At 48.5% G+C, this 72,089-nt stretch overlaps 2 protein-coding genes across 2 annotated transcripts in view; both read right to left on the bottom strand.

The window, feature by feature from the left end:
• LOC142574908 ((3R)-3-hydroxyacyl-CoA dehydrogenase-like) overlaps positions 1-2,632 on the bottom strand; it is a 13,618-nt gene extending 10,986 nt beyond the window's left edge. Inside the window, exon 1 of the mRNA XM_075683902.1 lies at positions 2,416-2,632. Coding sequence (XP_075540017.1) covers positions 2,416-2,632 — 217 coding nt within the window. The remainder of the gene's footprint in view (positions 1-2,415) is intronic.
• Positions 2,633-46,791: 44,159 nt separating this feature from the next.
• On the bottom strand, positions 46,792-62,804 carry LOC142574907 ((3R)-3-hydroxyacyl-CoA dehydrogenase-like). The gene is made up of 4 exons (XM_075683901.1): positions 62,639-62,804; positions 53,591-53,772; positions 48,647-48,662; positions 46,792-47,141 (listed from the first exon to the last, which is right to left on the bottom strand). The coding sequence occupies exons 1-4, from the start codon at positions 62,802-62,804 to the stop codon at positions 46,792-46,794; spliced, it is 714 nt and encodes a 237-aa protein (XP_075540016.1).
• Positions 62,805-72,089: the final 9,285 nt, after the last annotated feature.

Here is a 72,089-nt window from a genome sequence, read left to right as displayed (position 1 = left end):
CCTTCGTGCATAGCGTTCACCACCAGCGTTTCCCGGTAAACATTACGGTTACATATGCTGCAGTTGCCGGGAAGCATGAGAAGCAGTCAGGTATCTTTGAATGCTATGGCGTTCCACTCTTAGAGGCGAAGCCTAAGCGCACTGTAGATTTTTGTTACCACACTTTCCCCTTGCAGTTTTGTCGTGAACTCGGCGTTTATTGTCTGAATGGCCTATTGTGCAGCAACCTAAGCTTTCTTAGGCGTACCACAGGTGCGAGAACCGTTTCTTTTTCTGCAGAAAGAAGGACCGCCTAAATACGTTGAAGCAGGCGGTCAGAAAGCTGTAGCGTCTTGATCTAAAGCAGAAATCATACCAGTGATATTCACGCCGACTGCAGAAAGCAAGTGCTAGCTCGATTATCTGCGCGAGCAGGTCTTATATGTTAAACACCGCTTGCGGATTCGTTATTAGAGCGCGCTCGCACCGCTACTAAATATGTAGCGCGGTCATCACATGGTTCGTTTAGGCCCTAGTTGACGGTTTTCCTCTTTTGTTTATTTTTTCTTGTTTACGAAAAGCAAGTGGCGAAGAATATGATAGAATGATCCGCTAGCGCACAGACTTGTAGCCTATTTGTATTTCGTCATTCGCTTCTTGTTTGTCACTTGACACAATGTGCAAGGTATATGTAAACTGGTAGCGAAGCTTTCATAGAAGCCCATATGTAAAAAAATGGCAGCTGGTTACAACCGTCGCCTGTACGTGTCGTAGGGACAACGAACAACAAGCAAAACATAAATATAAAGACGTGACGTGACAACCGGAAATGGCAGTGACCTGACGATCTTATGCTGCTTTGCGCGAATGTTTGAATTTCTTTAGCGTCTGGCATTTGAACCGCTACGCTAGAAGTTATATTTCTTTTGAGGCTGAGGAGAGCTTGCGACTCGCCTCAGCTGAAACGTCAGCGTGTTCTTTAGGTATGGGAGTGGCGAATGTTTTAATGTGAATATAATTAGGCTGTTATTGACGGCAATTGCTCCAGTAGCTTCCTTACGAAAGTGAGCGAATAAAATGGAAAGAAAAATGACACTGCCACAGAGGTTTCAAAAGCGACTTCACTTATATTCGTCTAGAATAATGGAACCATATAATTGACCAACAAAACATGTTTGAATGCATGAAAAGTACTAGGCCAGCAGACAGTCGTATAGTACGGCAACATGTGCGGATCCTTTTCACAGAATCATTCCTAATTCCTTGGGGCACCATCTATTCATATGCACCAGTTATCAGGCCAGACAACATTGCCAAACATTATCATTCAGGAAACATTCGACTTACTCATTCTGCTGGCCGTGGGACAATCAGAGCCTGTGTTACGGAGAGTAAACGAACATAGCGCGACGTTTCTTCGCGGAGCGTTCCGCATTTATCGTTACGACAAGACAAGCGCGTAGGATACCGCACTGTGAATTTGCACGATAACAAAAAACCTGCACTCACACGTTTCGCCAATGAATGCCGTGCCCTAGGTCACGCAAAATTTGAAGAGGAACGCACGCCACACTTTGAACAAACACGCAAGAAAATAAAAAAACTTGGATGAAACCGCCGCTTTCAAGTGAACGAAGCCATTACGCACGAGGTAGTAGTTGGTTTGCACAGCTTTGCCAAGTCTTGCGCCAGAGTCAGTGGTTGGTAGAGGTCACCAAGAACGAACTAATCAATTGAGAAATAGAAAACAATCAGCATTTGTTCTCTTAGCACAGCAAAAATAATTGAAACGGAATATTTACTCGTATGACAGTATTCTGATTAAAAATTTTCAAACGCTTTTTTTCGCATAGATTTTCTAGTTTGAGTGTTTGTTTGAGTGTGTTTGTTGTGTTTGAGTGTGTGTGTTGAGTGAGTGAGTGTTTGAGTGTGTTTGTTAATCTTATTGCAACGCCCCCCTTACCCAATGCCTCATACGAGGCCTGTAAGGACATTGTCAAATAAAATAACAAAATAAAAACAGAAAGGTCAGACTCATCCGCAATGCGACAAACACGGCGTTCGTTAGTCTTTCTAGCCTTAATCTGACAATTGTCCCTCCACAAGTGCTTCCAGTTGTTGGCTTTTTTTTAGCCCCAGTGCTTTGGAAAAAAAGCGCCTTATTTTGTGGTGTCAAGTGGTCATCGACAAATATGGGAAGCTGGTTGTCATATTTTCCGACGTCATTCAGGCAGAGCCTTACCTTTCGTGCCTTGCTGATAAAATCGTTCTTTTTCGTTCGAGAACAGAACATAGCAATTAAATTTTTCCTACCCTTATCTTTAGTAGAGACTCGATGAACAACATCGACATCAGAGGAAGTCATGGGGCATCCAATTTTCCAGCCCACTATCCCCAAAACAGCAACACAGTCCTCGCCCTGAGTACAGGACATACCCCTGATTTCTATATTGTTCATGCGAGAGTGCTGCTCGAGCTCGGAGACCCTTCGGGAAAGTGAACAGTTTTCCGTTTTCAGGGCTTTGTTTACTGCCACTAGTGAGGCCTTTTCACTGTGCAGCTTATCGACCAGATCATTCAGAAAATTTAGACTGGATTCAAGGCTCTCCACGTGCTTCTTGATGTCCAGCACGTCAACCCCAGATGTCTTCATGTTAACGATAATTTTGTCAACAATGCGATCAGTCAATCGATCCGATTCATTAGCAAGTCTTGACTCCAGTTCATCCGCCGGTTCCGACACCCGCTGCGCCCCACTTCGACGACCTACATCACTCTCCCCGCTCCTCGTGATCCTGGCGCATTCTGGGGCAAAGATGGGGAAAACGTCGAGGACTGGATCAGCCTGTACGAACACGTTAGCCGCAATAACCGGGGGGACCCTACTATCATGCTCGCCAACGTAGTCGTTCACCTCGGCGGTACACCTAGAGTTTGGTTTCGGACGCACGAAGATGAGCTCACCAGTTGGGATTCGCTTAAGCAAAAGCTCCGAGTCTCGTTCGGCAACCCCTACGGTCACCAACTTGCCGCGCAGAAGGCGCTTTCCGGCCGTGTGCAGACGTCAACAGAGCCTTACGTCACGTACATTCAGGACGTCTTGGCTCTGTACCGCGAACTTGAATGAATGAATGTGTAGTTTTTATTGGCGCAAGGGCCAGGTATGGCCAAAGAGCGCCATGCAAGTGTTAGTGATTTCGCAGTGGAGTTATGAATTCTGTGAAGTTAGTCAGTCAGTCAGTGTTTTATTTTCACCAAACAAAACATTTGTGAAAAAGGGGAAGACGGCGAAAAAGCTGCGGATACTGCAGCTTGACTAAGCACCGTCCACCCTGTGACGTGATGTGACGTGGCTGTAAAGGGGCCTAAAATATAGTCACTGTAAAGTGCGTAAAATGTACGTGTAATAAAATTATGGCGATGACTTATGAAGTGTACTATGAACAATAAGACGCATTTAAAAAGAATGATATGATGTCTAAAAAATATATGAGCTTATATAAGATATCCTAGAGCACTACTGCCTCCTAAGAGCCCTTGAAACACAAGGGCCTGGAGGCATGTGCCATTCAAAACAATTATCGCAGCGGCATCCTCTGGAGCGAGGATGCTCTACGAATTTAATGGGCTTATAACGCGTAGAACTACATCCTTTAAGAAGTCGAGAACTGCCTTGGTGTTAAAAAGCGGTTCCTTACCGAGAAACATAGCCGGGTGTAGAGGGATGTTATAACGGTATGCAAGTGGAAAATACTTCTTTCTTTCTGGTTCGGCTTTCCGACACTCCAAGAGGACATGGAGGACGGTCAGCCTCTCACCGCATCTACCACAGGTTGGAGGTTCACTTCCAGTAAGTAGAAAATTAGGGGTACCAAATGTGTGTCCTATTCTTAGACGACAGAATAGGACATCTGTTCGGCGTGATTTTGTTGCAGAAGGCCAGAACCCTAATTGTGGCTTTATTACGTGCAGCCTATTATTTGTTTCCATGTCCCACGAGCGTTGCCAGTAGTTTCGCAGTTTCCTGCGCAAGAAGGGCCTCAGATCTGTGACAGGGACTGCAGCGGTAGGATTAACAGAATACGATGCAATTGATGTGGCGATCTGGTCCGCCAGAACGTTACCTTCGATGCCCCTATGACCCGGCACCCAGCATATGATGGCATGCCGGTTACATATACACGCTTTACATAGGACGGAATATAGTTCATTGATTACTGGATTTTTGTGCTTAGAAAATGATATTAAGGCCTTCACAGCACTTAGGGAGTCCGTATATATAACTGATTTCTGGAGTTTTGATTTCTCTATATGCTTTACAGTCGACAACAGTGCGTAGGCCTCAGCCGTAAAGATACTAGTTTCCGGATGCAGTACATCGGATTCCGAGAAGGATGGACCGACAGATGCATAGGACACCCCGTCGCGTGATTTCGATGCGTCTGTGTAGAACTCCGTGCAGGAGTACTTGTACTGGAGTTCCAGGAAATGCATTCGGATTTCGATATCTGGGGCTTCCTTTGTAAATTGTAGGAAAGATATATCGCATTGTATCACTTGCCACTCCCAAGGAGGTAGCAGCTTAGCTGAAGGCATTAGGCGAAGTTTGAGGATTGGGACATCCATTTCAACACTAAGCTCCCTCACACGAAGTGAAAAGGGCTGTCTTACAGAGGAACGATTACGAAAGAGTGTATCATATGTCATATCATTAACGGTATTGAAACATGGATGTTGAGGATTGGAGTGGATTTTCAGGAAATATGTTTGGCTGATGTATGTTCTTTGAAGATGGAGTGACCACTCATTTGATTCTACATACAAACTTTCAATGGGACTTGTTGTGAAAGCGCCAGTGGCCAAGCGAATTTCTAAATGGTGAACCGGATCTAGCATCTTTAGCGCGCTCGGGGCTGCGGAATGATAAATCACGGCACCATAGTCCAATCGTGATCGAATGAGGCTTTTGTGAAGATTCATCAAACATTTTCTGTCGCTGCCCCATGTTCTATGGGATAAAATTTTCAGTAAGTTCATTGTTTTTAAGCATTTCACCTTGAGATACTTTATGTGTGGAATAAATCTTAGTTTAGAGTCAAGTATGATACCTAAGAACTTGTGCTCTTTGTTCACAGGGATTTGCTGGCCATATATTTCCATATGGGGATCTGCAACGAGCTCCTCTTTCTTGTGAAAAGCACACAAGAACTTTTGTTCGGATTCACTTTAAACCCGTTTTCGTCTGCCCACTTAGATATCTTGTTCAATCCCTGCTGTATTTGTCTTTCGCACACTGCAAGGTTACAGGATTTAAAACCTATTTGTATGTCATCTACGTAAACAGAATAGAAAATGGCTGGCGGTAATGCAGCGCAGGCGTGTTCATCTTAATGACAAAGAGAGTGCAACTGAGTACGCCTCCCTGGGGTACACCAGTTTCCTGTGTGAATGTACGCGACAGTGCATTACCTATTTTCACCCGAAATGTACGGTTTTGTAGGTAGCTTTCGATAATGTTTAACATATTGCCGCGGATGCCCAGCGCCGACAGTTCGCGCAATATTCCGTACCGCCAAGTTCTATCGTACGCCTTTTCCATGTCAAGAAATACGGATAGGAAGGATTGTTTATGTACGAAAGCATCGCGAATGTTTGATTCAATGCGCATGAGATGGTCGGTTGTAGATCGCCCTTCCCTGAAGCCACATTGAAGTGGGTCAAGCATATTGGTAGACTCTAGAAAATGTACGAGGCGGCGATTGATCATTTTTTCAAAAAGCTTGCAAGGACAGCTCGTAAGCGCTATAGGACGGTAGCTGGTCAGCAGTGATGTATCTTTACCGTGCTTCAAAACAGGGATAACAATAGCTTCTTTCCATTTAGATGGGAGGCACCCGGAAGCCCGTATAGCATTGAAAAGTGCGAGTAGCGTTATTTGAGTATCATTGTGGAGATGTTTAAGCATATCGTACATGATCCTGTCAGGGCCAGGTGCGGAGCTCTGACATGCAGTCAAAGCAGCTGTCAATTCGGCAATGTTAAAAGGCTGGTTATATAATTCGTTCTGTCTGCATTTGCGGTTGATGGCCTCACGTTCTGCTATTTGTTTGTGCTTTAAGAATGCCTTGGAATAATTATTTGAGCTGGAAATCCGCTCAAAATGCTCCCCGAGTGCGTCAGCTTGATCTTCTAAGCTATTGCCTTCATCGTTTACTAGGGGCAACGGATGAATTTCTTCTCCCTTTAGCCTTTTAAGCCCGTCCCACACTTTAGCCTCTTGAGTGTATGAATTTATATCTGAAAGGAACCTCTGCCAGCTTGCCCTCTTTGCCTGTCTTCGCGTTCGTCTTCCCTGGGATTTAATCTGTTTAAATTCTACTAAATTTTCGGCGGTAGGGCATTCGCGTAGTTTGCCCCAGGCTTTATTCTGTCTCCTCCGTGCCTTTCTGCTATCGTTATTCCACCAGGGGACCCGTCTTTTCAAAGAAGTGCCGTTTGTCTGAGGGATGAATTTCTCTGCTGCATCAATGATAAAAGCGGTAAAATATGATACGGCATGATCTATGCTAAAATCACTTATAAAATCTGGTAATATGTAGGTGGATTCCTTAAAGCATTCCCAATTAGCCTCGGCTCGTTTCCACTGAGGAACAGGAAGAGGGGAGTCATGTTGTGTTACTAGGCTTAGAGTTAATGGGAAGTGATCACTTCCAAATGGATTTTTAATTACAGACCACTCTAAATCAGGGAAGATAGAACCAGAACCAATAGACAGGTCTATTGAGGAGTATGAATTATGCTGTGGATTGTAGTAGGTCGGTTCTTTCTTATTAAAGAGGCACGCACTGGAGTTTAAAAGGAAATTTTCAATGAGTCGACCTCTCGCGTCGCATCGTGAGTCTCCCCACATCGGGTTATGGGCGTTAAAATCTCCCACGACTATGTAAGGCTCGGGGAGCAATGAGGTTATAAAAGTCTGTTTTTTCGAGACGTTGGTTTGGCGGTATATAAATGGAACACACGGTTGTTAATTTGTGAAAAAGAATGGCCCGAACTGACACTGCCTCGAGGGGCGTGTTAAGGGCGACGGGTCGGCAAGCGACAGATCTGTGGGCTAATATTGCTACACCGCCAGAGGCGGTAGCCTCGTCGCGGTCATTCCGAAAGATAGAGTAATTACGAAGCAAATTAGTGTTTGTAGGTTTCAGATGTGTCTCTTGAACACACAGGAACCTTGGATTATGTTTGTGTAACAGTTCGTTGATGTCGTCGAGGTTACGTAAAAGTCCTCGTACATTCCGCTGCAGTATTTGTGTTTCCATTATGATAAGTGTGTTGGGTGCTGTGTGTTTAAGAGAGAAGGATTAGCTCACGGGCCTTTTTCAGGCGCCGTGACGGGAGTTTTGTGTCTTTTGGAGCGGTCGAGAGTGCCTCGCCGCTCCTTAGGCGCTGGCGGCGCCGTCTTGCTGGTTGTTGTGTCCATCGCCTCTTGCGAGGCGCTGGACATGCGCTCTTCCGAGCGCTTTGTTTGACGTGAAGGCCTCGGCACGTTGGACGAGGCCTTTGAGGTCACCTGCTCGGAGGTAGATGGCCCCTTCTCCTGGGTTGGCGTAGCAGCGTTAGCTGCAGCCGCCGAGGGGGCGGATGGCGTCACTGCCGCCTCACTGGGTGTGGGTCGGACAGCCGCCGGAGACCGTTGTGGCGCTTCGCCCTGACGCGCCACATCGGCAAAGGTGTGCTTTGGCAGGAAGGATACCCGCCTGCGTGCCTCTTTGAAACTTATGTTTTCTTTTACTGTCATTGTAACTATTTCCTTTTCTTCCTTCCACGATGGGCACGACCGCGAGTATGCAGCGTGCTCCCCTTCACAGTTTATACAATGGAGAGAGTTTTCACAAGTTTCAGAGGTGTGCTCATGAGCACTGCATTTCGCGCAGGTTTGGCGGCCTCGACAGCTCTGTGAACTGTGACCCAAACGCTGGCATTTGAAGCAACGCAGGGGATTTGGAACATATGGGCGAACACGGAGCTTGATACAGCCGGCCTCGATGTACTCGGGCAGAACACTTGTGCCAAAAGTAAGTATCAGATGTTTGGTCTGAATTTCCTTATTATCACGCCTCATCTTAATTCGCTTAACATGGATGACGTTCTGCTCGCTGAAGCCCTCCAAGAGCTCAGCCTCAGTCAGCTCCAAGAGATCATCATCGGAGACTACGCCACGGCTGGTATTCATAGTACGATGCGGTGTTACTGTTACTTTGGCGTCGCCAAATGATACTAGATTGGGTAGCTTTTCATATTGCTTCAGGTTGCGGAGCTCCAAGAGGAGATCACCGCTTGCCATTCTGGATGCTTTGTAACCGGTACCAAAAACTTGGGTCAGAGACTTGGACACGAGGAATGGTGAGATTGTTCGAACGGGTTTGTTTGGTGTTTCAGAGTGGACTACATGGAATCGAGGAAAAATTTCTTTTTGACGGGCAAAAAATTCTAAGACATCATCGGTGCGCCCCCTCTTCAGGGAGCGATCAGGTAGCGGGGGGAAAGAAGAAGCCATAAGAGATTTTAATTTCGGCAGTAACGCCAGCCACCCACCGTGGAGTCCTACAAGGGGACGCTGCAGGGCCTGTGAAACACGGCCTGCAAACGCCAACTGTACATTACCACTATAACCAAATATGAAATAACCTAGGTTGGCTATTCACACAAGGTTAACCCTTGCCGCCGTGGAGACAGGAAGTAACTGGAAGAGAGAAGAAGACAGGAAAGATCAAAAAGTGAGAGATAAAGACGAAGGTTTGAGGAGAGAGAGAGACAGGAAGAGGCGACTGCCGATTTCCCCCGGGTGGGTCAGTCCGGGGGTGCCGTCTACGTGAAGCAGAGGCCAAAGAGGTGTGTTGCCTCCGCCGGGGGGCCTTAAAGGTCCAAACATCCGGCATCGCCTCAACCCCCAGGATTCCCCTTTCCCCGGACACGGCAAAGCCACGCACGGCTACACGCAGGAGGGTCCAACCCTCATGTGCTCGGGTACGTGGTGTCGCCACACACCAAACGCCTGCTGACGCAGACGCCCCTGCGGGCGTACCGCAAACTTGCCGCACACATGACTGAGTCCGACGAGGTCTCCCACATCCTGAAAGGCATTGCCGATGACGCCTTCAACTTGCTCGTTTTTAACAACGTGGCGATGGTGGATGCAATTATAGAAGACTGCCGTCGCCTGGAACTCGCTAAACGTCGACGTATCGACAGCAGTTTGCCCGTCTGCCCAACATTCCAGCGACATCTTCCTGTGCCGCCGCTCCTCGTCCCAACAACACTGGCCATGTTACCAGAATCGCCCGGCGTGAGATCGACGCCGCCTATCCGGCTGCCTTCGACTCCACCCCCTCCAATGCCCCTGCAGTCACGGTTTCCCTGATCCAGACAGTTGTCCGCCAGGAGTTCGCAAACATGGGTCTTCACACCATCTGCTCGGCCCATCACCCTGATACCCACCCGGCTTCTTCGGTTCCGCCCCGTCCCGCATCTTCTTACCCTCCACGTTTCCACACCCGTCTGAACGGCGCACTGCAGACGACAACCCCATTTGTTTTCATTGCCATCGAATCGGGCAAATTTCTCGGCACTGTCGCAGTGGCTGGAGTTCCCCGAAGCGGTCTACTTATACTGCCTATCCTTGCCCCCCAGGTGGCCCTTCTCATCCCTATGCTGCCCGCTCCGATAATGCCGCCACAGATTCTCCTGCGCCGAACCGCCCCTATTCTCGTTTGCCTTCGCCCCAACGACGACAATCTCGCTCCCCCCAGCCCCGTCGATCCTCTTCGCCGACTCCCTTCGGACGCCGCTCCCAGCCGGAAAACTATACGCTGCAGCGCCTCGAGGTGACGCTTTTTGCTCCCTACGCCGCCAAATCATCTACTGACGTTGCCCACTCATCTGAACCTTCTTGACGTGCAAGTCGACGGTGTTTCTGTATCTGCTCTCATAGACACTGGGGCGCATTTGTCTGTAATGAGCACTGACCTTCGTAACCCGCCGAGGAAAATAATCGCGCCCGCAACAAGGCCTCTCGTCCGTGTCGCCGATGACGGAACAGCCGCTGTAATTGGTATGTGTGCCGCCCGCGTCTCCTTCGGCCATCGCTCCACTATCGTTCTATTCACAGTGATCGCCCACTGTCCCCACGACATCATCCTCGGCTTAGACTTCCTCTCCGCACATTCTGCTCTCATCGGTTGTTCCGCCAGTACTCTCCGCCTTGACCTGCCTGTTCTGGATCCCGCTGAACCAGACCCCAGTCGCCTCAGTTCCGTCGACTTCGTTCGCTTGGCCCCTTAGGCACTGACTTACGTTGACTTCGTGTCATCCCCACCAGTCCCCCACGGTCACTATTATCGCGGCTCCTATGCAAGACGTCCTCCTTACACATGGGATCACAGTACCTCATACAGTTTTATCTATTACGGTGAATTGCGTCTGCCTGCCAGTGGTCAATTTTGGCTTGACGACACAAGTGCTGCCACGCGGGATGTCTCTGGCCCAGCTTTGCTCATTCGAGGATCACTCAGTAGCTTCTATTGCAGTAGACGACAATTCAGCCGATCCTCGTCTACCATCGCAGTCGACAACTTGTACCATCGCCGACTTACAGAAAACGATTGCGCCCGACATGACTTCCGAGCACGCTCGTGAGCTCTATCGCGTTCTATTTTCCTGCCACAATATTATTTACTCTAACGATCGTCCTTTGGCCCAAACTACAGCTGTTAGACACCGCATTAATATCGGCGATGCCCCTCCTATTCATCGCCGCCAGTATCGAGTGTCACCGGCTCAGCGCTAAGTTATTCACGCAGAAGTTCGCAACATGTTCGCCAAGAGCATTATTGAACCGCCATGTAGTGCATGGGAGTCACCTGTTGTACTGGTAAAAAATAAGGATGACTCATGGCGATTTTCCGTATTATCGACACCTTAACAGGTTTACCTAAAAGGACGTGTATCCCCTACCTCGAATTGATGACGCCCTTGACTGCCTCCACGGTGCTCGCTATTTCTCCTCTTTTGACCTTCGCTCCGGCTACTGGCAGATTGCCGTGGACGATCTCGACCGCGATAAGACTGCCTTTGTAACACCCGACAGTCTTTATCAATTCACAGTGATGCCGTTCGCTCTATGTAACGCTCCTGCCACTTTTGAACGCATGATGGACTCCCTTCTTCACGGTTACAAATGGTCCACGTGCCTGTGCTACTTGGACGACGTTATAGTATTCTCCCCAACGTTCGGTACGCAGCTCGATCGCCTCTCAGCAGTCCTGGACGTTTTTCGGCGAGTCGGTCTGCAACTCAACGCATCGAAGTGCCAATTCGGCCGTCGCCAGATTACCGTCCGTGGACATCTCATTGACGCGAACGGAGTGCAACAGGACCCCGGCAAGATCCATGCTGTTACGCGCTTCCCTGTTCCAAAGTGTGTCAAGAATGTGCGCAGCTTCATCGGCCTTTGCTCGTACTTCCACCGTGTCGTGAAAAATTTCGCGGCCATAGCACGACCACTGACCGAGAAAAAAGACGCCACTTTCCAGTGGGGCGATAACGAGGCCTCTGCATTCTCGCTTCTAATCGACCTTCTCACACTGCCTGCCATTTTGGCCCATGTTGATCCTTCTGCGCCTTCCGTAGTCCGTACTGATGCCAGCGGTCACGGAATTGGCGCAGTACTGGCACAACGCCAGCGCGGCCACGACCGTGTTATCGCTTACGCCAGCAGGCTCCTCTCGCCCGTGGAGCGCAACTATTCCATCACTGAGCGTGCGTGTCTGGCCCTAGTTTGTGCGGTTGCGAAGTTCCGCCCACACTAATATGGCCGACCCTTTTCCGGTGTCACAGACCATCACGCGCTGTGGTGGTTATGTTCACTGAAAGACTTGGTCGCTGGGCCTTACGCCTCCAAGAATATTCGTACTCTGTCGCCTACAAATCTGGCCGACTACACAAGGACGCTGACTGCCGTCTCGCGACCCGGTAGACGAGCCTGATGACGCCGAGAGTAGTACTGCCAACGTCATTTTCTCTGTTTCTACCTTCGCTAACATCGCCGATGAGCAGTACCGAGACCTATCGCTGCGAGTTCTCATAGAGCGTCTGCGCTCTGCACCTACCGACGCATCCCTTCGCCGATACGTCCTCCAGGGCGGCATCCTGTACAGAAGAAACTTCCTCCCTGACAGCCCTGATCTTCTTCTTGTCGTGCCAAAACATCTACGACAGACTGTGCTCTTTGAGATGCATGACGCACCTAGTGCAGGACATCTTGGTGTAACCCGCACGTACGACCGCGTCCGCCGCCGCTTCTATTGGCCTGGTCTCGCTCGCTCCGTCCGACACTATGTTGCTGCCTGTGATCCCTGCCAGCGTCGGAAAACACCTCAGGTGCTATCTGCCGATCATCTCCAGCCGATCACCGTCCTTGTGGAACCCTTTTTTGTGTTCGATTAGATCTCCTCGGTCTCTTTCCCACGTCATCCTCTGGGAACAAATGGGTAGCCGTCGCAACTGATTACGCCACCCGATACGCTATCAGGCGGGCTCTCCTACCATTTGCGCCACTGACGTCGCGGACTTTCTATTGCGTGACACTACCTTACTTCATGGCGCCCCGCGACAGCTGCTTACTGACCGTGGTCGTAACTGCCTCTCGAAAGTTATCGCCGACATTGTGCGTTCCTGCTCCATTCAACACAAGCTGACTACCTCATACCATCCTCAAACCAATGGCCTGACAGAGCGGTTAAACCGTACTCTTACGGATATGCTGTCCAAGTACGTTTCCAAGGACCACCACGACTAAGACATTGCGTCACATTTTCGTATAATTCTTCCCGGCACGACACCGCCGGATTTTCTTCATTTTATCTATTGTACGGTCGCGAACCAACCTTGGCCCTAGACACGGCCCTTCCTGCTGCTACAATCCCAACTAGCGAAAATGCGCGCGACGCCATCGCCCTCGCGGACCATGCATGCCAGCTTGCCCGTACTCGACTGACGGTCTTGCACACCACTCAACAGCGTCAATAGAACGCCCGCCACCGTGACGTACAGTTATCGCCTGGTGCGCTCGTGCTCCTGTGGTCGCCCTCTCCTCACGTCGGACTTTCAGAGAAGCTCCTTTCGCGATATACAGGGCCTTACCGCGTGCTCCGCCAGGTGACGCCTGTGAAGTAAGAAATTGCTCCTGTGCGTTCAGCCTCGTCCTCTGGCATCTAGTGATGTTGTGCACGTCAGCAGGCTCAAGGCCTACTACACCGCTTCCGAGTCCGGCGTTTAGTCACTGCGGGACGGCGCTTTTGCCGCCGGGGGTAGTGCTACGGAACAGTATTTGCGATGACAAAGAGGCGAGCAGGGTGAAGACGACGACGACAATTAGAGGCTAGCGCGGACTGTTGCCTCTTGGCCAAGTGCGGCGTATTGCCTTGTAAATATACTTGTATATAGCTTTTCGTCGGCATCGTCCTACGTAGCAATATATTGGAGGGGGAGTGGGGGCGGCGGTGCTCTATGTATGTTGTGATCACCGCTGAAGGTTCTCTTCGGTGTTGAGCCATGTTGCCCTGGATACATTGCGCGTGAGGGTAAGATCAAGGCTAGTGTCCCGTTAGCAATTCTGTTGGTTATTAGAGATCGGTATCCTCTCTTTTGAGGAAATATTTGAACCAGCACGAGGTCGATTGTGCTGTCATTAACAAGGGAAGCAATTGAAGTTAGGAATCTGCAAAGAATCTTTGAGAGCCGGCTGTCTGTATGTGAATGAAACACAGATAGGGAAGGAATTGGGCCAGTCTCCTGTAGTGCGATGAGATCGGCGTAGCCTGCCGTGTGGGTAAATTATTTTGTGTGCATGCCCTGCTTGCGTGTGGAGCCGTGAGGATTCCGCTGCCACGCAATGAAGCATCTGTAGGGAGGCTTGTTTTTGTACCTAGGCGGCAGTGGCGTATTAAAGGGGGGGGGGACCCGGGGGGCCGTGGGCCCCAAGTGCCAGGTGGAGGGGGGGTTGTCATATATGTCTGTCATAGGGGCCGACCTTTACTGGGGGTAAACGGTAGCGAAACGGTTCATGTGCAGGGGGCTCGTGCGGTGCGCTCATGTCTCATCATGGTTTGTGTATCGTCAATATGTATACAGTGTTCCATTTATCAGTTTTGTATCGTTTGTATTAGTTTCGTATCAGTTTCGCGGTATTGAACAGAAATACTGTCTCCTAGTCATAGCTAGCCATCTCTTTGTCGTTTTGTTGTTGTCACGGAGGCTTCCCACAGGGCGGGGTATCGAGCCCTATTCCCTTTAACCTAACTATGGTTGGCGTTGCTGAAATATTAACCAAGACAATTCACCTACGAATGTAAGCTGATGATATTTGTCGTTGGTCTTCTGCGGTGACTCGTCTTCAAGTGCGCGCAAGAATTCGGCGGGCAGCCTCCCGAACTTGTTCGTATCTTCGCAAACAATGCCTTGGTGTGTCCATCGAAAAATGCGCGTTAATCGCGTTTTCACGCAAACCCATTACACTGTACCCTGTTTCTCTCAATGGCCTGAATAGCAAATATCAGAAGCATCACCGCTTCTTAGGTGTGATTATTGACGGTGACCTTTCATGGAGCTCCCACTGCATCTTCCTGAAGCGGAGACTAATTTCGATTGTACATGTAATGAGGCTCCTGTACGGGAAGACCTGGGGCACGTCGCTAGGGTCCAAGCTGCAGCTATACGTAGCACTGGTTCTGCGCTATTTACGGTACAGCTTACCTGGTTTTGGCGAACACATGTAAAACAAACATTCCTACCCTCAAAATTTTGCAATGCCAGGCAATACGAACATGTCTTGGACTACCAAATGCACCTAGACTCGCGCAACACTCGTGCTTACTAGAGACTACTTGGTTTCAACATATATACCGATTGCCAACCTTAAAGCACACATTACCCAGTCACTGTATTGCTGATTTGCCAGATGCACAAAGTCCTCAAGCTCTATTTTCTGAACTTGTTGCAACACATCAAGGCTAACTTCCGTCGGGCTTTACCCAGCAAGACCACGGTTACCCCTCTGGTGCCTATGACAGCCACAAGTAAGCCTCATGATTCCGGGAATTACGAAGAAGACCCGTCAACAGTGGTTCTACGTCAATTCACATTGTTATTACTGAGCGTGGCATATGAACAAAGAACGCAAATTTACACTGATTGATGTGGTTCAGCCACCAGCTCCACAGGCGCTGCTAACATCACGGTCTTACAAGTCACAATTACGTTGAAAGTGTCCCATATAACGACTTCTACGGCAACAGAACTTGCCGCTCTATGTGCCGCTGTTAATTACATGGCACAAGCCAAACCTTGAAAATGGGTAATTTTTTCTGACTCCAGTTTAGCCCTTCAGAGTCTGTGGTCAGCCTTACGACGCAAGACACAGAACAGCTGCTGTTTTAGACCAGTGAGGTTCTCCATCAAGCCCTCATGAACGGACATGCATCATATTCCAGTGGCTTCCGGGAAACCATGGCGTCATCGGAAATGACCCTGCTCATGATGCCGTCTGGTCAGTCCATAAAGAAACCGTGACACTTCCTATTGGGGGCGAGCTCCACCACTGAAAAAGCTGGCGCCACCGTCGACGTGACGTGGCATGAGGGATCACGTGCACACAGCAGCTGCGTCGGCTGCTTTGGAAGCGCCGAAGAGAGCTGAAAACGAAAATTTAAAGTCCCACCTGTGCCGCGTTTCTGATTAGGTGGTGAGGCTTTACCGCCTTGGGTGTCTACTGGTCAACATTTGAAAGTACTATAATAGGTAGTGGTTGCCTTTGGAGGCGTACAGCATGGTAGGCTACTGCTCAGTGCCGCAGTTCCGGACGTTCGCATCGGAGCCGGGTGTCACCCTTATTCACGCGTAGCCTCAGAGACAGATCCGACTTTAGCGGAACTGACAGCCATCGCAACTGCGATCAAACACATGCCCCTTAGTAACTCAGCCTACCCAAGAATCATATTTACCGACTCCATGGCGGCTTGGAGGAAATTGTTGCACAACGATCTCCCGGCCCACATTTCGACACTTATTCAAGAGCACCTTCAGGGTCCTCTGGAAATCATCTGGATACCTGGTCATGACGGGCTGCCGGGAAATAAAGGAGCTAATCAGCTCGCCTGCGAGACTTTGAACCAGGCACCCTGCATTCCGCGACCAGCCCAGGCGAAAACTCCCCTGCTTCTGCGGCTATATCAAGAGGCAAGACGCAAGTTCCCCAAGCTCAGCAAAGTGCTTACCTGTGAACAGGGTGTACTGATTCGTCAGGCCCAGACTGAAACACTCCCTACACCAGCGCAAATGCACCTCCTCCGCGGCCTCTTACCTGAAGATCCCCCACCCTGCCGATACTGTGGCGAACACCCAAACACATCCCATATCCTCTGGTCCTGTGGACCACCCCCACCTCCCCTTCCTGCCCCCTCAAATCTTTCCCCTAACCCCCATGCCGGGTGGCTGACAGAAGCAGCCAGCGCCGACGAGCAACGTTACCTTGCGGCGTTTATCAGTGCTGCACGGAAGAATGCCGCAAGCGAGGCTCTGGACTGAGGGCCTTTCCACGTTACCACCGAACATGAAAATAAAGTTTCTCTCTCTCTCTCTCTCTCAGGACAAGGAGCTGCGTGAAGTTTAGTTGGCGAAACTTAGAACCAGCAGACAGCCATCGGCTACAACTCGGGTATGCAGCAAGCACAGACGCGAGGAAGATTTCTCCTACGGCGCCGGGACTGCGCGATGTTCGCCGAGTAACAGAAAATGCACACTGAGACGCTCGCCCACGCCCGCTGCCCGGCTAATGTCAAGGAAGGTTTGGTCTATAACCTTGTTGATGCTAGATACTGGCAAGTTCGCTGGAACGGAAAGGGAGCGCTAAGACGCACATTAAAAAAAAGGCATGACATATTGTCATGTTTGTGTTATGAATTAACGCACTGGATTACGAAAAAGAAGAAGAGGGAAATCGCACGCTGAGAAGACCGATAAACATACAGCGCGACGCAACTTGAGAAATAATATTGAAAGGTCCAAGAATTTAAAAGACAAAAAAAGATTGAATCGTCGCGACGGCACATCACAGTCGCCGTACGCGTCTAAGTCTCTATAACGAAATTATTTTTGAATAGTTCTGATAGCGTCCACGCAACAGTGGTTGCTAGTGTGCTGTCAAAAGCCCATATGCTGCGGCGTAAAGCTCACGGCACGGTGCGAAAGCGCGCTCACAGCGAAAGCAAAACGTGCGCAGACATGCATGGGGACGCACAGTCGGTCGCTGCGAAGCCGTGCGATCGCTGCATTGAGGCTTCACTCTGTTATGCCCCATTTGTTTATACAGACACCCCACTATAAGAACATATTTAACATAGTCTACGCTTAGCGTTTGGCTAGCTTTCACGCAAAAAGCCGGTTCGGGAGACTCCATCGCGGCGACCGCGCGCATTGGCGTTCACTGTACGTATCGGTAAAAATATAGCGTCTGTTAAAGATTCTGTGCTTTCAGTTTGCCCAAAATTATTATATCAACCGTCAAAAACTTCCCTGGTTTTGAGAGTACCTACATAAATGTCCAGGAGGGTGGCCGCGTGGTGTTCTTATTGAGCGCCATAAGCGAAACATGTGAGGAGCACGCCGCGTAATCCCTCACACTACGCAAGGGAGGCACTTCCGACAGATGGCGACTCCTTAACTCCTCGCCCCCAATACCCTTATCAAAGACAGACGCTGCGAGGGGTCGTTTACTTGCTCAAACCAAGACTGAAATTTTGTGGACCACCCGGATAATCTCCAACTTCCGTCTCCACCGGCTGGATCCCACATTCAGGCTGCAGATTCCATTGAAATTCTTCCGCCGTGATGCAACTTTACTGTGGCGCCTCTGGTTAGGGGTGGCTTTTGCGAAAGCCTACTCATTCCTTATTGGAATGACCGACACACCAATTTGTCTGGTTGTCTAGCTATGTTGCGGCGTTTAGCCAGTCGTTCGGCGCGCTGTTCCTCTGTTTCCTCGACGATTCGTTTCCTCTTGATCTCGTTCTGGTGTCAATTCCAGGCCTCCTCCTGCTTATCAGAATTGTCGCCGTCCATACTGCCGCCTCAACTGTGGTTGTGGCGCGCGCGAGCTCTCCTTTTAAATCGTCCGACATGTTATCAGGCATGCGACGCAGCTGGCGAAGCGAGCGCAGGCGAGCGCAACGACGAGGAACGCAATGTGACATCATACCAAACTGCGAAGGCGGAAAGGCGCGGCGCAGCGGCGGAACACGTGTGGCTCAGTGCTACTAGTGGCGCATACGCAGTGGTTACTAGGGAGCGAGGGAAAGCAATATCCGCGGCGAGGTGTGCGTTGTGACGTCACGTGCCTCCTCAGAGGGAGGCACATGACGTCAACTTCGCAAGTTCGCGGCCAGTAAAGCTTTCGCTTTAAAAGGTAATTCAATGAACCGAGGAAAAGGATAGGCACTTACCTCAAGTAAGCTGTACCAGTGCGGCGCGACAGGGGGCAACGCGACACCGGTTTTCGGAGTCAAAAGGGTTGACGTCATGCATTCTAGAAACTCCATTCGCCCCTTTGGTGGCAGAACCTAGTGCTGCGCCATCTAATCGAAGACTACAGTGCCGCAGAGCCCAAAGTTTAACCTAAGTCCACGGCCCGAGACGCGCGTTTCGGCACCTGGCTCTCGCTCACCCAGCTCCTCGGAGAAGGCGATGGAGGTACGCCGGTATATCCCGGCGTTATCGACGCCAAGAGACGCGCGCTCCCTGGAGCGAGCCAAGCAGGAGAATCTTGTTGTACCTGCGCCGAAAAAGGAGAAGGGAACCAGAACGGTACCCCATGATTATAGCAGTGATCCTTGCATAACGTGCCACCTATCTATCATTTTATAGCTCACACAAGCATAAGTTAGCAGTTTTATTTGCTTTACCATAGCTTTCATCATGCATTGGAATTACAGACGCCTTATCCATAATCTTGGAGATATAAAGGACATCATAAATAAGTTCTAACCAGCAGCCTTCTGTCTCCAAGATACAAACCTAGATCCCCAACACATCATTTCGAAGAAGTACAATGTCTTGCGGTGTGACTGAGAGCAAGCAAGTAGGCTTTCTGTAGGTGTCGCGGTTGTAGTGCACAGTGTTGTTGTAACTCGCGAAGGGAAGCTTAAAGCCCAATGGGAAGGTGTCACAGCCGCTTGCATTTGGCTTAAAGCAATCGCAATATGTTGTATACATTGCTACGGAACAGTGTATACACTGTATACATATTGACGATACACAAACGATGATGGGACATGGGCGCACGGCACGAGCACCCCGCACATGAACCGTTCCACTACCGTTTACCCCCAGTAAAGTCGGCACCTATGACAGACATATATGACAACCCCCCCCCTCTACCTGGCACCTTGGGCGCACGGCCCCCCGGGTCCTACACCCCCCCCCCCCCCGCGTTAATACGCCACTGCCGCCTAGGTACGAGAACAACCCTTCCTCTAGATGCTTCATTGCATGGCAGCGGAATGCTTGTGGAACAAACGCAAGCAGGGTTTGCACACAAAATAATTTACCCACACGGCAGGCTACGCCGATCTCATCGCACTACAGGAGACTGGCACAATTCGTTCCCTATCTGGGTTTAATTCACATAAAGACAACCTGCTCTCAAAGATTCTTTGCAGATTCCTAACTTCAATGGCTTCCGTTGACGACAGCACAATCGACCGCGTGCTGGTTAAACATTTCTTTAAAAGAGGGGATACCGATGTCTAATAACCAACAGAATTGCTAACGGGACATTAGCCTTGATCTTACACTCACGCGCAATGTACCCAGGGCTACATGGCTCAACACCGAAGCGAACCTTCAGCAGTGATCACAACATACATACAGCGCGAATACATATATATATATATATATATATATATTGTAAGGAAGAGAACGAACGTGGGCACAGAGTCAGCAGCATGGGCAGAATCAAGCGCGCAGCAGAGGCTCGAGCTCGGGAACTGCTCGGTGCATCCTAGAACCGGCGGTCGCTACGAACCCTAATAAATCTCCTTTATAAGTGGTGGAGCCGTGCGGGGTAAAGTTCCATTCTACCATCCTGGAACTCCGTTCTCGGACGCTACCCTCCGCCATGCCGGACGCCGACCAGCAGGCTCTTTCATCGCCACCGGTCCCTTGCGCTGGCACCGTTCGCCAGCGGGAGCCTCCTATCTTCATCGGAACCGACGACAATGACGTTGAAGAGTGGCTGTCTTCCTACGAACAGCTAAGCGTTCACAACAAATGGAATGACTCGGACAAACTGGCTTACGTATCATTCTACCTCGCGGGCGTGGCCAGTCTCTGGTTCAGAAATCATGAGCGGGATATCCGAACGTGGTCGACGTTCAAGACGTCGATTACAGAAGTATTTGATCGACCCGCCGTCAGGAAGCTCCGAGCCGAGCAGCGTTTGCGTACACGCGCACAGTACACGGGTGAGACATTCACCAGCTATATAGAAGACGTTCTAGATTTGTGCAGGCGCGTGAACGCTGCCATGACGGAAGCGGAAAAGATCAAGCACGTCATGAAGGGAATCGATGATGACGCGTTCCAGCTGCTCCCGGCCAAGGACCCGCGCTTTGTCGGCGACGTCATCAGGTTGTGCCAGAGCTATGATGAATTACGCAAGCAGCGAGCTTTGACAAGGCGACATCCCACACCAAATGCGGCGTCACTCTGCAGCCTGACCACCGGCCCAGAACAAGCCTCCCTGATAACCCAAATCAAGGATTTCGTGCGCGAAGAAGTCGCACGACAGCTATCTCTGGTGTCCGTCACTCAGGAGTCTGCCAGCACTCTGCCGGCTGTTCACCAGCAGGATGTCGTGACTACACCAGTCACTTATGCTACGGTTGCTGCAATGGCCGCTCGCACTGTGCCCGTGCGTCGCTTCCAGCAGCCTGTGCACCGCCCTCCCCCTTCCGTTTCCTGGACCACCACTGCCGTCGCTAACCCGTGGCGTACGCCGGACAATCGCACTATATGCTTCGCATGTAGGTATCCCGGACATGTCGCAAGATTCTGCCGCCGCCGATCGAAGGCGTTCAATGACAATCGCCGAGCGCCCTATGTGCCGCCTGATTCAAATGCGCCTTACGGACCCTTCGACCCATCCCTAGCTCGCTCCCAGACTGATCGTCGTCCTCGGTTCGAACGCCTCCGATCACCCTCCCCACGTCGCCGATCGCTTTCCCCTATGCGTCGACGACCACGAAGAGGGAAACTAGACGATGCAGTTCCTGAGGCAAGAACTGCGCAAGTGTCGCCATGCCGAAGTCCTCCTTTACCTGCCAATGCCATTGATGTGTTTATCGAAGATGGCGCTACAGTCGCCCTCGTCGATACCGGTGCCGCTATTTCAGTTATAGATGTCAGGTTTTGCCGTTCGCTTCGTAAAGTGACGACGTCGCTGTCTGGATTTTCGCTTTGAACGGCAAGTGCTCAACCCATTTGCCCTACCGCTGCTTGTACTGCCCGTGTGACCATACAGGACGTTTTGTACACGATTTAATTCATAGTTCTTTCATCGTGCTCCCACGCCGTTATTTTAGGATGGGATTTTCTCTCACGCCACAATGCTATCATCAATTACGCTCGGGCTGAGATTGAACTTTTCCACCTTGGTGACCTGGCCTCCGTCGATGCCTGTATTCACACCTATATGTAGACACCTGTATTCCCCGCGCTCCTCAGCATTCGTATGATGAATGATATGTGTTTTTTAATGGCGCAAGGGCCAGTTATTGCCAAAGAGCGCCATGTCCATGTTAATGAGTTTGCAATGAAATCATGAGTTCGATGAAGTTGGTGTGACGTGGCTGTAGAGGGGCCTTAAAAATGTTCGCGCTAAGGTGCGCAAAATCTGTACAATAAGATTATGGCGATGTCTTATGACGTGTACTATGAACATTTAAGGTGCACTTAAAAAGAATGATACGATGTGTAAAAATATATATGGTTATAAGATATGCGAGAGCACTGTTGCCTCCTTAGAGCCCTTGAAGAACAAGGGCCTGGAGGCATGTGCTATGCAAAAGTGTTATCGCAGTGGCATCCTCTGGAGCGAGGATGCTCTACGAATTTAATGGGCATATAACGTGTAGTACGACATCATTTAAATAGTTGAGGATTGCCTTGGTGTCAAAAAGCGGTTCCTTGCCGAGAAACATAGCCGGGTGTAGAGGCATGTTATAATGGTAAGCAAGCGGAAAATGTTTCTTTCTCTCCGTTTCGGCTTCCCGACACTCCAGGAGCACGTGGAGGACGGTAAGCCTCTCACCGCATCTGCCACAGGTTGGAGGTTCACTTTCAGTAAGCAGGTAACTATGGGTGCCAAATGTGTGTCCTATTCCGAGGCGACAGAATAGGATATCTGTTCGCCGAGATTTTGTTGGGGAGGGCCAAAAACCTAACTGGGGCTTTATAACGTGCAGTTTGTTATTTGTTTGCGCGTCCCACGTGCACTGCCAGTGATGTCGCAGTTTATTTCGTAAGAAAAGCCTCAGATCTGTCACAGGCACATCAGCGGTCGGGTTAACAGCTTCCGATGTGATTGACGTGGCCATCTCATCCGCGAGAACGTTACCTTCGATTCCCCTATGGCCAGGGACCCAGCATATTATGATGTTCTGGTTAGATGAGTATGCTTTACACAATACCGAATACAGTTCATTGAATACGGGATTTTTATGTTTGTAGAGTGGCATTAGGGCCTTCACGACGCTTAGAGAGTCTGTATAGATCGCTGCTTTGGGAAGTTTTGATCTTCTTATATGCTTCACAGCACAGAGTAATGCGTAGGCCTCCGCCGTGAAGATGCTTGTTTCCGGATGCAGTACATCAGATTCCGAGAAGGATGGGCCGACGGCTGCATAGGGTACCCCGGCATTTGACTTCGAAGCGCCTGTGTAGTACGCTGCGCAGGAGTGTTTGTACTGCAGTTCGAAGAAATGCATTCTAATTTCGGCCTCAGGAGCGTGCTTTGTAATATTTATAAAGGATATGTCACATTGTATCACCTGCCACTCCCAAGGAGGTAAGAGCTTGGTTAGGTGCATTAAGCGATGCTCGAGGAGTGGGACACGCATTTCATCGCTAATCTCCTTCACACGCAGCGAGAAAGGCTGTCTTATGGAGGGGCGATTGCTGAAAAGTGTAGCGCACGTCATATCGGTAACGGTATGAAAACATGGATGTTCAGGATTGGAGCGTACTTTAAGGAAATATGTAAAGCTAATGTATGATCTCTGTAGGTGGAGAGACCATTCATTCGATTCGGCATATAAGCTTTGAATCGGGCTTGTTCTGAAAGCGCCCGTGGCTAAGCGGATACCTAGATGGTGAACAGGGTCTAGCATCTTTAGCGCACTCGGGGCGGCAGAGCTATATACTACAGCACCATAATCCAATCGAGACCGAATTAGGCTCTTGTATAGGTTCATTAAACACTTCCTGTCACTACCCCATGTAGTCTGGGATAGAAGTTTCATTAAGTTCATTGTTTTTAGACATTTTTCTTTCAGATATTTAATGTGTGGAATGAAAGTGAGTCTGTAATCAAGTATAATACCCAGAAATATGTGCTCTTTGTTGACAGGTATTTGGTGTCCACACAGTTCTAAGGAAGGATCCGGAAACAGGCCTCTCTTTCTTGTAAAAAGAACGCAAGAGCTTTTGTGGGGGTTGATCTTAAATCCGTTTTTGTCTGCCCACTTGGAAATCTTGTTCAAGCCCTGTTGCACCTGTCTCTCGCATACTGAGAGGTTACAGGATTTGAAGCCGATTTGAATGTCGTCAACGTAGACAGAATAAAGAATGGCAGGTGGTAGCGAAGCACGAAGCGAGTTCATCTTCACGATGAAGAGCGTACAACTCAGCACGCCTCCCTGTGGTACACCTGTTTCTTGTGTGAAAGGTCGCGACAATACGTTGCCGATTTTCACTCGGAAGATACGATTCAACAAATAGCTGTCAATTATTTTCAGCATATTGCCACAGATGCCCATTTCCGACAAGTCTCGCAAGATGCCGTAGCGCCATGTTGTGTCATATGCCTTCTCCATGTCAAGGAATATTGACGTGAAAAACTGCTTATGTACAAATGCGTCCCGAATATATCCTTCAATGCGTACAAAGTGATCTGTTGTCGACCGGCCTTCTCTGAAGCCACACTTATAGGGATCAAGTATATTATTGAGTTCAAGGAAGTGTATGAGTCTGCGATTAATCATTTTTTCAAAAACCTTACACAGGCAGCTTGTAAGAGCTATTGGGCGATAGCTTGCCGCCATGGATGGGTCTTTCTCCTGCTTCAAAACAGGGACCACAATTGCTTCTTTCCATGCAGTTGGAAAGTATCCTGCAGCCCAAATAGTGTTGAAAATTGTGAGTAGTGTAACTTCGGTGTCATTGTGTAGGTTTTTGATCATTTCATACATAATTCTGTCAGAACCCGGTGCGGAGCACTTGCATGATCTGAAGGCAGCTCTGAACTCGGCAATACTAAATGGACAGTTGTATGGTTCATTCTTTCGACATTTTCCTATGAGTGGCTTACATTCTTCTATTTGTTTGTATTTTAGAAAGGATTGCGAATAATTTGTTAGACTTGACACGCTCTCAAAATACTCCCCAAGTGAGTCTGCCTGGTCTTTCAGTGTATGGCCCTGTGTGTTTACCAGAGGGAGTGAATATGTTTGGCGCTCTCTAATCCTATTCACCCTGTTCCAGGCTTTGGCCTCATCTCTAAATGAGTTAATAATCGATAAATACTTCTGCCAGCTTTCTCTTCTGGCCTGCCTGCGGGTTCTCCTGCCTTGAGATTTTACTTTCTTAAAGTTACTAAGATTCTCTGCAGTGGGGGAATCGCGTAGCAACCCCCACGCTTTGTTCCGTTTCTTACGAGCAATCCTACATTCGTCGTTCCACCACGGGACACGCCGTCTGCATGCCAAACCACTTCCTTCAGATATGCATTTATATGGGGCATCTATTATGAACGCTGTAAAATACTCCACAGCGGCATCAATTTCTAGAGAAGACATATCAGCCCATGAGATGCTAGATAGATTTCGAAATTTCTCCCAGTCGGCTGTATCTATCTTCCACCTAGGAGCTTGTGGAGGAAATTCATTTTCTTTGGATGTTCTTAGCAGTACGGGGAAGTGATCGATCCCGTAAGGATTGCTCATAACTTCCCATTCGAGTTCGGGCAGTATAGACGCGGAAACTATACTAAGATCTATTGACGAAAAGGTTCTGTTTGCAAGAGAGTAATATGTGGGTTCTTTCTTATTTAGAAGGCACGCACCTGAAGAAAAAAGGAACTGTTCAACGAGACGTCCTCGCGCGTCAGTACGAGAGTTTCCCCACAAGGAGCTGTGCGCATTGAAATCGCCAAGAACAACATAAGGTTCTGGCAATTCATCTATGAAGGACTGAAATTCAGGTTTGTTTAGTTTGTGGTGTGGGGGTATGTAAAGTGAGCAAATAGTGATGAGTTTGTTTAGCAGGACAACTCGAACCGCCACTCCTTCGAGGGCCGTTCGTAGCTGCAAACGTTGACACGCTATGCTTTTTTGAATTACAATGGCAACGCCACCAGATGATGCGAGAGCATCATCGCGGTCTTTGCGAAAAGTAACGTGTTGTCGAAGAAAATTTGTGTGTTTTGGTTTTAAGTGTGTTTCCTGTAAACACAGCACTTTTGGATTGTGTTGGTAGATGAGTTCTTGTAGATCATCGAGATTCCTAAGAAGACCTCTGACATTCCATTGAATGATTTGTGTATCCATATTAAAGAAAAAATTGGTGCTGTGTTTACGGAAACGGTGGTGATGTCTTAGGTTACCGAGCTCTTTCGAGGCCCTGTAACGGGAGTTCTGCCCTTTTTGAAGCGTTCGAGGGAGCCTCGCCGCTCCTTAGGCGCTTGGTGCGCCTTGAGGATAGGTGTTGTGTCCATTGCCTCTTGTGAGGCGCCGGACACGTGCTCTTGCGAGCGAGAAGTTACAAGAGAGAGTCCTGCCTTGGAGGGCAAGACCCCTGCGCCCACCAGCCCAGAGGTCGATGGGGCACCCTGCGGGATTTGGCTGCGCCGGCTGTTGCCAGCGCTGGAAGGGGCCGGGGAGGTTGGGACAGCCTCGGCGGCGGCCACCTTCGGGGTCGATGGTCCCTCATTCTGAGTCGACGGAGCAGCGCTAGCTGCAACCGCCGCGGGGGCAGATGGCATAACTGCCGACTCACTGCCTGTGGGTCGGACAGCCGCCTGAGGCCGTTGTGACGCTGCCCCCTGACGCGCCACATCGGCAAAGGTTTTCTTGGGCACGTACGATACCCGCCTGCGTGCCTCCTTGAAACTTATATTTTCCTTTACTTTAACTGTTACAATTTCCTTTTCTTTTTTCCAGGATGGGCACACCCGCGAGTACGCGGCGTGCTCCCCATCACAGTTTACACAGTGGAGAGCATTCTCACAAGCTTCAGATGTGTGTTCGTGGGCACTGCATTTTGCAGATGTCTGGGAGCCTCGGCAGCTCTGCGAGCTGTGGCCGAAGCGCTGGCATTTGAAACATCGGAGTGGGTTTGGCACGTACGGCCTGACACGGAGCTTGATGTACCCGGCCTCGATTGATTCGGGCAAGATACTTGATCCAAAAGTAATTATTAGGTGCTTCGTCTGAATCTCTTTTCCATCCCGCCTCATCTTAATTCTTCTGACATTGATCACATTTTGTTCGCTGAAGCCCTCCAGTAGTTCCGCTTCAGTCAGCTCAAGCAAATCATCATCTGACACAACACCACGGGTGGTGTTCATTGTACGGTGCGGGGTTACTGTTATGGGGGTCTCTCCAAATGACACTAGTTGCGGTAGTTTCTCATACTGTTTTACATCACGGAGCTCCAAGAGGAGGTCGCCGCTTGCCATCCTCGACACCTTGTAACCTGGACCAAAAATATCAGTTAGGGACTTTGAAACAAGGAATGGTGAGATGTTTCGCACTGCTTTGTTTGGCTTTTCGGAATGAATAACATAGAAGTGGGGAAAGTTCTGGGTTTCGCGTCCAAAAAACTTGAACACATCTTCGGTGCGCCCTCGTTTCTGAGGGCGATCAGTAAGGGAGGGGAAAGAAGTTTCCATGAAAAAATGTATGCATTCGGCAATAGCGCCGACCGCCCACCACGGAGCCCAACGAGGGGACGCGGCAGAGCTTGCGTACAAGCCTGCACGACGCCAGTCGTACGCCGTCACTATAACCGAATATGGTGTACCCAAGGTTGGATAGCCACACAGGGTTAACCCTTGCCGCCAGGAGAAAGGAAGTAAAAAGAAGAGAGATGGAGACAGGAAAGGTCAAAAAGTGAGAGATAAAGACGAAGATTCGAGGAGGGAGAGACAGGAAAAGGCGACTGCCGATGTCCTCCAGGTGGGTCAGCCTGGAGGTGCCGTCTATGTGAAGCCGAGGCCGAAGAGGTGTGTTGCCTCCACCGGGGGGCCTTAAAGGTCCAGACACCCAGCATCGGCTCAACCCCCAGGATCCCCTTTTCCCCAGACACGGCTAAGCCGCGCACGGCTACACGCGGGAGGGTCCAACCCTCGTGTGCTCGGGTACGTGGTGTCGCAACACGCCAAACGCCTGCTTACGCAGACGCCCCTGCGGGGCCTCAGCATTCGTACCAGTCTTCTGTAGTACCATATACTATAGTACCATTTACAATCATCTTTCATCGCCGCTATCACTGCTCCGCCGTGAATGCCTTGGTTACGTCGAGTCGGTCGATTCGACACGAATTGTCTCCATCCTCGACGAAGTGCCTTCTACTGCCGTCCCTGAACTGAGTGCCCTCTCCGTACCCGACTCAACATGGACTGGTGTGTTCAGCCCATTCATCGCCGAAAATCTGATGCATTCTCAGCGATCTCAACTTCTCGCAATCCTTCAGCACTTCCGCCGTTCTTTCGACGTTGCCCAAACATCTCTTGGCCGTGCATCGACGGTCGAGCATTACATCGACACTGGCTCACTCACCGCTGCTACAAAGACCATACCGCGTGTCCGCTACGGAACGTCGCGTCATTGCCGACCAGGTCACTGACATGCTTCGTCGAGGCGTTATTCAACCTTCCCAAAGACCATGGGCCTCTCCCGTGGTCCTCGTCACAAAAAAGACGGTTCCATACGCTTCTGTGTTGATTTTCGACGGTTGAAAACGATTACGCTGAAGGACGTCTACCCATTACCACGCATCGATGATGCTCTGGACTGTTTGCAGGGAGCCGAGTTCTTTTCTTCGCCGGATTTGCGGTCAGGCTACTAGCAGGTTCCGATGGCAGAGGCCGATCGCCCGAAAACTGCCTTTGTTACACCAGACGGCTTGTATGAATTCACCGTCATGCCTTTCGGACTTTGCAAGGCACCTGCTACGTTCGAAAGAATGGTGGATAATGTTCTGCGCGGCCTCAAATGGAAAATCTGTCTTTGCTATCTTCACGACATTGTGGTGTTCGCCCCTGATTTCACAACGCACCCGCTCCGCCTCCAGCACGTACTCACTTGCTTGACCAACGCCGGGTTGCAACTTAACCTGAAGAAGTGTCGATTTGCAGTTCGTCAGCTCAGAATTTTAGGCCATGTCGTGTCAAAGGATGGCATTCGCCCGGATCCCGAGAAGCTACGTGATGTTACTGCGTTCCCGAAACCTACCACTATGAAAGAGCTACGCAGTTTTATCGGCCTCTGCTCTTACTTCCGGCGATTCGTTCGAAACATTGCGTCAATTATATCGCCTCTAACGCGGCTCCTTAGTGGCGCTAGAGATCTCTCTTTGTGATCTCCAGCGTGTGACGACGCCTTCACAACCTTCCGCCGTCTTCTCAAGAGGCCACCCATTCTTCGCCATTTTGACCCTCAAGCGCCAACCGAAATCCATTCCGATGCAAGCGGTGTAGGCCTTGGCGCTATGTTGGCACAGCGTCAACCTGGCCACACAGAATACGTCGTCGCATACGCGAGTCGCACGTTAACCAAGGCGGAAGCCAATTACAGCGTCACAGAAAAGGAGTGTTTGGCCATTGTGTGGGCGCTTGGCAAATTTCGTCCATATTTATATGGCCGATCGTTTGACGTAGTGACCGACCACCACGCACTATGTTGGCTGTCAACGCACAAAGATCCATTGGGCCGCCTTGCCCGCTGGGCATTGCAAATCCAAGAATATGACATCCGCGTGGTTTACCATTCCGGGCGAAAGCACTCCGACGCTGACGCGCTATCCCGATCGCCCCTTCCCCGGAAAGCCAGTCACGACTCCTCCTGCGAGTGCACATTATCCTCTCTGGAGGTTGACACTATCGCTGCTGCACAGCGTAATGATCCTTGGACTGCATCTCTGCTCGACCTTTTCTCGTGTACGTCGAAATTTCCGGCGTCACGTACGCTTCGGTGACAAGTTCCTCATTTCGCGATTCGAGACCAGCTACTATATCGACACGACTATGCCCCAGAGGGACGCACCTGGTTACTCGTCATTCCGAGAATCTTGCGGTCAGAGCTCTGCTCCTCGTTCCACGTCGACCCTCAGTGTGGCCACGCAGGAGTCTTCAAGACCTACGAAAGACTTCGATACCGCTATTACTGGCGGGGAATGTACAATTTCGTTCGAAAGTTCGTCCGCTCTTGTCATGAGTGCCAACGCCGCAAAGTGCCACAGCACAACTCCACCGGTGAACTCCAGCCGTTACAATGCCCATCCCGACCCTTTGATCGCGTGGGCATAGATCTCTACGGGCCACTTCCGTTGACTCCTACCGCAACAGGTGGATAATCGTTGCGGTCGACCACTTAACCCGTTATGCGGAGACTGCTGCTCAACCAATTGGCGCAGGAGGTCGCCAATTTCATACTTCGCCGTTTTCTCCTTCGTCATGGAGGTCCACGTGAACTCTTAAGCGACAGAGGCCACGCCTTCTTATCTGAAGTCATCGAACTGCTTGCTGAATGCGCTATTGTTCATCGTAAATGCACTGCTTATCACAAGCAGACTAACGGTACCACAGAACGCTTTAATCGAACTCTTGGTGACATGCTCGCCATGTATGTCTCACTTGATCACTCTAATTGGGACCAAGTTCTTCCGTTTGTCACCTACGCCTACAACACCGCGACTCAGGCCACTACCGGATTCTCACCCTTTTACCTTCTTTACGGCCGTCATCCTTCGCACACAATCGACATCATTCTGCCCTACCGGCCGGACCCATCCGAATGCCTGCCGATCTCGGAAGCCGCCAGACACGCCGAGGAATGTCGCCCGCTGGCCCGCCGATTTACCTCGGACGACCAGAACCGTCAAAAAGCCGTTTACGATGCCCAGAACTCGACTCCCACTTTTCTCCTGGGCGCTCTCGTCTGGTTGTTAGTGCCACACCGCACGCCTGGGCTCGCTTCAAAACTCCTTACGAAGTATGACGGGCCATACCGCGTTTTCGAGAGAACATCACCCGTTAATTACCTGGTTGAGCCGCTAACGCCGCCGTCCGACATGCGACGTCGTAACGGCGAAGTCGTTCACGTTCAGGGTCTCAAGCCGCATCACCACTCTACCGTCCTTCCAGAAAACTAAGTCGCCAGGATGGCTCCTTTATTTCCGCGGGGCCATTGTAAAGAAGATAACGAACGTGCGCACAGAGTCAGCAGCATCGGCAGCGTCAAGCGCGCAGCAGAGGCTCGAGCTCGGGAACTGCTCAGTGCATCCTAGAACCGGCGGTCGCTACGAACCCCAATAAACCTCCTTTATAATATATATATATATATATATATATATATATATAAACCTCGCTTCAACAATCAACATGCTAGATTAGCATGCCGTCCGCCAGGAACTCTTGTCGCAACCTCCCAAAATTTTGACGATCTCATTAATCCATCTCTTTTGCCATGCTGTCAGTGCTCAATTCAAACAGCTCACACTAAGTGAGGAGCACGCTGTCTTAGATTCTGACTTGTTTCACCTCTTGCACGCCCGACGCAGCTTGCTCTATCATTAGCGTCGGCAAATAACATAATCATAAACTCAACATCCGCAAAGCAGGACTCACGGCAGCAGCGGAACAGCCTGCTAACCGAAGAAAGTGGATGATCTTTTTTTTGATAAATTGCAAGACAACTTGAATACTAGAAAAACCTAAATGATGTTTCATCATCTGCTCGACCCGACGCAATCGAAATCCCACAGTCGACACAATCTACACCGGGTCATGTGCATGCACCCAGGCGACCCGCAAGGCATGCTCCTAGAACTTCAAACCAGATACAAAGGCCTGGTACTACTATATCATATCTACCCCCCATGTAGCAGAATGTAAGCCCCATTTCCCCCCTGTAGCAGCGCCTTCCTCATGGCAGACCTCCAACAGCTAGGCTCTTACATCCTGACCTCTCCCTGCCTTCTGCTTTTCTCTTCTCCCCCTACATTCTCATCCGTAACACCAGGGCAGGAACGGACAACTCCACGGCCACCATGGCAACAGTGGGAATGGGGCACCGTGCCTGCTTCCTGAAAGCACGTGGTAATTGCACTCACATCGAAAACCGGGCAAAGCGCCATCTTTGGCCAATCTTCGCCCCATCCCCATTGATATCCTGTCTGGAAATGTGACTGGCGTATATACAGCTGCAGACATAAACCGCCATCAACCTTACCTACAGAGCAATAACCGCCTTCAACTCGTTACTTTCGGACTGAGACCTTAACTCCCCACCCAGGACGTTTTCAGCCAGTACAAGGGTGTAGTGCTCGAACACGTCACTTCAAGCTCCTGTAAAGCGGTACATGCGCTGGTATGAAAGGCGCATTTGACAACGCCACTCACGATACCATCCTACATCTCAACTGCACAGACTGCAGAGTGAATGTGTAAAACTAGACCTGTAGATAGCTAGCCAACCACACCCTCACAGTATACCCAGATCTTTTCAACCTCACCGTGAAAAATGTTCCTGGTCAACTCAACGGCTATTACCTACGTACAGCAAGCCCTGTACGCCAACGATATTACTATCGGAACCACGAAATTCCCCATACAGCACGAGCAAAATAACCTACAAGCGACGGACAGTGTCCAAGATTATTCACAATCCAGTGGCCTCACTGTCTTATTAGAAAAGTGGGAACTACTAGTAGTCAGACAAGACAAGCACTCATAGATCAAGCGACACATTTGCTTCTACCTAGCAGACATGTCCGTCCCGCACGTTAAATAACTGAGCATCCTGCGCCTTCACTTCAAACCAATGATGTCGCCAATAATGTTATACAACGCGTCTCCGCGAGACTCAATAAAGTCATGCGCATGTTCGCCCAAATGACCTCCAAGCGTCAAAGTATAACCGAAGACGACATGACGAAACTCATACCAACCCTCGTTGTTCGTCGCATAGCCTATGCCATACCTCACATGGCATGGCGTAGGCTATGCGACGCAAGGCCCTTCGACCGATAGACACCTACAGCCTCAATAGTCCGGAGCCACCATGGGACGCAATGGCCCGTCGAGGTTCAAGGTATCCTGCGAGTAAGCAGGAGGATCTGGAGATTCGTCGGCTGCAAAAGCAGTGACGTGGTCGTCTGTCACTGACCGGAGCGTGGCCACCGCTATGCCTTCGGTAACACTTTCTTCGTCAAGCCAAAATTGATAACGGGGAGACACATCTGATTAGTGGCAAGGGTTACGACGGAGTGTGGGACAAAGATGTCGCGCGCCAGGAAGACATCACGAAGAGGTGCGATGACATAGTCGCCATTAGGCACGGTTGCCGTAGAGGCCACTTCGACGGAGGTTAGGGCTTTATGAGGTAAGCGAACAAAGGCTGTAGTGCAGAGAGTGTTCGGTTCTTCGGGACGAACGTCTGAAAGAAGAGCAAACTCGATGCACAGCGTACCGGGGTGGAACAGTCTATGAGAGCGGAATGCGTTGCCAGAAAGTGGAGCCCGGAGATTACGTCATGAGGGCAGCTGGTCAGCATGGTGAACATGACTGGAACTTGGCGGCCAGCAATTCCTGTGCGAGCAGTGCACATACCCCTGACGGCAACAGTGACACCATTGGCGATGTGTACGGCTCGAGTGATGGCAGGCGCAAGAACTTTTTTGAGGCGACAACAAAGGTCAGCGCTCATTATGGACACTTGGGCTCCAGTGTCAATTAATGCTGTCAACGGAACACCATCTACATCGACTTCAATAAGGTTCGTGTTGGTGAGGAGCGTCAACGGAGGATTTGGAGAGGATGAACGTGATTCAGCACTAGCTCCAAGAGCTGCATGACCTAGCTTTCTGTCCGTCGGTTCGGCGAGGAAAAACCCAAGGTTGGAAGTCACGGCGAGCGACGGCGTTGAGGCGACGGCGATCACACGGAGGAGCGGCTGTCAGGGGCATCAGAAGTAGGGTACAGACGGCGAGGTGAATAACGGCGAGTGTAGGCGTAGGGGCGAGGAGCAGGGAATACGGCGGCTTCCAGGTGGTGCGGCAGTGGCGGGATACATGAACAACGCGGTGGCAACGGAAGTAGATCGGTTTGTCGTCTGGGGTTCGCCATTCAGCATGATTGCATGGTCTGAGAGCGAAATACTGGTCATTACAGGTTGTGGACATCGGAATGGGTGTCGAATTAGGTCGGGAGACAGAGCAGGCGGTAGGGATGCCAAAGTTTGCAATTTCTTGCCGCACAACTGCTTGAATAACAGAAATAGTGGTGGCCGCTTGGTCAAGGGTACCGTCAAGGGGTCGTGGATGAAGGGGGTCCGGACACGCCGCTTCAATCTCACGGCGAACGATACGTGTGAGGTTCTCTTTAAATGATCGTGTGGCTGTAAGAGCGGAGCAAGAGGACGTGGCTGGGTGATTGGGAGCCGGGAAAACTGTGGGACGACGCGGCGGCTTTTGGCTACCTCGAAGCGGCGGCATTCTTTAACGATAGCCCATAACAATGCTTTTGAAGATGTCGACGACTGGCCTGACCAGTATGTACGCGTCGCTCTGGTAAATTGCTGGAACGGTCAAGAAAAAACTCGCCCATGCTTATTTCGCGCTAGAAAACAGTGCTCGTACATGGTACGCGAACAGGGAAGCGAGCTTCCAAACGTAGAGCAATTTTCGTCGCAAGCTCCTCGATACATTCTCCAGCTCGGGCCGGCGCGATTACGCGCAACAACTTCTTGAGGCTCGGGTTCAGAAACCCAACGAAACCGTCGCCATGTATGCAGAAAATATAGCCCGTCTACATCGTCGAGCTGACCCCGATATGACCGAGGCAAAGAAATTGCGTCATCTGATGCGGGGAGTTAAGGAACAACTCTTTGCCGGTCTTGTAGGAAACCCGCCAACAACGGTCGACGAATTCATCAAGAGAGAGACTGTCATCGAGCGGGCGCTTCAGCAACCTAGCGGCCACTTCGACCGCCAGTCAAACAAGACGCCAATCAGCTCCGCAGCTCAGATTATTGACCACACTTCGTTACGGGACATAATTCGAGACATCCTGCGTGAAGAGCTGCAAGCCTTTGACATTCCGCCTACAGAGTTGCCGGTCCTTTCTGTTGCCAAAGTCTTGCGCCATGAGTTTCAGCAAGCCATCTCCTCACCAGCCCCATGTCCAGCAACGCGTCCGCCGACCTATGGCGATATGGTCCGACGTCCTGCCCCTTCGCCGCCGGTGACACCATTTCAGCCATGGCCTGTTCCCGTGCCGTGGTGGCAACAGGAGTCGGTAAGACGACCTTCAGCTCGCCGTACCAACTCGTGGGGGGCGGCCGACCATCGACCACTCTGCATCCATTGCGGCGAACCATTTCACATTGCCCGCTACTGCCCCCATCCATATGCTGGAGCTGGCGCCTTTCGCCAGCCGCTTCTCTGCACTTCGACAACCATCGCGCCCAGAACCGTGATCAGCTGTCACCCCGCCAAGCAGCTTCACCACGTCGTCGCTGGCAGTCCCCACCAACTGTGCATTACACTTCCCCAGACCGCCAGAGGTGGACAGGGGTGGACGCTCCCCTAGTCTGCCCCGGGGAAACTAACATCAGCGACCTCCGGGAGGAAGGTTGCCTTGTATCGAGATGCCAAAAATACCCCGCACGCTCCCTACGAACACGATATGAGGACGACGAATGCCAGCGCCGACCAAGGCGACATGACGACGACGAATACTCACGCCGACAAAGATGACATGACAACGAGGAATACTCACGTGGACGACGTCGCCCGTGCCGATCTCAGCATTCTGGTGGATGAACATCACGTCACCGCACTTATTGACACTGGCGCACACTTCTCGATTATGCAGCAAAAGCTGGCCGACCGCATTAGAAAAGTGAAGACACCGTGAACAGAGCCCCACATAAGAAGTGCCGGGGGTCAGCTAATGACACCAACGGGAACATGCACCACCCGAATTCATATTGGTGATTCCAGCTTCGTCGCCACTTTCATTAGTCACCCCGACTGCTGCAAACACCTTATCTTGGGGATGAATTTTCTGCGGGATCACGGTGCAGTCATAAACATTCCGGAACATATTGTGACGTTTTCTGCCAGCCCATACGGCGACACGATGAATGACGGGAAACACGAACATTTGCGAATCGGCCACGATGTGACCCTTCAGCTGTGATTCTGCCGCCTTGTCTCTGTATCATGCAAGAAGCCCTACCACGGGGTTGTGATCGCGGAGCAAATTGTTGCTGTATTGCTCACGCAAGGCGTTTCCATTGCTAGAGGCGTACTCGGCATGACTCATGGGCATGTGGAAGCCCTTTTCACGAACTTCAGCAACGAACGCCCTCACATCAAGAAGGGTACCGCAATTGCGTACGGCGACGACATCACCCTAGAGAAAGATTGTTTCGCTCTACAAGAAACGATCGTGTTGCCCTCGCCACCTTTGTCTGTCGACGTTAGCTCCACTCTGTCGCCTTCGGAACGGCAGCGACTATTGGAGCTGATACACCACTTCGAAGATTGCGTTTCGACAACGGGAAAGGTCAAACCAACACCACTCACCAAGCACCGCATCCTCACGGATGATACTACGCAGCCGATTCGACAACATCCCTACAGTGTAGCTCCAAAGGAACGTGAAGAGATTCAAAAACAAGTTAAGAAGATGCTCGAGGATGGTGTGACACAGCCTTCGAAACGTCCTTGGGCGTCAGCCGTGGTATTAGTCCAAAAGAAAGACGGCAGTTTGCGATTCTGCATCGATTACCGTAAATTAAACCAGGTTACAAAAAAGACGTATACCCGCTGCCACGCATCGACGATTCGCTGGACAGGCTGCGGCATGCACGTTATTTTTCACCAATGGGCCTAGGAAGCGGGTATTGGCGGATCGAGGTCGATGAGAGAGATCGTGAGAAAACTCCTTTCGTGACCCCCGACGGTCTTTACGAATTTAAGGTCTTTCCTTTCGGTTTGTGATCAGCGCCTGCCACTTATCAGTGTCTAAAATGGACACCGTACTATCAGGTCTGAAGCGGCAAACATGCTTGGTCTATGTAGAGGACGTCATAATGTTCTCAGGTACATTTGAGGAGCACCTAAGCCTGTTCCCCAAGCCACACGCTCGGCGGGCCTTACGTTAAAGCCCGAGAAATGTCATTTTTGTTTCAGTAAACTGTGGTTCCTCAGCCATGTCGTCAGTCACGAAGGTGTGCGACCTGATCCAGCCAAAATAGACGCTTTGGCCAAGTTCCCCACACCGTCCGACAAGAAGGCAGTGAGCCGCTTCTTGAGGCTGTGCGCCTATTGCCGACACTTTATTGTGAACTTTTCATGCATTGCTGCGCCGTGAACACGCCTGACAAGGGACGATGTTCCCGTTTTGTGGGGGGGGGGGAATGAGCAAGTACCATTTAGCTAACTACGCCAACGCCTGTAAACGCCTCCTGTTCTTGCACACTTCGACTAGTATTCTCCTACAGCACTTCACACGGGTGTGAGCAATGTTGGTCTTGTTGCCGTACTGGTGCAGTGGCAAGCCGGCTCCGAAAATGTGATCGCCTAGCTAGGCGATCTCTCAGAACTTGCCAAAGCTTTCAGAAAACTGGACAATCGGCCGCTTTCTGTGCAGGTGCTGCTGGAACACCGCCCCCATCGGCCTTCGGCCCATAAAGCGGTGAAGGCGCTTTTGTGCTTCTTAAGGACGACGGGCTTGTGCGACCACCTATGACTATTAATGCAATTTCTGTAAGACTACACACGTCAGCGAACTCACCACAATTTCCTTCTTTCCTTCCCTCCTCTCACTCTCCCTGTTATTTTTTGTTCCCCCTTCCCCATTCGCCGGTGTAGGGTACCCAACCGTACGTTATTCTGGTTAACCTCCCTGCCTTCTACTTATCTCTTTCCCTCCCTCCCTCCCTCCCTCCCTCTCGTACAGAGGAAAACTACTCGACTACCGAGAAGGAATGCCTTGCCGTGGTGTGGGCGGTCATCAAATTTCGCCCGCATTTGTATGGCCGTTCATTAAGGATGTCAGCGATCATCATTCTCTTTGTTGGCTGACTAACCTGAAAGATCCATCTGGCCGTCTGCCGCGCGTGTCGTAGGGTCCAGGAGTTCGACATGACCATAATTTACAAATCAGGCAAGAGGCACACCGAAGCCGGCTGCCTCTCGCGGTCACCCGTCCAGTCCGCAGGTACCGAAGACGTGCACGTGGACGCTGCAATTTGGGCGTCATCGACGCCGTCACCATTTCACAGGAGCAGCGCCACGACCCAGAGCTGCTCCTACCCATTAATTTCTTGGAAGGCCGTAATAAAAATGTTCCGCGACTTTATGCCAGAGGACTGCCGTCGTTTTGTCTCCGGAACGACGTTCTCTATAAGAACTTTTCTGCCAGTGGAAGCACGTACCTGCTAGTCGTACTGGCATCACTTTGAGTAGAAATACTAAAAGCATGCCACGATGAAACCACCGCAAGTCATCTAGGCTACACGAGAACTTTGTCCGGACTCCGATGGAAGTATTACTGGCCGAAGCTACCAGCTGCTGTAAAGCATCACGCGCAAATTTGTGCCGACTGCCAAAGATGCAAAGCGCCTCTCGGCAAGCCCGCAGGTCTCTTACATCCGGTCGAGGTACCAGGCCAGCCATAGCCCAAGTTGAAATGGATTTCCTGGGCCCATTTACAACTTCTACAGCTGGCAGCAGATGGATCATTGTTGTCACCGATTACCTGACGCACAAGGTGTAGCAGGGGCGTAGAGGAAGAGCATCCGCCTCGCGTGCTAGAGGACCGTGGTTCCAATTTTCCACCGGATTGAAAAAAAAATCCGCGTATTGATAAAACTTCATAAACAGGCCTGTAGTGCGGCCTGATCCCGGTGACCAGAACCGGTAACACGCTCCGTCACCAAAGCAAGATTGGCCACCCTGGTGCAGTACTTGGCCACAATCTCCTATATAAATACAACAATCAAACCCGGCCCTCAGTCCCAAGCAGCTGCGAAGCAACTGACCACGGCGGCGGTAAGGCCTACGACGCAGCAGAGGGTGCTAATAATCCCTGGTTCCGGACAGGCCGCCATTGCAATCTGAACCTGGCGACGTTTAATGCTAGAATGTTATCTAGTGAGGCGAGTCTAGCAGTGCTATTGGAGGAATTAGAGGGCAGTAAATGGGATATGGCTCAGTGAAGTTTGGAGGACAAAAGCACATACAGTGCTAAAAAGCGGTTACGTCCTGTGCTACGGGGCTTAGCGGAGACACGAGAATGAGGAGTCGGATCCCTGATTAATAAGGCTATAGTGGTAACATACAGGAATTCTATAGCAGTAACGAGTGGGTGGCAGGTCTTGTTGTGAAAATTAATAAGAGGTACAAATTTAAGGTCGTACAGGTCTATACCCCTACATCCAGTCATAATGACCAGGAAGTCGAAAGCTTCTATGAAGACGTGGAATTGGCGATGGGTAAAGTCAAAACAAAATACACTATACTGATGGGCAACTTCAATGCCAGGGTAGGCAAGAAGCAGGCTGGAGACAAGTCAGTGGGGGAACATGGCATAGGCTCTAGGAATAGCAGGGGAGAGTTATTAGTAGAGTTTGCAGAATAGAATAATATGCGGATAATGAATAGCTTCTTCCGCAAGCGGGATAGCCGAAAGTGGACGTGGAGGAGCCCGAATGGCGAAACTATAGATGAAATAGATTTTATACTCTGCGCTAATCCTGGCATCATACAAGATGTGTACGTGCTCGGCAAAGTGCACTGCAGTGACGATAGGGTGGTAAGAACTCGAATTAGCCTAGACTTGAGGCGGGAACTGAAGAAACTGGTACAGAAGAAGCCGATCAATGAGTTAGCGGTAAGAGGGAAAATAGAGGAATTCTGGATCAAGCTACAGAACAGGTATTAGGCTTTAACTCAGAAAGACAACCTTGGTGTTGAAGCAATGAACGACAATCTTACGGGCATAATTAAGGAGCGTGCAAGAGAAATCGGTGGTAACTCCGTTAGACAGGATACCAGTAAGCTATCGCAGGAGACGGAAGATCGGAACAAGAAACGCTAATTTATGAAAGCCTCTAGCCCTACAGCTAGAATAGAACTGGCAGAACTTTCCAAGTTAATCAACAAGCGTAAGACAGGTGACATAAATAAGTATAATATGGATAGAATTGAACATTCTCTCATAAACGGAGGAAGCCTAAAAGCAGTGAAGAAAAAACTAGGAATTGGCAAGAATCAGATGTATGCGTTAACAGACAAAATCGGAAATATCTTTACTAATATGGATGAGATAGTTCAAGTGGCTGAGGAGTTCTATAGACATTTGTACAGTACCAGCGGCACCCACGACTATAATAGGAAAAGAGAATAGTCTAGAGGAGTTTGAAATCCCACAAGTAACGCCGGAAGAAGTAAAGAGAGCCGTGGGAGCTATGCAAACGGGGAATGCAGCTGGGGAGGATCAGGTAACAGCAGATTTGTTGAAGGATGGTGGGGAGATCGTTCTAGAAAAACTGGCCACCCTCCACACGCAATGCCTCATGACTTCGAGCGTACCGGAATCTTGGAAGAACGCTAACATAATCCTAATCCATAAGAAAGAGGACGCCAAGGACTTGAAAAATTATAGACGGATCAGCCTACTGTCCGTTGCCTAGAAAGTATTCACTAAGGTAATCGCAAATAGAATCAGGAACACCTTAGACTTCTGTCAACCAAAGGACCAGGCGGGATTCTGTAAAGGCTACTCAACAATAGACCATATTCACACTATCTATCAGGTCATAGAAAAATGTGCGGAATATAACCAACCCTTATATGTAGCTTTCATTGATTACGAGAAAGCGTTTGATTCAGTTGGAACCTCAGCAGACATGGAAGCATTATGGAATCATGGTGTAGACGAGCCGTGTATAAAAATACTGAAAGCTATCTATAGCGGCTCCACAGCCACCGTAGTGCTCCATAAATAAAGCAACAAAATCCCAATAAAGAAAGGCGTCAGGCAGGGATTCAGGTCGTCGCCACGCTGACGCGGACTGCCTCTCTCAGATTCCTCTTGCGACTACCGACTGCGATGCTGAGAATTTTGACGACTGTCTCACTGCTGTTACTTCTACGTTCCCTGACGCGCCAGATTTTCAGCGAGAACAATGGAATGATCTTACCCTCAATCCGCTTTTTGTCGCCGCCCGTACTTCTCAAGGCAGCGGTTCGCTTTACTATCCGCAATAAGTTGCTCTACAAAACTAATTACTTTGGGCATGGAGAGCGTTTTCTGCTTGTTGTTCCCGAGAGTCTCCGCTCCGACGTTCTACGTGTCATACATGACGATATGACATGTGGCCATTTCGGCTTCGTGCGAGCGCTACACCGCACGCACAAGTGCTTTCACTGGTCCAAGATGTACGAAACAACCAAGCGCTATGTCGCTAGTTGTGAAACGTGCCAACGTCACAAGCGACCGACCACCGCAGCCCCGGGTCACCTTCGGCAATTGACACCGCCCAGTACGCAGTTCGAGCAAGTAGGCATTGACCTTTTGGGTCCATTCTCGTTATCTAACAAAAAGAACCGTTGGGTAATCGTCTGCGTAGACCATCTTACACGGTATGCAGAAACTGCACACCATACCGTCTTCCACCGCTGCTTGCGTGGCGGTCTTCTTGCTGCGTTCCGTGGTCCTTCGTCATCGTCCACCACGTGTCATCATCAGCGACCGTGGTCGTCAGTTCACTGCTGATGCCATTGAAGAGTTACCACGTTTGTGCACTATGCACTTTACAGTTCCGTCATTCCACGCTGTATCATCCACAGATCCACGGCCTCGTTGAAAGGACAAACAGAACGCTGACTAACATGCTTGCCATGTACGTCTCCTCCAAGCATAAGAACTGGGGCGACGTGCAGCCCTTCATCACTTACGCATACAACACGACGAAACACGAAACCATGAACTATAGCCCATTTTACCTCCTGTACCCAACGTTACCGCGAAGCCCTCTGGACACTTTCTTACCCTTCGTTCTGCACAATGACGATTCTGTATCGAAGACTTTGTGTCTTGCCGAAGAAACCCGTCGAATAACCCGTCTTCGTACTCTGGCCTCACAAAGTTGTTCGAAAGAGCGATACGAGGACCGTCACGTACAAGTATCGTTCGAGCAAGGTGACTTGGTCCTTCTTTGGACACTGCAACGCAAGCGTGGATTGTGCCAAAAGTTCTCACAATATTCAGGCCCTTTTGTAGTTGTGGACCGCCTGAGCCAACTCACTTACGTAATAGCTCGTCTCCTGTGCAATGGTCGGCGATCAAGCAGAATTTAGCTGACTCATCTTGCTCGCCTGAAGCCTTTCTACCCTGCTTGTCGATCCTAACATGCCCCACGAGCTTCGTCTGCTTGTGGGGAAATGTAACGGATACGAAAGGCAGGGACAAGAACAAAGAAGCGAAGACGAAGAGAACGAGGAGTTTGAGAGGCCGGACTGCGCTACAGTCACGCTACGACCATCGCCCATCTCCTGTACATAAAACCATTTATTCGCAACTCTTCGTAGCAGTATATATACATATATATAAAAACCTCGCTTCAACAATCACCATGACAGACTAGGATGCCTTCCGGCAGGAACGCTTGTCGCAAACTGCCAAAGATTTTGACGATCACATTATTCCATGTCTTTCGCCATGATTTCAGTGCTCAATTCAAACAGCTCACGTCCCGCGTACGCGCAAGAACGACAACAACTTGTCTTTTCCACTGCAATTATCCATAAGAGGCCGCTATCAGAGGAGTTCTTTTAGGTCCTTGGCCTAATGCAAACAGCGCAGTCCTGGTAACAAGTGCCGCTATAGCTTTTCTCCAAGACATTGGGCTGCATGCACGGCTTTAGAGATGCAACAACTCTTTGAATTTCTATATACGCATCTCTTCCTTACACCATCATCATCATTCATCAGCCCTTTCTCTCCCCGTCCCTTTTCTCCAGTGTAGAGTAGCAGGCCAGAGCAAATTATAGCTCAGGCAGACCTCTCCGCCTTTCTGTAAATAAATTTCCCTCTCTCTCTCAAACAGCTCACACTCAATGAGAAGCACGCTGTATTGGATCCTCACTTGCTTTACCTCTGGGCCGCCCGACGCAGCTTCCTCGACCATTGGCGTCGGTAAATAACATAATCATAAACTCAAGATCCGCAAAGCAGCACTCACGGCGGCAGCGGCACAGCTTGGCACAACTCTCACTCGAAGAAAGTGGAGCCTCTTTTCTGATTAATCACAAGAGACCTTGAACACCACCAAAACCTGGAAAATCTTTCGTCGTCTTCTTGACGCGACGCAATCTAAATCCCACTGTCGACACAATCTGCATCGGGTGATGTGCATGTACCCAGGCGACCCGCAAGGCATCCTACTAGAACTTCAAACGAGATACATAGGCCCTGGTATTAGTGTAGCATATCTACCCGCCATGTATCAGAATGTAAGCCCCGTTTCTCCTCCTCTAGCAGCCCCTTCCCCATGGCAGACCTCCAACAGGCTCTTATATCCTCACCCATAACACCAGGGAAGGACGGACAACTCCACGCCCACCATGGCAACATTGAGAATGGGGCACCGCGCCTGCTTCCTGAGAGCACGCGGTAATTGCACACACACAGAAAACCAGACAAAATTGCCATCTTTGGCCAATCTTCGTCCCTTCCCCCTTGAAATCCTGTCTAGAAATATGAATAGCCTATATACACCTGCAGACATAAACCGCTGTCAACATTAACTACAGAGCAATAACCGCCTTCCACTCATTACCCTCGGACTGAGACCTTAACTATCCACACAGGACGCTTTCAGCCAGTTCAAGGATGTAGTGCTCGACCACGTCACTTCAAGCTGCCTAAAGCGGTACGCGCGCCGACTTGAAATGCGCATTTAACAAGGCCACTCACGATACCATCCTACAACACCTCAACTGCACAGACTGCAGAGTCAATATGTAAAACTGCATCCGTAGATTACTGGTTAACCACACCGCCTCAATATAACCGGATCTTTTCAACCTCGCCGTGAAAAATCTTCCTGGTCAACTCAACGGCTACTACCGACGTACAGCAAGCTCTGTACGCCAACGATATTACTGTTGGAACCACGGAATTCACCATACAGCACGACAAAGTAACCTACAAGCCACGGACAGTGTCCAAGATGATGCAGAATCCAGTGGCCTCACTGTCTTATTAGAAAAGTGGGAACTACTAGTACTCAGACAAGACAAGCACCCATAGATCAAATGACACATTCGCTTCGACCTAGAAGATGTGTGCGCCCAGAAGTTAAATAACTGATCATCTTGCGCCTTCACTTCACACCAACGATGTCACCAATAATGCTATACCAAGCCTCTCTACCACATTCAATGAAGTCGTGCGCATGCTCGCCCAAATGACCTCCAAGCGTCAAAGTATAATGGAAGACCACATAATGGAAGCTCATGCTAACCCTCGTCGTCAATCGCACAGCCTATGCCATACCTCACATGGCATGGCGTAGCCTATGCGACTCAAGGCCCTTCGACCGACAGACACCTACAGCCTCAATATTGTCACCATAGAAGCTTACAAACAAGCCGTTAGGCTCCTATTTGCTACCTGCGACTACAGTCCCTAGGAATGTACGCCACCGTAAAAGCAATTATGGAAGCCGAGATGATTTTTTTCAAGCGAATGCCTTGCGCAGACACTGGCGGCGCATAAATTACTCTGATGGCTCGACCGCTCAACCTACGCTCACGATCAGTATTTCACGCATTTTATTCCTCTGCGTTTGCACCTCCAAATCACCGTAGCCCCCATACCCCGCAATATGCACCACTAGTGTCATCAAGTCTGCCGCTTAATAACGGTCAAGGCGCTTCACACAGAATATCATTAACTGCCTTCTACGTACTACACGGATACATTCGCGTGCGCGAACCACCAAGCTCACGCCACCTTAGTGGTAATCATCGACGTTGGTGGACGCATATGGACCACCACTCGTCGCACAACGTTTCACAGCAGCCGAAGAAGCAGCCATCACGCCTGCAATCACTAGAGCCCTCCCATATCAAGAAAGGATCAGTCATTCCCAAGAAGCCTGTCGCCACTTCGCCATGGGTCGCATCTCGCCAGCCCAAGCATATCCTTTTCCAAACAACACGTCCCCTTTCACCCACAATCATCGTATTGAAACCCGGACACGAGGATCTCTCAGTCAAATAGCGTACTCACGCTGTAGCTCTCGGCCACATAACCGAGCGATGCTGCACGGCACTCCTTCGATAACTAGGATGGATCACATACAGGACTATGATAGCGTACCTACCCCCCCCCCCCCACACGAATCACTCAGCCAGTAAGAAGCGGTTGCTTGGAGACAACTGCAACCCTACTCTTACCCCCTCTTAGCCTCTACCACGCTATCTACTCCACAATAAATATCCCGAATGCGACGCATACTCGTCACTCTATGCCTCTTGCAAACCTACCTTGCCCTTTCTTCAACGCGACACCTGAATAGTGGAGAGGTGATTGCCAGATAGTCATTACAAGAGCAGCGCTGACTCGTCAAGCAAATTAAAGAGGCTGGTTTGGCTCACATTGATGCTAAATTGAGGCTTTCTCCCACTGACGGCGCTCCGGCGGCAAAGAGAGGATGAAGCCTCGAGCCGTCGTCCTCATTTAGTCATTATTTCTCGCTGTCTCATGCAACGGAATTGCAGTGTGAAGTGCCGTAGCTTTCGTCGAAAATGATTGGGCCGTTGAAGCATCTCCAAAACTCTCGAGGAAAATCTGCTCTTTATTGCGGGATGGTGCAGGATGAACTTCACGAATGTTATGAAAGTATTGTTCGATATACAATGAAGTTATTGCAAAATGCCGATATCCTAGCAAGATGAAGCCCGCATACAAAGGCTGCAAAATGAGTTTTGCCGCTACGTAACGAAAGTGAGAGATTGTTCAGTCGTCGCTGGTGATGTCGTCGCTGGCAGTCGTCACAGACGAAGCATACATTTCAGTGCTTTTCCCGAAACAAGCAAAAGCGAAAATTATCAATATTATGCTTGGAATAGGCATTAACTATATCCGGGCTATAAGATTCAACACTCACTCCATCGAGAGACTGTTCGGAGAGCTGATGGTTAAGTGCAAAAAAAAAGCACTGAAGACAAGAGACGTCACATAGGCTTTGGATCACATTGTAAAGGAAAAAACACTACCATCAAAAACACTCAGACGCAATGCGATGACGCCGAAAATGAGCCAGAATGTGTTCCTTGAGATGTAGTTTATCCGTCAAATGTCTGCGAAAAACTCTACAAACTCCACAAGACTATGTAGGTAGCAGTATGGCGATCTCTTTAGTGAGCTTGGGTGTGATTGTTGTCATGGACGTGACAACCAAGAAGACAAATATTTATTTGTACAACCCTAAGCATGAGAACTTGAAAACACTTCATTATTCAAAGCCGCAATTGCTAGCGTCATGGTTCTACATCGGGCGGGCGTCGAGTGTGAGCACTGCAGACGACCGGGTGAGCGCAAAAACGTCTAAATATGCTGCATCATGTTAGCACCTTCTGCGTCATGAAGGTACCAGACATACTACTATGAAAAAACGAAACAAGAACTCTCCGTAGAAAAGTTGTTATCGTAAATTCTTATGGGAGCTCTAAAGGTTCCTAGTTTTTTTAAGGGCTTCGAGGTCGCGGGCCTTTATTCGAAGTGCTGAAATAAAAAGTCCGTGTCAGTACTTCGGTTACAGTGCTGTTCTACATACATGTTAATGATAGCTGACATTTGGTCCAGCTTGTATACATACATGGCAGAAGGCACGCACAACATTACACCGTTGAAGACGGTGCATATATTTTCGTTTTCGGTCCATGTGAAGCTGCACTGATCGCCATCCATACTTACAGGTAACCAGTGACTGGTAAAATCATTTTCCTGTGGTCCACTTCAAACCTCAAATACACGCTATTTCTACATTGTTCTTCAATGTGAGACCACTGCAAAAATCTCATGAAAATACTGGCAGACAGGTACACGTGATATATCAACCCAAAACCATTTTTTATCGTATCGCTTTGTTGATTAATAAATATCAGAAAAACAATTCACATGTAGTATCCTCCGGTGACCTCAAGAGTAGCTCCCGTGATAAAGGAGCTCACAGCCGGTGAGCAGAGGAACTTGATGGCTTCGGCTATCTCCCATGGCTGGGCGGTCCTCCTGAGCGGTGTGCTCGATATCGCTTTAGCCTTGACGGCTGCACCAGCGTGAGCCATGAAAGGAGTCTCCACCCATCCAGGCATCACTGCGTTACAGCGGATGCCATGCTCTGCAAGTTCCGACGCGGCAGACTTGGTCATTGCAACGACGCCGGCCTTCGCGGCGGCGTACGCGGCTGATGACGCAGAGCAGCACTTCGCCGCAATGCTGGATATGTTCACGATGGCTGCTCCCCCTTTCGGAAGTGGCATCTCAGATCGGCACATATCACGGCCAGCTGCACGATTCACCAGGAATGTACCCTGCAAAAACAAAGGCGAGGCTTCAGATGTTTGCCGCATCACAATTTGTGGTGCACGTATGTTCAGAACTATGATACCCTCATGACGATAATCCTCGCCCCGAACACAACCAAACAACTGATAATCAACATCACCACAGCCGCGTCGTCGATAAAGCACACTTGCGTGCCCGAGTTCCTTATGAGCTATCAGCAAGAAACGATGTGCTCGGCCGCAGCGGGTGTTGCAACTGACGTGGTTTTCAGTTAATTAAAGGGACACTAAATCGAAGCAATAAATCAGTTTGAAATAATAAAGCATTGTTTGAGAACCCTGCAGGCAGTAATTTAAGAATAATAGTTCGATTGTTAGGCGAGAAAATGAACGTCAAAGTATCAGTATTTGAATTTCGCGCCAAAACCCCGACGCCGGTACGTCAGTGCGACGTCAGGGATTCCAAAGTATGTTTTTGCATTTGGGCCGCGTTGGCTGAGCAAATGTTCCCGAAACTTGCCATGTTTGATGTTTGAGGAAAGGATAGAAGCACCCTGGACATTCGAGGACATCACATGTAACTTAAGTGTACCACGATTGCAATCAAAGAGCTGCATTCCATCTGCAGATTTAAGTCATTAGTCCTGGAACACCTGAACACGACTTACCCGAATCACCTACAAGTATACACAGATGGCTCTGTCAAGGCAGACGAAGACAGCTGCGCAGCTGTATTCTATATTCCCTCTATAAGATATACGTGGTCTGGCCGTCTGGACTGTATAGCCTCGTCGACAGTTGTGGAAGGCGTAGAAATAGCTTCTTCTCTGCGTAAACTAAAGACTGCCTCCGCAGAATGTGGTTGTCCTTACGGTCTCAAAGGCCGCATTACAACAAGTATACCGTGGTGTTCCATCCCTCAAGTTCCCACGTAAATCACTAGCCATCGTGAAAGAACTCAACAAAGGCTTCACAGTAAAGTTTCAGTGGATTCCCTCCCACACTGGTATCTCAGGAAACGACAAAGCTGATGCGCTTGCATACGCAGCGCTCTATCATCCTCCCAAAATCAAGGCTCGAAAGAGTAATCAAGTGCCAAAGTCTGACATTCGGAATCACTTTGCGTCGCTTTAGTTTCCACCGCATATGCCCTGCGTAACCAAGAGATTGCACCGAGAGGAAGCCTCAATTCTATACCGAATAAGGACAGGATCTGCTAATACACCGGCCTGGTTATTTAAAACGGGGCGAATCAATTCTCCGAACTGTACGGCATGCAACGAGACAGGAGACATTGAGCACTTTTTGTGGTCCTGCCAGCAATTCCAAGATGAAAGAGACACTCTCCTGAAGAATCTGCAAAACAAGGACCTTCCGCATGCGCGCCTGCAACACCTTATATTTCCCGAGGGATCAGTTATTGCCTGCAAAGAAACTTCACGTCTCCTCATCGAATTCTTGAGACTGGTTTGATGGACATATGGTGAAACCCTTCAGCGGTATTGTGCGAGACGCTCGGGCGGAGCAATTGCTGGCCTTGATCGCCAGGCTAAACCCGCCTGTTGCTACAATTCACCACCACCACCACCACATCATTAAGAACACAATGTAGTCGATCTGTACCGCTATATAATAAATAAGTGGGCCCTATAAGATGTCATCAAAATATATGACGTCACAGCGACGGTGTGGGAACTTCAAGGAGGCGTCGCCGCCCGTCTTTCCTTCGTGCGCTTTTTTCTGCCTTACCGAGCAGCTTATCGTGGTAAGAGTGGTGTTTTGGTGTTGTAGAAAGGTAATTTACTGATGCAGAAGAAATAAATGTTCTCTTTAGTGTCCCTTTAAAGCTCAAGTGCAGATCAATAAACAGTTCAGTATTCTTGTCGCTACTGTGTTGCGTCACTTCAAACAGCACCAGCACCAATGAAGCAGCACTATCACTGGCGGAGGCAGCAGCAGCAGCAGTAGTAGTAGTGGTAGTAGTCCCTCTAGTAGTCGTGCTTCAACTGGGAGCCCTAATAGCTTTGTTTACGTCATGTGCTGCAGAATCTACATGTATTTGCTAAGCTTAGCAACTACAATATATTTTTTTATTGACGGCTGGTAGTGAGTAATGTTGCGTCATCTACATAAAACACAGGTCAGGTATGCAGTAACTGTGAGGTCGCATTATCAATACACAGTAAGAAGAGCATAGCCCAAAATGAGCGTTGCAGAACCGAATTCATAATTTCAACATCAGATTGCGCTGCATCAAAGTGAATGATATGATGCATACTCCTAAATAACTCTCAAAAAGAGCTTAAGGTGCTCCTTTCGGAGTATAACAATATCATTTTCCCTTAAGTTTATCGTGAGGCAATAAATATACGATTTTGCAATATCCATGAAAATTCCTCCTACCAAATAATAATCCAACATCAATGAATTTCTGGCTGCGAAAGACGAGGTCGCGGGGTCATATTCCGGCCACAGCGGCCGCATTTCGACAGGGCCGAAATACAAGAACACCCGTGCACTTAGATTTAGGCGCCCGTTCAAGAACCCCAGAATGTCAAAGTTAATCCAGAGTCCCCTCCTCCCACCCCCATACAGCGTGCCTCATTATTGTTCCGCCACGTAAGATCACATAATTTAATTTGTAATTTAACAACTTTATGTATAAGGCCCACGAGCATTGGCAGGCGGTTTTAAAGAAAAAAATATTTCGTAAAGCTGAACTGGTGGGGTGAAAGAAATATGTGTTTGCTAAGAATACTTTTTTGTTTAACCTGTTTAACCCTTTTAACTGTTTATTGAAAGATGAGTTCTAGAAAATTGTGTTTTAGAGACTGTGCAAGCACTGGCTTGTTCGCCGGCATTATTTGCACGTTAACGCATACTGGTTAGCAATACTTTTTAATAGGAAGCTTCAGCATGGGGTGAACTCCGGTTTCTTTATACAAAAATCGATGAACTGAATATTTTATTAGACCCCCATTGCACGGACATCAGTAGAATTTGTTGCATTTGAGCCAGAATGTTAAGTTCTATACTCACTCAAGAAAATAATGTTTCACGTTAAAGCCTGAAATGTTTTACAAATATTCATGAACTGGTAATATACAAAAATTAAAACAACAATTAAACTGCGGGGTTTTACTTTCCGAAACGATCTGTCATGAGGCACGCCATAGTGAGGGGCTACGGAAATTAATACCTTCAGGAGTTCTTTAACGTGCACCCTAATCAAAGTACCTCACTAAAATGGGGCCGCCGTGGCCGGAATAATTTACAAAAATTGAAGCCTATAATTTACGTAGTTTTCCAGTTTACTCTGCACCAAAACAAATATCGCCGCTCCGTAAAGTGCATCTGTGTCTAAAGCAACTAAAGGGGGTAAACTTAATCTGTAAATTCACAGATTACCTGAAATTTCTGCATCGTTCACCGGCGTTGGTAGCATTCCTACTCACTAAAAAGTTGTACATTTCAATGTGACATATAAAAAATCAATAAAAAACTCAGTACCTTTCCACTGTGTGAACAAGGACGGCTTGCGAAGCTATGTATGTGTGCCCCTTATGACGAACTGCACCTTCGCCGCTGGTCGGCCCGGTATTGCACTATCTTCGGGTTCGGCCCACGTATCGGGAGTGTTTAACGTCTGCGTCACCTCTGCCGCGGGTCAGCCCGGCATTGCGCTAACTTCGGGATTTTTATCTACACGCGGACGCGATAGTGGGGAAAGGAGCCCTTAACAGCTTCGCTGCAAAATATCCAAGCTCACTTGAGCACTTGTTATGAGTTGTGAGAGCGAAAGCATTATTGTCCACTGCAACGCCGCTGAGCAGTCCTCCGATTTATGAACCCCTTGCGGGCAAGCGAGCGCGTTGAGGCACTTGGCACGTTTTGATTTGTCCTTACCGAGGCGCAGTTAGAAAGCAGGCGGTAGCTTGCGCGGTCAAGGAACGCGCGGATAACGCAGGCATCCGGGAGGAAGGGTGACGTGGCGTCGCGGGTATGCCATCTGCCCTCACCCAATACCGCGGCAACAGACGTCCCCTTTCGCCCGCTCTGCTCCGCCGAGGCCCGAGCCAACGATCGCGAGCCAATGTGCGCACGATCCCGGCGTGGCCTCGCCGATAATAGGAAGTTTTGCTGGTACAGCCGCCGCCGTCTTTTCGCCCAATGGCCCATTTGGCGGTTTCGAAAAAATTTTTGTAAATTCTGCGGTTTTACGTGGTGAAACCATGACTTATGATTATGGGGCGCGCCGCAGTGGGGGACTCGGGAATAATTTCGACCACCCGGAGATTCTTGACAGTGCAGCTAAATCTAAGTATACGAGTACGTATTTGCAATTCGCCAGAAAAGCGGTCGCCAAGGCCGTGATCGAGCCTGCGACCTACAGCTCTGCAGTGCAGTTAGAGATGCGCCACAAAGCTACCGCTGCAGGTAATAAGTCAACTTCGTTCGCTCTATGTGTGTAGGCATTACCAGGGGTAGTTTACAGAATCACAATATAATATTTTATTTTTTAGTTGATACGTGATACTTATTTTCCCAATTTGGAAATCGTTAGCAGTGTTCGTAAAAATGTTGAAGGAATAAAGAAAATGCGCTGCCTGTTGTATCTAGATTTTAACCTTTTCTTTTTATTCGAACAAACCTCGTCGAATTTGGTGCAGTGCTTTCCGAGAAAAAAATTCATAAACTATAACTGCCACTCGAAATCCGATGGCGTCTGTCGTAATGCGTACTTTCCTTGCTCTCGAAGCAACCCCCCCCCCCTTTTTTTTTCAGTCTGGGAAATCGCGGTAACGTTTGATGCATTATTTCCCAGAACAGCAAGAGCGATGTGAATGGCACGAGTTATTGAAGCAATTGCAGTACACATTTGCAGGGTAACATTTAGCGACGTCAGAATTCCGAAGCTCTTCTGGGATGACTATAGTCATCCCAGAAGATTCCCGTATTTGACTATAGTCGTCAAATACGGCATGTGTTGGTTAGAGCCAACGTTGTGTCAAGGGCATTTGTGTCCGTGAGGGTCACAACTGCGTTCCTCGGCATTATCATAATTTCCATCTCACCTATCAGCAATGAGCGTGGGGAATAAACTGGTGCGTAGAGGGCGAAGGAAATCTGAATGTTCAAACAGGGGATGTTTTAATATAGTAGTAAGAAAGCAGCAGCGAGCAAAGGCTTCAGCTAGCATTTCTTCACACAAGTACGGGTGGTAAAAAAAAAAGGAAAGCGTGCGCAGCTGGCACTAGCGGTGCAAGGCAAAAGCGGAGCTTGTGATCACCCAGCTTTTATGTGGCTTGCCTAATTTTTTTGTAGGTTTTGCGAGGTTATTCAAGGTTGTGCCAAGTCGTTGGTGGGCTTCGCTAAGTCGTTCCTAGGCCTTGCGGGGTTATGGTAGGCTTGGCTCAGTTGTTTCCAGGTTTTACGAGGTTATGCTAGGTCTTGCTAAATTGTCTCGGCGGGCTTGACGCTGGAAGTTTTCGAGCAGTCTAAGGCGTTATCGCTTTCTCGGCGACGTCGAACATTCAGGCGTGGACTCTCGCGTTCCCTGGACTGAAACTCGGGATCCTCGACTCGGCATCGCCTCCTCTTAGCCGCAGCTTCGGCGTGGTGTTCCGGTTCAGCTCGGCGGCGACGCATCGCTTCCCGTTGGCAGTACGGCGCTCTTCCTGGTAAGCCGCATCTTTTTCGGGCGCCCGGACTTCGGTCTTCCCATGGCAGCAGCACATACGCAAGGAGTAGAGGAGGCGAGAGGTGTATCGCCATGCCAGCTGTTCCGAGCATTTACTTGCCTCTAACGTCACGACTCCGCCCTACGCCCTTGCAGTGCGAAGAGGTTACGTGGCTGGGTAGTCTCGCAGTTGGTTGCTAGGCAACGCGAGACGGCGTGCAGCTGAGCTTAGCTTTATGGTAACGCTACAACACGGAACTAAAAGCTAAAACAGCTCCGCTGTTAAAAAGAACGGCGCCTGTGTACGCTGGCGTTAAATTAGGGTCCAGCGGGCATTGTATTCCAAAGGAAGTGGAAGTACAGATGCAGCATTTGAAAAAACTAGGAATAAAATTTTTTAAGAGGAAATAAAGCAACTATGCTTTATTTGGAGGTGTCCGGTTAATAATGAAAATGGCAAGTTGGAAATTAAAGCAATGAGTACAATTGCACCTCTGGTTGACAAATGAAACCTAAATTGACGAAATATAAAGTAAATATATAAAGGAAGGAACAACAGGGTAATTCACTAATTGTGCTGAAATAGGTTTGCTAAGTAAGATTTGCGAAAAAAAAACAATTGAACATGTGAGAAATACTTATCACTGCCTGATAACATGTAATACCGCAGAAATTAGGCACTGCTCTTTGTATTGCAGCTAGCAGCCAATACCGCACCCTCAAATTCACCCTGATGACGTCATCAAAGAGCTCATCCGTGCACTCGCAGAGTGGTGCCGTGCCCAGTATACCGGCACAGTGGACGACTATGCTCAGCGGCTCGGAGAACGCACTCCTGATTTTGTCGAAGAGCTGCTCCACGGACACGGATTCGCCCACGTCGACAAACATGGCCTGGTGCTCGGCGTCCCCTGCAAGACAAGAATTAGTTGTCACGAGCGTGGTACAGATGCGATTGCAGTGCGGTGATAGGAGACGTGCTGGTTATCGTTGCACTTATGAAGGAGCCACGTAAAACTATCCACACAATTGGGTTGTCCTCTTTCCTTTCGGTCTTCTAACCGCGCTTAACTACGTCCTCTGCCAGGCTGTATTCCAGTATGTCCACGTGCTACCTTTAGATTTATTTTACACTTTAAAAGCAGCTCAACTCAAACGTCGAATAATGATGAATAATGAATTGGTAGCCATTACTATATTTACGCTACCAGCGCGTAGCACAAGAGCTGCAGGTAATATGAACCATTCAGGAACGCCAGCATTCCAAAGCTCTGTTGCAATGATTTTAAATAGTCTTCAAATACAGCATGTCTCGATCATAGTGTTTGAATAGGTATATATGTTTGGATCTGTCTTGTGCCAGAAATACATTCAGCAGAAAGTGGTAAAAATTCGGAAGAGCTTACTGGGGACTGTGCCGCGTAATCTGAAAATGTCAAGTAACATTAATTTCCTTTTAAATATTGTTACATTATTTAAAAAGCTTGACAAAATGAGAAATAGGCGCATTTGCGGAACACTATTACATGTACTTTCATTAGTGTACGCAGTTTTAACATTTATTTGTTGTTTTGTTTTCTTGTTTAGATCTGAAACTACTACTTATCATATAATAATTGTGACTAGTTTATATTCTTCAGTACGCAATAGCAGTAAGTACAGGCTGAACACGAAGAAACACAAGATAGGAAAATATAAGAGACACAAGGTCGAACCTACTACGCGTGTACAACGGTTCCTGTAAGGAATACATCTTTCCATGAGAGTATGACGTACAGCTCGTTAACGCAAGAATCACCCAGCTTTTTAATACCTAAGGCTTCAACGATCTTCCTTGTTAGTCTATCTGTTGATTTCAACATTATGCTAGGTCTTTCGCAATAATGGTGCGCAACCGCAGCACGTACAATGAATACCTATATGCCCTGATATTATTTTAGTTGTGCTGTACTTACGTTATTTAAATCTGTAATTTGGGCGTCTCCCGTTTGACCCATGAATGACGTGCCGATATCCAAAGGAATTGCGTAGACCACGTTTTCAGTGCACTGTAAAGGCTTATCGTGATGATTTTTAATAAACACAGACTTTCTTTCTTCTTTATTAACCGCGCTGCAGATTTCCGCTTGCTTGTCGGGTGCGGTAAAAACTACATTTACTCCCGTCCTTGCAGCCACTTTAATGAAGTTATGCGAAACAAAATGTGTGTAAGGAATAGAAGACAGATTCTTTGGTCCTTCTTGTGCTCCCGCGTGGTTGGCATTAGTGCCTTGCTTCTTCAGCTTCAGCACTTTTTCTGCAATCGCAGAGAGCATTGCTCGCGGACATCCCGCTTCAATTAAGCGACGAACCTGTTCGACAAAACTTTCGCAGCCGATGAACGCTTGATTTTTTAGGTATTGTCAAAGGATAAATAAACGACACTGCGGTTTAAGAGCTTCGAATGCGAATAATCAAACATCAAAAATTGCTTTTTTTGCTCTAGACTAGAATTCCCAGCAGACATGTTTGAATAAGAATTGTAGCCTTAAACCAAGAAAACTTAAAAAGAGCAGTCAATAGGCAGCTCGTGGGACACTATTAAAGGTGCTAGGCCTAGACGAAAAACTGAAATTAATTCGGAAGACTGCTTTTGCAAGTCCTCCTCGTCACATGTTAAGACTACTGCAAAGTCATTACCAAATCTAAACACAGGTAGTAGTTGCATGGGTGTTCGTCGTTGTTGCAACAGTCTGTCTAAGTTTGCTAAGAAATTGTCGCGCAAAACGGGAGCAATGCCAGATCCAATGCAGATACCATGCTTTTCTATGAAGATGTCCCCATTCCACTCCACATAAGTTCATTCAAAGTAGGTGCTTACCAACTCTAAAAACAAACCTACGGCTATACCAGAAGGATTTTGGAAGGCCATCGCCCCCTACATCTCTATGCAGTCTGCTACGCTAGTTGGACGGGCATCCTGTCCTACCGAATAGTACAGATAAGATGTTCACAAGTATGCGTTTGGTGCACGGCGTCAGCCTATCTGTTTGCGGGTGATATAGTGTGGAGTCGCGAGAACGGGAAGTGTCCAGACGTTGAAGCTATTCTACAGCATCTACAGAAACTGGCGGCCGCGGTCACTGACGATAACTTAAGCAGGACACACGCCACGACGGAGGATGATTGAGTGCAGCATGGAGAGGGTGACTTGGCTGGTGGTGTCAGACGGTAAATCAGTATCGCAGCATCTTGTCAGGTAGTCAGTGCATACAATGATCCAGCGGTTGCCTTTTGTTTAGAGGAGAAAGGGAATCACGAGGTCAATTCGAACTGGCTTGAAAAGTAGAGCTAGGAAGTGTCGGCTGTTTTATGAGTTCGGCTGGTCAAGCTATATGTTTGTGCATCGACTCTGACCACAGCTGACCACTTCCAGTTCAGTCCAGACCAGTCCAGTTCAGCCAACAGATGCATACGTGGACCTTAGACCGTTCTTGGGCAGGCTGGAGCGTATGCACTGCTCCTAGATGTCCGGACGTGGGATCCTCGTGCATGGCCTGCAGAATAGTGGGGCTCATCTTTCGGAAATTACAAGAACGAAGCGGGCATAGGTGGTTGGGAAATTTCTTTTGTTTTTTTGTTATAATGCAAACTATAACGTGCACTTTGCAGCGTGACAGAGTGCAAGTCACAACACACGCGTGTTAGCATCGAACCGTGTACTGTACCACCTAATCGTCCATAGGGAAGTGCGAGATACAGCGCAAGACACTTATCCCCCGTGTCTGTCCCTTTCACTAACATTCGAAACATCAAAAACAAACGCGATTCGTTCACTTCCACAGTCGACACATTTAACCCACATATCATTGTACTTACCGAAAATTGGCTCCATCCACATATAACAGACCATGAAATCTTATCTAACACACGTGGCTTCTCGGTTTATCGCTGCAACCGTACGTTGCGTACGGTCGCAGCGATAATCATAATTGCTCCGACCCGTAGCCGCCTACGTCCGATGTACCACGGGGTAACATTCTCGGGCCGTTCTTATTTAACATGTGTATAAATGAGATTCTATCCATACATGAATCTGCTAAATTAGTTGTTTAGCTCATGATGCCAGCATTTCTCTAATACGAGAATCGTCTAATCGATGAGGGAAACCTGCCGATAATGATATTACAAGGATGGGCTAACCAAAACTCTTTAAGAATAAATGTCTCGAAGACCAAAGCAATATTTTGTCGCACTAAAAATACATAAGTTCCAATACCGACTTCTCTTTCAGTAGCTGAATGTCAGGTGGAAATCGCACAAAGCTTTTGAAACATTAGAAATGATTTTTAATCACGAGATGCTACGGAATACACATATTGACACCACGCAAGCTAAGTTGTCGCAGTAAACTTGAGTAATTTTAGTAAACCGCAGTACTCTACCAGGTAGCATTATGAAAACTATTTATAACGCTTTGTTTGTATCGAGCTTAAACTGTTGTTGCTACTATGGGGAACAACACAATTCAACCTCCAGAAATTACACAGATTACATAAATGTTCGTTACGAGCTTTAAATGGTGTTTCCAATTACACTCACACTTCTCCTTTGTTCAGCAAATACGACATTTCGGAAGTCACTAGGATGTTCGATTATAGAATTTGCAAAAGTTTTAAGCGAGAACTAAAAATGGTGCGTCTTTTCTGCCGCAGCTGGCATATCTAGCAGAAAACATTGCCCTGTATCCCACAAGAAAGACTGAGCCGACGAAATACCGAACACACAAAACAATATACGGTCAACAAACATTAAAAAACAAGTTAACAAGGCTGCTAAATACATTGGACAAAGACAAGCTTACATTAAAGACCGTAACTTTAAAACATCTAGGTGTTCATTTAAAACCCCCTTAATATCTCTTTGTCTAACCACTTCAACTGCCGATAGATCCAGCATTAGTTTTCATAGTGTTCTTGTTTCGCTGCCATGAATGTAAATCGTCTTTTATTCTTCTTCATAAAACTGTCGCGATTCAGTATGTTCCATCGCATTGTTGGCAACTTTCTGGAGGCTCACCATGATTTGCGTATATGGCATCACGTAACCTTATAACCACTATTTTTGTGGTGGCCTGTGGCTTCCTCAAAACATCTATGTCGCCAACTTTTTCCTCTGGTCTCCAGCATCCTGTATGTCTTTGATGCAGATAGACTGATTATTATCTTCGTGATTATTATTTTTTTTCTCACCCAATTTGTTTTGCTTTTTCATGGTGACCACTTTTGCATCGGTTCACCACGGATATCGATTTAAGGCACGTCTTCTTGTTATTCATAAATCGCAGGTCATTGCAGAATAATCGCTCGAGCTCGCGTATATTCTAGAACGCACAACAGCATTTGCGCCACGACAGAAATCTGATTGGACAAGACATCTTCATTGAAGCACTTGCTAAACATATAACGAGCAAAAGAATGTCAAATTCAGACGTATTACGTGCCGAAACCACGGCCTGATTAGGCACACAGTAGTGGAGGACTCCGGAATATTAATTACCACCTGGGATTCTTTAACGTGCACCGCAATCTAAGACTCCGAGCGTTTTTGCATTTCGCCGCCACTGAAATGCCACCGCGGCGGCCGGGGTCGAACCAGGGACCACGAGCTCCGCAATTTAAGCCCTTACTCACAGAACCACCGCGGCAGGTAGCAAGTCCTCACGCCCGTTTCGCTTGGTCAGTCGGCAGTCTGATATTGAATGCGCAGGACGCTGTGGTGACGTAAGCCTGCGGATTTCTTGCGCATACTGGCGCTGAACAAATCTAAGCCCTTGTGAAATGGAGTGACCTTCAACTTTATTTTCCTGAGCTGCGGTAACCGTGCATCCGGATATCGCGTTCCAGTGTCACTGCACACATCGCCGAAGCTGCGAACTTAGTTTATTAAGTTTACTTCGATGACAACAACCTAAAAGAGCCTAGGAATTGTTTTCGCAAATATTCTATGTTCGAGTGCATTATTTGGCCAATCAAAAAATAAGCAGGCACATCACCGTGCACAATACCCGCACCGAGGGCAGGTAATCGCTTGACAAGGTAAACACCGAAGAAATGTACTTTTTCGCCAAGCAGATCGGACTTTCTTTGCACGCCACAACGCACCAAAAACGCACACTGTACAGTGGGTGCGACTGCAGCGCCTGTGCCTACATCTTTACACGCTCCCAGCAACAAAGCAATACGTGGCGCTCTACGGTGCTTGAACAAACTACTTTTATTAGTAGACTATATCCATGACTACTGCACCCGACCTAAACTTCGTATATTGAGCGTCAGGCCTTTCCCGTTCCAAGTTAAGCGTTTTGCAACTTGACTGGTGGCGGATTGGGCTAGTAGGTTTGCCATACTGCACAATTGGCTCAGTGCGAAACAAGATGGAATTACTTTTAATCCACACCTTCCACATTGCGCGTGTGTCAGGTTGTCAATATGTGGTGCAACGCGAAATAAGGCGGAATTGCGTTCATTGCGAAAGCACTTATCTGGACACTCCAATTAAATGTTTTCCTTCGGTGACGGCGTCGCCATGAAGTTCCGAATATTTTTAGGCATAGGCATGCTATATGCCACGCCCGGCTGTACTACATGCGGTATATGCGAGATATATTATACGGTTCAGTCACTAAAGTTGCTCATACCAGATGATACATTCCTGACAAAATTATTCTTCAGAATTTTCAGAATGGCAGCCTACAAACAAATGTCACGAAACAAAACACCGAAAGCGACTGTCTTTGATCCTTTTTTCTTTTCCTTTCATCTTGTGTTGCGCTGCTCCACTTATTGCTGACTTGAAGGAGGCGTAATGTGGAAAATGTGGATTCAGTCGCCACCTGCAGCATGCTATTTTTTTCATACACATTCAATTCCCTCTTCCTTATTAATATGAATAATGTTTTAGGTGGACAGCTCCCACTCGGCACCTATAAAGGCGGATCGGGAAGACGCTGCATTCAAACAGCGCCCCAAGGCACTAGGTGCCACAAGGGAAGAATGCAGGAAACTGCATTCTTCCCTTGCAGGAAAAGAATGCAGGAAACTGCACGTGCCAAACGTTTCAATTAGTGGATTTGACACGCGTGAAGTATGGGTGCGATCATGGCCTAGTGCTTAGAGCATTGCGTTAGCTGCTGTGCCCGACGAGCGAAGTTCGATCCCAATATCGCTCCACATCTGTTTCCACGTCTATGCCATCCTACATTGCTAACACATAGGTAAGCATCGTGCTCAGACCAGCTCAAGCTCAGGCGACCATTCGCCTGAGGTTAGTAGAAGGTTGTCCTCCCATGACTGGTCTGCATGGACTGCAAGATCGCATGGATAAGGTTAAGTTCATTCGTTAATTCCGACAACTCTTATTTTATAGTCAGTTCGGCATGGAGTACACTATCAGATGCTTTTGATAGAACAAGACCAATGGCGTCAATTGTTTCGTATCATTTAATGACTACGAAATCAACAGCTGTTTCAAGGAGTTGTGCGACTGTCAAGAGACGCTACTGGAATACATGTTGATTGGGGAACAATGAGTGTTCTCAACGCAGGTGTAAATCGATCTGGATATTACATGTGCGAACATTTTGCAGCATACATACGATAACGATATCGGTCGACGAGTACGATCTTAGCTATATGCCAGTTATGAGGGACTGTACTTTGGGAAAGTGATGCGTGAAATAAAATTTTATATATACAGCGCTACAAGTTCTGTATATCTTTGCAGAAAAGCACTCCGTACACCGTCTGGTCCCACCAATTTTTTTACGTCCGTGTTCAGCAGAAGCGCTAAAATTCCTTTATATCTAACTTCTACATCTGGCATTTTCACTGAGTGCGAGTCGAAGGGAATGTGTGCACTACTGGCGGGACAGATACACAGATTCTGTTCAGTCGCTGATGAGGACTTCTGGGCCACCCTGTCGTAGCAATATATTTCGGACAAAGAATTTAGTGCCTTCGGCAGCATTACCTTCCGGCAGGGCTGTAGTTTCGGCGTAGTGAGTAAGGTAATCGGTGGCCACGACGGTCAACTTATTACACGACGTCGACGTGACAAAAGACCCCTGTACGTCCATCCAAATCTGCCATCAAGTTCGGGAAGGAGGTTTATTATTCTGTAGGAATACCGCAGGCCTTTGCTATGGCATCTTGTTTGGCTGACAGTCTCGGCATGTCTTCACGTAAAGAGCGACGTCGGCGGTCATATATGGCTAGTACTGTTTCTCTTGTGTTCTCGCGGCCCGTATGTAATAAAATGAGACGCCCTGCTGCCGGATCGTCATGTTGGGCTTGCAGACCCTATGACCGCAGTGTAGAGGGCACAACGAGAAGGTAGTTTCTACGTATTAGTAAAAATTATTTATGACGACATTGTTTTGCAGCGAAAACGAGGATAGTCCACGTTGAAATATATTGGTCTAACCCTCTAAGTGCTAGTGAAGGCTTCGTAACTCCGTGTCTGCTCGTGACAGTTGGGTTTCAAAAACTTAAATTATGGGTTTTTAGGTGCCAAGAGCACGAACTGATTATGAGGCATGCCGTCGTGGGAGACTCCGGAAATTTGGACCACCCTGAGTTCTTCAACGTGCCCCGAAACCTAAGTCTACTCATTTTGCACCCATCGAAATGTGGCCACCGTGCCTGTGATTCGATCCCGCGACCTCGTGCTTAGCAGTCCAACACCATAGCCACCACGCGGTTCGGTGACGTCGTCTGAGCTATTGTCGTCGTCCTGTTCTCGAGGCGCCGGTCAAATAGGGGCGAGAGACAAGCAGTGGGCGTCAGAGTGCATTCGTCCAGACTTGTAGACCGCAGTGATGTCTAACTATTGTGGCATGGGTCTCCACCGTGTAAGGCAACCTCAAGGGACCTAAGTTTGCCAACCAACACAATGCGTCATAGTCGCCTACGACATCTAAAGACCTGCCTAAATAAGAGAAATGCACTCTTTTTTCGTCGTAAAATAATTGGCTTGTGTTTTCGATAGCGATTGGCTAGAGTAAGCTATGACCCTTTCAAGTCCGTCTTTTCTACGCTACTTTCGCCGGCGTGAATTTCCGTATCTGTGTCGTCGTCAAAGTGTGCAAGTACTGGTAGAGACTGCAAGCGTTTGTGGACTGCAGAACTGATAAGTGAGCACACGCCCCTCGCGCAACTTTATATTTCTTCGTTCCTGCTCTGCAGGGATTCTTGTGGACGCCCCGTGGCATCTGAGTAAATGCGGGCGCTACAGCTACCCACCGCTAGAACGCAAGCGTGGAATGGCCGCGATGCGGACATTATTGAGAATTCAACGGGAGGTTACGCTCTCACATGTCTGTGCTCTGCAGGTGCAGGTGAGTGATCTGTATCTCCAAGGTAGGCTAGTTTCAGGTGACCTATAGAGACTCTCTTCGGTTCTTCGGTTAACGAGCGCTAAGTACTAAAGTGTCGCGATGTGCATGAAAATCTGGTTTCTACTATGCAGAAAAGTGCCTTTCCTGCACCTTTGTTATAGCGTCGACTGCGGCATTTAGGCGTAGAGTGGAAAGCACTCGTGCATTAAGGTGTAATTAACAGCAATTAATGCTTACGGACGCTTGTGAGTACACACTAATTGGAAAAAAACGTTATTTTTTATGTAAATTTTAAGTTGCCCGATTACGCGATGGCCACTTTGAGGGGCAAAACCCTGAAAGTATCGACTTTTGGCAAGCTTCACAGCACCATACTGACGGAAATATCATAGCCGACCTACCTGGCAGAGACAGGGCAACCTTTCGTGCTGCCTCGAGCTGCTTGTCAGCAACGACCACGATGGCCCCGCCGGCGGCCAGAGTGTTGCAGACTGCTTGGCCAATGCCGCTTGCACCTCCAGTTACCAAGGCCACACGTCCGTAGAAACAAGCGTCCGCTGAAGCCATCGTGACCAACCAACTTTGCCACTAAAATTCGATACGTGTAACACGCAGCTGGCTTTAGAATAGCTGAAATCGCAAAGCACGACCTCGAATCTGAAACACCGCTGAGAAACTCCTGCCCATAAGCAGTGGATTGAAACTGATCGGCAGGGAGTGTCTATGTGTGTAGTTCGAAGAGAGGGGCGTGGGGTGAGAGGGGGAATAAAATAGGTTCAGTGCTCTCCGTGGACTTGCGAATGCGCCAGCAATAGGGGAGCACTGGGGTCTGAACAGCTGTTCAGATCCGAGCTGTTCAGATAAAGTACAGTAGGCCACAGCTGTTCGTGGAGTGTACTGGCCGCATACATAGGTTTATGGAGTGTGGTGTTTAATGTGCCTAGGATCTGATATCACCAAATAACTCCATGTCAGTAAATTATGTGTTGTCAATAAATATTGAATGAAATGGCAAAATTGGGTGCTAATGGTTCAAGGGACATTGTTGTAAGAAGACTAAATATCTGTCACTGTAGGTGGCATAAAATGTGTAGCTATAAAAATAATGACAATGACTGACGTGGCTATGACAAACAGAATTTCATTAAGAATAAGTAATGCAATAAGCCAACGCCATCATAGCCACCTCATTTCCAGGATATTGCATCCGGCTAAAATTTTTAAACCATTTGAAGGTAAAAAGTGGTTCAAAAGAAAAGACGAGCGCGCTGCTTGCTATGACAGTAGCGTAGAAACACATGGACTGCAAAAACAGTGACACGCCCTCCTCCTACAATGAGGTTACTAAACACTTTGTTGGGTCCCAAAGTGTGTACTTTCCCATTGTATACGTTAATTAAGTTAAATAAACTTTCAAACTTTCAATCTCTCAGTCGTAGAACCTACTTCCTTCCTCATGCGTGGCTCAACAGAGCTCAAGGACTAACGCTCTGTCTATTGCAAACGAATACGTATCCCAATCCCCGTCGCTCTTACATAAAATCTATCCGGATACTTACACCGATGGTACTTGCCGGGATTGCGGAGAAATAGCCACGTTAGAACACCTGCTCTGGGGGTGTGCCGTTTCAAGCACTATCATCCATAACAGCTCGGTCAAATGGGAGGCGGTTCTCCGCAGCCCTTTTCTGGCTGACCAACTCTGGGCTGTTGGTCTTCCGCTTCCCACGTGGGTGTGGCCGCTTGCTGATGACTCACGATCTGCAGGACCTCGATAGTGTTTTGCCATACCATACCACAGAAGTGGCAAGTTTGGGAGTGGGTAGGAGAGACATGTTTGATGGGAAACACAACCTTCCTTGTACCGCTACCTATGCAACTGCTACATGGCGTAATAATATGCAACTCCAATGCATAGTGCGTACGCATCGACGCTACGCGGCGTGCATCTTACATTGCGTGACTAGTGGCACCGTACGATGCTAGTGGTGATGATTATGATTGTGGTGATTTATTGGCATCCCCTTTGAAAGCTGGCTACCAATGATCTGCCTGTTTCGCGTAATGATGGCAGCCTAACGCAATCACCAGGCGCTTGCCCACTGAGACAATAAGCGGAGTTCCTTGAAATAACTCCAGGAACCGCTACTGCCGTGGCGCGTGGGAGCGAAATCACGCGGCGCTTTCTGACCTTGCGCATAGTGGTTGAAGAGCGGAAAAATAATTACGACTGACATAGCGCGATGAAAAGACCTAATTCGATTATTTAGCTACAGAACAATAATGTTGCCTTTGAAAGTTACACCATATATTCAAATATTAAAGGCATTAATTATTTGTATATAATTCGGCCGACAACTACCTGGCAATAAAATTACCTTGGTGGGGTATGAGTACTGATCATCAAATGCCATAGGTCTCATAATTGTATACTGTACCAGCTTTACTAAGGAGCTTGCCTAAAATAAGCTGGGAAACCCTGTGCGATGGAACAGTTCGTTCCTGAAATTTATTCGACCATGTCCGACACAGCTTGAATGATTGATCGATAGTTCGTTGTCAAATTTTATTAAAAATAATGTAGCCATCGCAAGTCGTAAAGTAGGAAAAAGCTCCTTTGTGGCACCAAACAATCTTGATATGTAGTGTTTTATTACGTCGTTTGAGTAAAATCTGAAGAAATGTGAAGCTGCATTCGCGCGAAGTATAAGAAGGGGGACCCAGAAATAACCAGAATCGTACTCCTGCGCATCGTGTACTTTGTTACGATGGGCCTGCAAGGGTAGTGCTCTACAAACCTATCGAGGCCCGCTGCAGTAGTTTCGATCGTTCTGCGATGGCGATCTTCGGAAAACTGGCGACGCCAGCTAGGTTAACAGACCATGCACCTCCTTCAGAGAACCGGCGACGCCAGCAACGTCAACCGACCATGCACTTCATTCGGAGAACTGGAGACCACAGCAGAGTTAATCAACCATGCGCCTCCTTCGTTGAGTCGACGGCGCCTGCAAGTCAAGCCACGTTTGTCGGACCGTCTATTGTTACTTGGTTCGCGGTCGCCTTCGTTGTCTGTTTGCACTAAGAGAGCTTCTCGGAAAAAGGATGTTTTGCGATGCGTTTCTCCGGGCCCCAGGATTCGTCACAGTCTGCTGACACTCGTGGCGGCTACCTGAGAAGTCAGCTCTGGAATTAAGAGGCGCCGGCTGGGGTCCAGCGTGACAACCAGGCTACAAGGACCTACTCAACTCGGTGGGTTCTGGGAATCCAAAATGCGTACGTGAGTGTGTGAGCCCTCTCCCTGAAAGGCGGGTCGACTACGCCTCCAACAACTGTGGACAGTCCGATTGGACGAAGGTTGGACAGCAGTTTTACCTCACCTAGGGATCTAGTGAGGACAGAGTGTTTTTAAGCAGCTGTGTGCTCGACATTCGGGGTGCTTGGAGCTCGTGTGTTGTGTGCTTCGTCTTGCGTGCTCCAATCGGGAGTCATGCTAGACTGTTGCACTGTATCTCATGTTTTAATGTAAATATCGTAATTAAGTCCTGTACTCCTAGTTCCCAACGAAGAGCCAGGTCCTCCCTACAACCACGACCACAACTCCTACATCTGGTAGCAGCAGTGGGAACGGCCTACAACCCGTAGACAGCAATGAGAGCTCACGGACTTGGAACATGGTGACCGACCGGTATCGCGATCAAGCAGGACGCGACTTGGGATCGACCACCTATTGCAACTGACTGGATACAGCGGAGAAGGACTGGTGATATGGTGCTGCTTGAGTGGGTAAGAGTTTGTTTTTGGCTGTAAGATTTACCAGGCTTCACTTTCTCCGTGTGTGTAGATTTGAATCGCTGGGGAGCTTTTACTTGTATACTGATTTGCGTGGGTATCGCAGCAAGTATTGTGTCACAGCAGAGCCAAAGCTTAAAGTAGCGACCATGGTCATATTCTGTTTGACGAGACCTCACCTGTTGTGGTTGTGTGAAGAGCTCGTGGTAGACGTAGAGGAGGACTTGACGGAAGCAGAAATTCGTAAAACCATCCTCCGATATGACAATCATTAGAAACTCATCAAACAACTAGGTAAACGAATTCTAAGCGAAAAACAGGGACAGGAAGCAATTAGGCAAGAACAGGAAGAAATGAGGCAAACACTGGAAGAAGTTAGGCAGCAACTGAAAAAAAAATTTCCCAGGAAGAAGGCCTAAGAGAAGTAACGAGGCAGCACGTTGCTGCATTGAACAAAGAGATTCAAGGTTTAGAGCAGTCAATCGAGCGAAGTAAACAGCGGCTTGAGAAATCTGTAGGCTGGACGCAGCGAAAGTGGTAGGAAGTCGATAGCAGATCTTCGTCGAAAGCCGAGAGAAGGAGTAGCACATGCGCGATTTGCAGCACGTTCATAGGTGAACCCAAAGTGCTAGCAGCTAACGATGCCTTAGTGGTAATAGAAGCCGTTAAAGGCCGTAGTGAGAGCGACGAGGTGCTGTGCCAACAGAGCACTCTAGAGACAGCTAGAGCAGCTGTGAATAAGTTGGCACAGTAACCGCGCGTGCGCGTCGCAGGTAATGCTAACGAGGTTGTTAACGAAGTAATGAATGAATGTGTGTTGTTTACTGGCGCAAGGGCCAGGTATGGCCAGAGAGCGGCAAGCCAGTGTTGATGAGTTTGCAGTGAAGTTATCGCTTCTATGAACTTGGTGTGACGTGGCTGTAAAGGGGTCTTAAAATATTGTCGCTCTAAAGTTCATAAAGACTATGTGTAATAAGATTATGGAAATGACAAAAGACGTGTACTATGAGCATTAAGGTGCATTGCGAAATAATGATACCAAAAAAATGCCTAAGATTCTAAAATTCACTAGAGCACCAAGGCCTCTTTAGAGCCCTTCAGACACAAGGGCCTATGTGCTATACAAAACAACTATCACAGCGGCATCCTCTGGAAAGAGGATACGCTACGAACTTAATGGGCTTATAATATGTAGCACCACATCACTTAAGAAATTGAGGACTGTTTTGGTGTCAAAAACGGCTCTTTACCTAGAAACATAGCCGGGTGAAGAGGGACGCAATAATGATATGCAAGAGGAAAATGCTTCTTTCTCTCAGATTCGGCTTTCCGACACTTCAAGAGGACGTGGAGGATGGTCAGCTTCTCACCACATCGGCGACAGGTTGGAGGTTCATTTCCAGTAAGCAGAAAATTGTGGGTACCAAATGTGTGCCCTATTCGGAGACGGCAGAATAGGACATCTGTTTGCCGTGATTTTGTTGGGGAGGGCCAGAAACCTAACTGTGGCTTTATATCGTGCAGTTTATTATTTGTTTCTGCGTTCCACATGCGTTGCCAGTGTTGACGCCGTTTCTTTCTTAACAAAGGCTTCAGATCTGTGACAGGGACAGCAGACGTAGGAAAAGTGGTTACTGATGTGAGTGATGTGGCCATTTTATCAGCCAGTACATTTCCCTCGATATCCCTATGGCCAGGTACTCAGCATATTATTACATGTCTATATGATAAATAAATGCTGCATAAGAGTCAGTAAAGTTCAATGAAAACCGGATTTGTAAACTTTTGTGATGAGTTCAGCGCTTTTACAAGGCTTAACAAGTCTATAAATACTAGTGTTGCGTCGAGTTTTAATTTATTTATATGTTTTACTGCAGACAGTACAGCATAGGCTTCTGCAATGAAGATACTCGTTCAGGGGTTCAATACATCCGATTTAGAAAGACAGGGACCAGCGGCAGCATAAGATACACCAGAATGTGATTTTGACACATCTGTGTAGAATTCGGAACAGCAATATTTTGATTGAAGTTCACGGAAATGATAGCAATTTCGAGGTCAGGAGCGTGCTTTGTGACCTCCACAAAGGATACATCACATTCTATCGCCTGCCACTCCCAGGGCGGTACTAGCTTAGCTGGAGGCATTAAGCGATGTTCGAGAGCTGGGACATCCATTTCCGTCCTAAGTTCTCTTGCACTCAAGGAGAATGAAGTCTCATAGAGGGTCTATTCCGAAAAAGTGTTTCACAGGTCAAGTCGTTAACCGTTGTGAAACACAGATGTTCCTTATTAGAGCGAACCTTCAGAAAATACGTTAAGCTGATGTTTGTTCTCTGAAGATGGAGTGGCCACTCATCTGACTCTACATATAGACTTTCAACAGGGCTTGTCCTAAATGCGCCGGTGGCCAGACGGATACCCAGATGGTGAACGGGGTCTAACATCTTAAGCGCGCTCGGTGCGGCAGAGTGATATACTACGGCACCATAATCTAACCGTGGTCGAACTTGGCTTCTGTAAATATTCAATAAGCCCTGTCTGTCACTACCCCACGTCGTGTGGGATAGGATTTTAAGTAAGTTCATTGTTCTAAGACATTTTTCTTTAAGATATTTTATCTGAGGAATGAAAGTAAGCCTGGAGTCAAGTATAACACCAAGAAATTTGTGCTCTTTGTTTACAGGAATTTGTTGTGCGCCATGTTCTACGAAAGGATCTGGAACCAGGCCTCTCTTTCTTGTGAAGATAACACAAGAACTTTTGTGGGGGTTGACTTTCATTCCATTTTGGTCTGCCCATTTGGACACCTTGTTTAAACCCTGCTGTACATGTACCTGTCTTACGCATACTGTGAGGTTGCAGGATTTGAAGCCTATTTGTATATCGTCCACGTATACGGAATAAAAATGGCCGGTGGTAGTGAAGCACGTAGTGCGTTCATCTTAACGATAAAGAGAGTGCAGCTGAGCACGCCTCCCGGGGGACACCAGTTTCCTGCGTAAAAGGACGTGACAGTGCATTGCCGACTTTTACACGGAAGGTACGATTTGACAAATAGCTTTCGATTATTTTCAACATATTTCCACAGATACCCATTCCCTACAAGTCTCGCAAGAAGTCGTAACGCCATACTGCATCATATGCCTTCTCCATATCGAGGAATATGGAGAGGAAATACTGTTTGTGTACAAAGGCATCGCGAATATATCCTTCAATGCCCACAAGATGATCTGTTGTCCACCGCCCTTGTCTGAAACCACACTGATAGGGATCGAAGATATTGTTGAGTTCAAGGAAGTGTATGAGTCTGTGATTAATCATTTTTTTCAAAAACCTTACAGAGACAATTTGTAAGAGCTATCGGACGATAACTTCCTGCCAAGGAGGGGTCTTTTCCCTGCTTCAGGACAGGAACCACAATCGGTTCATTCCATGTAATGGGAGGTATCCCGCAGCCCAAATAGTGTTGAAAAGTGTGAGTAGTGCAACTTGTGTGTCAGTATGCAAGTTTCTGATCATATCATACATGACTCGGTCAGGTCCCGGTGCAGTGCTTTTGCATGTGTTCAAGGCAGCTCTCTACTTGGCAATACTGAAAGGCCGGTTATAGGGTTCATTCTGTCTGGATTTTCTAAATATTGGCTTACATTTTTCTGCTTGTTTATATTTCAGAAAGGATTTCGAATAATGGTTTGAACTTGACATGCTCTCAAATTGCTCCACAGGTGAGTCTGCCTGATCTTGCAGTGTATCGCCCTGTGTGTTTACCAGAGGGAGTGAATATGTTTGCCGCCCTCTAATCCTATTAACTACGTTCCAGGCTTTTGCCCCATCGGTAAACGAGTTAATACTCGATAAAAACTTCTGCCAACTTTCTTTTCTGGTCTATCGGCGGGTTCTCCTGCCTTGGGACTTTACTTTTTTAATGTTTCAAGATTCTCTGCAGTGGGAGAAGCGCGCAGCAACCCCCACGCTTTCTTCTGTTTCTTTCGAGTGATCCTACATTCGTCGTTCCACCACGGGACACGCCGTTTACACGCCAAGCCATTTACTTCCGATATGCATTCAGATGCGGCATCTATTACGAAGGCTGTAAAAAACTCCACAGCAGCATCAATTTCTAACGAAGACATGTCAGCCCATGAGATACTAGTGAGAGCACGGAATTTCTCACAGTCAGCTGTATCAATGTTCCACCTAGGAGCCTGTGGTGGAATTCGTTTTCTTTAGGTGTTCTTAGCAGTATGGGAAAGTGGTCAATTCCGTAAAGATTGTTGATAACTTCCCATTCGAGTTCAGGCAGTATGGACGGGGATATTAGGCTGAGGTCAATTGAAGAAAATGTTCTGTTTGCGAGAGAATAATATGTGGGTGCCTTCTTATTGAGCAGACACGCACCAGAAGAGAAAAGGAACTGTTCAACAAGACCACCTCGCGCATCTATACTAGAGTCGCCCCACAGGCAGTTGTGCGCATTGAAATCCCCAAGGACAACGTCAGGTTCTGGCAATTCATTTATGAAGGACTGAAATTCATGTTTAGTTAATGTGTAATGTGGGGGTATGTAGAGCGAGCAGACAGTGATAAGTTTGTTTAGGAGAACAGCACGAACCGCCACTGCTTCAAGGGGCGTTTGTAGCTGCAAACGTTGACACGCTATGCCTTTTCGAATAACAATGGCGACACAGCCCGATGATGCGAGAGCATCATCGCTATCTTTCCGTAAAGTAACATACTGTCGAAGAAAGTTTGTGTATGTTGGTTTTAGGTGTGTTTCCTGTAAACACAGCACTTTCGGATTGTGTTTGTGGATGAGTTCTTGTACGTCATCAAGGTTCCTAAGAAGCCCTCTGACATTCCATTGGATGATTTGTGTATCCATGTTAAATGTAAATAGGTGCTGTGTGTACGGAAACGGAAGAACATAGATTACAGAGCTCTTTCGAGGCCCTGAAATCGGGGTCATGCCCTTTCTGGAGCGCTCGACGGAGCCTCGGCGCTCCTTAGGCGCTTGGCGCGCCGTGAGGACAGGTGTAGTGTCCATTGCCTCTTGTGAGGCGCCGGACACATGCTCTTGCGAGCGAGAAGTTTTCCGTGAGAGTCCTACCTCGGAAGGCAAGACCCCTGCGCCCACCAGCCCGGAGGTCGATGGGGCTCCCTGGGAGATTTGGCTGCGCCGGCTGTTGCCAGCGCTTGAAGGGCCCGGGGAGGTTGAGGCACCCTCGGCTGCGCCCACCTTCGGGGTCGGTTGTCCCTTCTGCTCGTTTGGCGGAGCAGGGCTAGCTGCAACCACCGTGGTGCAGATGGCGTGACTGCCGACTCAATGCTTGTGGGTCGGACAGCCGCCGGAGGCCGTTGTGACGCTGCCCCCTGACGCGCCACTTCGGCAAAGCTTTTCTTTGGCAGGATACTACCCGCCTGCGTGCCTCCTTGAATGAGATATTTTCTTTTACTTTGATCGTTACTATTTCTTTTTCTTTCTTCCAGGATGGGCACGACCGCCAGTATGTGGTGTGCTCCCCATCACAGTTTACACAGTGGAGAGGGTTCTCGCAAGTTTCAGTGGTGTGTTCAGGGGCACTGCATTTGGCACATGTTTGGCGGCCCGGGACAGCTCTGCGAACTGTGGCCGAAACGGTGGGATTTGAAACATCGAAGCGCATTTGGCACGTACGGCCTAACACGGAGCTTGATGTATCCGGCCTCGATTGACGCGGGCAGGACACTTGAACCAAAGGTGATTATTAAGTGCTTCGTCTGAATCTCTTTACTATATCGCCTCATCTTAATTCTTCTGACATTGATCACATTTTGTTCGCTGAAGCCCTCCAGGAGTTCCGCTTCAGTCAGCTCAAGCAAATCATCATCCTACACAACACCGCGGGTGGTGTTCATTGTACGGTGCGGGGTTACTGTTATGTGGGTCTCCCCAAATGACACTAGTTTCGGTAGTTTTTCATATTGTTTCAAATCGCGGAGCCCCAAGAGTACGTCACCACTTGCCATCCTGGACACCTTGTAACCTGGACCAAAAACATCAGTCAAGGACTTGGACACAAGG

Source organism: Dermacentor variabilis, chromosome 3 (genome assembly GCF_050947875.1).
Source record: "Dermacentor variabilis isolate Ectoservices chromosome 3, ASM5094787v1, whole genome shotgun sequence".
NCBI lineage: Eukaryota > Metazoa > Arthropoda > Arachnida > Ixodida > Ixodidae > Dermacentor > Dermacentor variabilis.
This window is presented reverse-complemented; position numbering and strand designations above follow the sequence as displayed.

Bases quoted from the DNA above. Each gene is read 5' to 3' on its own strand.
- LOC142574907 (XM_075683901.1), bottom strand. From the start codon at position 62,804: ATGGCTTCAGCGGACGCTTGTTTCTACGGACGTGTGGCCTTGGTAACT. The intron at 53,773-62,638 runs GTAGGTCGGCTA...CTTGTCTTGCAG, and splicing joins GGTTGCCCTGTCTCTGCCAG to GGGACGCCGAGCACCAGGCC.